The sequence below is a fragment of the Triturus cristatus genome, chromosome 7 (genome assembly GCF_964204655.1).
Source record: "Triturus cristatus chromosome 7, aTriCri1.1, whole genome shotgun sequence".
Classification (NCBI taxonomy): Eukaryota; Metazoa; Chordata; class Amphibia; order Caudata; family Salamandridae; genus Triturus; species Triturus cristatus.
Window position 1 is genome coordinate 711,812,043 of NC_140590.1, and position 72,089 is coordinate 711,884,131.

Here is a 72,089-nt window from a genome sequence, read left to right on the forward strand (position 1 = left end):
ATATATATGTCGCTCCTCTGCACCAGAGAAAGCGCGGCTCGCTAAAGGCGGGTGCTTCAATGCGGCGGTGCCCCGCAGTCTCTATTAACGCTCCCAGGTTCCTCCCAGATGAAAAAAGGAATCTTGAGCCCTCACGGGTGAGTAGTTTGGCAGCTTCGTTTATTACGGAAAAAACAACAAACGCGTTTCGGAACTAGTCCTTCTTCAGTGTTGTTGCTCGATTCATGACAAAATGCTTATTTATATACACGTGACTGTTTTGTAAACATAAAAGTAGTCAGAGGGGGTGGCGACCGATTGTTCTTAAGCGCCATCTTTGAAGGGTCATATCATTGCTATTTCATTCAATGTTATATACAGAAATATACTATACACAAATGTACAAGCAAGAGAATTGTGTTGATCATGAATATAACGATCAATGCATATCATTTCAAAGCGCATTGGCCTACGTGTAGACAAAATCCGTCAAATCCTTATTTGCCCTTAATGTTATATACAAAAGACGAAATCGAGAAAGGCAAATCAAACAAGATAAACACTCAATTCATTGTGCTTAATGCGATTCAACCCATATTCAAATCATAACGCCGTGAATCGGCAGTTAACAACCGAGGAAATAAACGGTTGCTAAACCCTTCATATAGGCCGTATATCGGCTTAATATTATCAAGTCAGATATGCAATAATAGACAATCAGTATTTGTAGAAAAGGAAAGAAAAAGAAATAGAGAAACACGAATATATCATAGTTTGACCAAAGATCAAAAAATCAATAAATATAATCAAAAGATAATAATGATAAATAACAATGATAAATCACAAATAACAAATAACAAAAAGGTCAATTGCTTTGCTGAGATAACGATGGCTACTGGAATGTATACTTCTAGATCCCTAGATGTACTATCAATTCTTCTCCTGAATTTAACCCATATGGGGTTTTTGTCTGGAGATGGATTATGTATCTCGATTCCAGTCGTCTAAGTCTTGACACTCTATCCCCTCCTCTGGCGTGTGCTAGAACACAGTCAATGGCGAAAAACTGCAAAAGGTCCCTATTGCTGCTGTGTTTTATGGCAAAATGCAGTGCTACGGGGTAGTTCAAATCTTTCTTCGCTATGGCTCGCATATGTTCTAGAATTCTGATCTTAACACTATGTATAGTGCTGCCAACGTACATGAATCCACATGGACATTTCAAACAGTACACCACATATGAGGTTTGGCAGGTCAGAAATTTGGTGATAGTTTTCCCTCTTTTTAAGCCTTTCACGTTGTAACTTAAGACTCTCTTACTGAAGGCACAGGCCTTGCATTTTCCACAAGGATAAAAACCTTTCATTTCTTTCAAGGTACCCTGTTTTCGGGGAATTGGATCTAGATGACTGTGCACCAAATTATCTTTGAAAGATCGTGCTTTTCTGAATGTGATCTTAGGAGTCAGCGAAACATCAGATCCAATTACTGGATCAGCTGTTAACACATGCCAGTGTTTTCTCAAGATTGTTCTTAGACTGGATGCATCATTAGAAAAAGTCGTGATCAGCCGGAATTGACCTTCCGTTGATCTATTGGTTTGTTTTTGTTTCAAAATTTGTTCCCTGGGTAACTGTCTGACTCGTTGTAAAGTGTTCACCAAGAGATTGCTATTGTAACCTCTGGTTTCGAATCGCCTGAGACTGCTCTCCGCTGCCTGCTCAAAATCACATTGTCTTGAGCAGTTCCGTTTTAGTCTAAGGAATTCGCCATATGGAATACTGTTTTTCAACCTTTCAGGATGACCGCTAGAGGCATGGAGGATACTGTTTCCTGCCGTCGGTTTTCGGTAAAGGTCAGTTGTTAATTTCCCTTCCTTCACTTCTATTCTCAGGTCGAGATAGTTTACTGCCACTAGACTAATCTCTCCTGAGAAATGTAGGTTGACATCATTGTTGTTAAGATGTTGAATATATTCCTTAGCCTTGTCTGTTGAACCCTTCCAAATTAGAAAAAGGTCATCGATGTATCGATGCCAGGACACTATTTCCTTCGTCCATTCAAAATTGTCAGCGGTCCAGACCACCTGCTCCTCCCACCAGCCTACGAACAAGTTTGCATAGCTGGGGGCGAAGCAGGTGCCCATCGCAGTACCTGAGATCTGTCTAAAGTATTCTCCCTGAAAGAGAAAGATGTTATTGAAAAGACAGAATTCAATTAATTCCAACAACATTCTGTTATGAATTGCGAATTTCAACACTGGCATGTGTTAACAACTGATCCAATAATTGGATCTGATGTTTCGCTGACTCCTAAGATCACGTTCAGAAAAGCACGATCTTTCAAAGATAATTTGGTGCACAGTCATCTAGATCCAATTCCCCGAAAACAGGGTACCTTGAAAGAAATGAAAGGTTTTTATTCTTGTGGAAAATGCAAGGCCTGTGCCTTCAGTAAGAGAGTCTTAAGTTACAACGTGAAAGGCTTAAAAAGAGGGAAAACTATCACCAAATGTCTGACCTGCCAAACCTCATATGTGGTGTACTGTTTGAAATGTCCATGTGGACTCATGTATGTTGGCAGCACTATACATAGTGTTAAGATCAGAATTCTAGAACATATGCGAGCCATAGCGAAGAAAGATTTCAACTACCCCGTAGCACGGCATTTTGCCATAAAACACAGCAGCAATAGGGACCTTTTGCAGTTTTTTGCCATCGACTGTGTTCTAGCACACGCCAGAGGAGGGGATAGAGTGTCAAGAATTAGACGACTGGAATCGAGATACATAATCGATCTCCAGACAAAAACCCCATATGGGTTCAATTCAGGAGAGGAATTGATAGTACATCTAGGGATCTAGAAGTATACATTCCAGTAGCCATCGTTATCTCAGCAAAGCAATTGACCTTTTTGTTATTTGTTATTTGTGATTTATCATTGTTATTTATCATTATTATCTTTTGATTATATTTATTGATTTTTTGATCTTTGGTCAAACTATAATATATTCGTGTTTCTCTATTTCTTTTTCTTTCCTTTTCTACAAATACTGATTGTCTATTATTGCATATCTGACTTGATAATATTAAGCCGATATACGGCCTATATGAAGGGTTTAGCAACCGTTTATTTCCTCGGTTGTTAACTGCGATTCACGGCGTTATGATTTGAATATGGGTTGAATCGCATTAAGCACAATGAATTGAGTGTTTATCTTGTTTGATTTGCCTTTCTCGATTTCGTCTTTTGTATATAACATTAAGGGCAAATGAGGATTTGACGAATTTTGTCTACACGTAGGCCAATGCGCTTTGAAATGATATGCATTGATCGTTATATTCATGATCAACCCAATTCTCTTGCTTGTACATTTGTGTATAGTATATTTCTGTACATAACATTGAATGAAATAGCAATGATATGACCCTTCAAAGATGGCGCTTAAGAACAATCGGTTGCCACCCCCTCTGACTACTTTTATGTTTACAAAACAGTCACGTGTATATAAATAAGCACTTTGTCATGAATCGAGTAACAACACTGAAGAAGGACTAGTTCCGAAACGCGTTTGTTGTTTTTTCCGTAATAAACGAAGCTGCCAAACTACTCACCCGTGAGTGCTCAAGATACCTTTTTTCATCTGGGAGGAACCTGGGAGCGTTAATATATATATATATATATATATATATATATATATATATATATATATATATATATATATATATATATATATATATATATATATATATATATATATATATATATATATATATATATATATATATATATATATATATATATATATATATATATATATATATAATCTACTGGCGGTCGCCAGTAGATAGTTACAGTAAGGACCTATTTTCCATAGGAAATCCGCAACATTCTATTCCCAATAAGTCTGGCGCTGATTGACAAATCTTCGCAAAATTTTCCAAACTTTTGGCCAGCTCCGCTCCGCTTCTACCCTGAAAGTTTCGTGGTGATTCGTCAAGCGGGGGCCGAGAAAAAAGGGGGGTCCCAAAACTCGTTTTCCCCATGCAATTTCCCATAGATCTGTTGTCGCAGCTACAGCCCGAACTGCTGAACGGAATTACACCAAATTTGGCAAGTTTGTAGTCCTCAGTTCAGACTCGTGCCTTTTGCATAAATTGTGTGAATCTGTTCAGTAGTTCCTGAGAAAATTAGGGTAAAAAAGTTAGTGATATCCATGGCCAGGGAGGATCCGCGCACCCTACCCACACCGTAAGCGCACGCTCCCCGAACCGAGCGCGCACCCTGACAATCACGCGCTGAATGCTAATTGGCTGTCGAGTGTCAGTCTACATTCGAAACCAGGAACTGTTGGCGGCCATTTTCTGCCTCGGTAGAAGCGAGGCTGAAGAACCAAGGGGAATAAGTGTGTAAAACATATAAAGGGGGCAGAGTGGAAATACTCTGACCCTCTAGATCTGCTTAGGGGGTCCCAGAAGGACCCCCTGGGGCCCTTTTTAAAAAAAAAAAAACGGCGAAATGCGCGCAGGGTGCGCGCATCCTACCATGTTGGGTGCACGGATTCTCTCATGTTGGGTGAACGGTTCCTATCGCGTTGGGTGCGCGGAGCCAAGGGAAAAAAAATTGTCATTTTTTGGGAGATAAACATCAAGCTTAAGTGTTTTGGTCTTGAGTGGCTCTAAAAAGAGCCGATGTGTTCATTGAGAGTTTTTGGTACTTATAAGTAAGTACCTATACAGAAAATATAAAATAAAGTTTTGAACATGTAGTTAAAAAAATATTTTTAAAAATATAAAAAATATATGTTTGAAAAACCCAATAAAAACAAATAATATTTTTTAATTTTGAAAAGATTTAAATGAAAAAATAGGTTAAAAAATAGTGTTAAAAAAGAATTTCAATAAAACATAATTAATGAAATTGACACACTGAAATTGAAAAATATAGAAATCCAAAGAAAATCATTAAACATGATATCTTTAGAGATAAGTTATAGATAGGAATTAGCATTTAAAAAACCTTTGAAATTCACTGAAAAAACCATAGGTTTCATGCACGTTACAGTTAGGAATTGGCATTTAAAAAACCTTTGAAATTCACTGAAAAAACCCAAGGTTTCAGGGGCGTTATAGTTAGGTATTGGCATTTAAAAAACCTTAGAAATTCACTGAAAAAACCATAGGTTTCAGGGGCGTTATAGTTAGCTGGACATTTCCCTCGTACAAAACCCTAGAAATTCCCCCGTTATAGTTAGTTCAGATAACTATAACTCGCGCCCCCGCAATGCACTGCTGATGACGTCACATATTACATCACTCATGACATGGTCATTGACATCACTCATGACATCACTGATGACATCTGAAATGACATTACTGATGACATCACTGATGACGTCATCCAGTGAGTGTGGGTTTCTGTAAATTTTAATTATGTTTAATATATATATAGGGAAAAACCTATGGAAGAATGAGTGGGTGTATAAGTGTGTGAATGGATGATTTAGTAGGTGCGTGACTGACTCTATAAGTGAGTCATTAAACGTATCTTACTGCAGACTAGTGACTAAACTGTGTGAATGTCTGTATCTGTCTGTCTGTTGGTGTATAAGCGGCTGCATGGTTTTGGGAATAGCTATATGAGTGTCTCTATGGGATATTGATTGGTTGTCTGAGTATCTGTATGGGTGCCTGAGTGTTTGTGTGGGTGAGGTGTGTGTGACTCTGTGCATACATGTGTGAGTGGGTGATTCTATGGGTGCATGGTTTTAAGAGTGCATCTGTGATGGACTGTATGGTTGGGTGAGTGTATGTATGGGTGTGTTAGTGACTGAATGTATATCTCAGTGGTACATGTGTGAGTAACTACATATGTGAAAGGCAGTATATATGTGTGTAAGAGTATATAAGTGGGTATATGTGAGAGTGTGTGATTGTGAGAGTGGCTGTATAGATGGGTGTGTGCTTGTATCAGTGATTGTATAAGAGTGTAAGAATGTGGTACTATTTTTATGAGTAAGTGAACTTGTGTGTGTATAACTGCATAGGTGAGTCAATGGGAGTGTGATTAATTATTTGCATGACTGACTAGGTGTGAGAGTACCTCTATGGAAGATTGGTGGTGTGTGAGTGTCTATGTAGGTGTATAAATGCATATGATAGTCCTGTACTGAGTGACTGTAAGTATGAGTGACAGTACAGGTGAGTGAGTGGATGTGTGTGTAGATCTAAGAGTCAATGAGTGGGTATGTAGTTATTGGTATTGGAGTATCTATGGTTTTGAGAATGGACGTCTGAAATTGATGGCCTCAGCCAAAGTTAGGAATTGTATAGCCACCTTTGAAGAAAAAAAGTGCAAGACTTCAAGACTTTAAAACTTTATGTAACAGAACTGCTTGGTTTCAATTCATTGCTCATCAATTTTTTGTTTTTGTTTCTCCGGTATCATTGTTATACTGGTGCTAATCTATAAATGATTTAGTGGTAGAAAGGAGAGAACTATAAGAATGACAATGACACTCCACTGGAGGGATCAAATTATTTTCAGAAATAAAGAATAAAAACGGAATTTAAAATATCAATAAATAAAAAATAATTAATTATATATATAGAACAATAAAAAATCAAAAGCAAAGAGTGCAGGTTCGGCATACAGATGCTGCTCAATGAAGAAGAATTCTGAAATGTTCTTGAAATAATGGAAAAAGAATAGAGTGATGAAGAATGATATTTAAATCAATGATAGGCACCGATGTTCAAAATTTAATATAACTAGTTTAATTAATGATGATTTGTATTTCTCTAAGCAACATTTGTACATGTATAAAATGTGTATATTTCATTTCACCGATGACTTAATATAAGCAGCATTATCATGATCAAGGTCTTGGGTCAAGACCGAAACGTGTTGATTTGTGGATTTTCTTATCATCACAATGGGCGAAGAAATGAAATAAAAGACTTCATATTATAAACTTTTGCGGAGTGCGACCCTCTGCTTCTTCTTCCGGGGGGCTTGTCTGTATACGTGAACGGTCTGGCTCGACCGTAAGGATACCGCACGGGTATTGAAGCGCTGACAATTTCGACAAAGTGAGCCAATGCAGGAGAAAATAAATATATATTTGTTCGCGTTAAACTGTGTGAGCAAGGCAGTTGTGCCGAAACGCGTAGCGAAAAAGAATAAATACCCAAGCCGGATGGCTGAAAGCATCTCCAGTGTCGGTGTCCGATTTTTAAAGAAGTCGGGTTTGGTTGGAATATATATATATATATATATATATATATATACCTTCAATGAACTTGGGTATCATTATATTTATTACTTTGCTTCTAATTCAGCATATCCAATGCCCTACCCATATCTTACCATGTCTCTCGCAATATATCCTCTACCTCCACTCTAACATCTCAAACCTCATTCAACTGCTCTCTCCAATGCACTACCCAATTTATCACCCTAAACCGCTCTCAATATATCCTCTACCTCAACCCTCTGACTCATCTCAAACCTCATTCTACTACTCTTTCAAATGTGCTACCCTATGTCTCACCCTATACCTCTATCAATATATCCTCTACATCCACTCTCATTCATCCCAAACCTCATACCACTACTATGATCCCCCAAATAACCCTTTCTAGACACAATCAATCAATCAATCAGGGAATTGTGAAGCACATTACTCATCCGTGAGGGTCTCAAGGTGCTGGGGGTGGGGTGGCGCAGCTCCGAGTCAGCCGAAGAGCCAGGTCTTGAGGCTCTTCCTGAAAGTGTGCAAAGTAGCAGAGTGTCTAATGTTGATAGGGAGCTTGTTCCATGTCTTTGCAGGGGTGTAGGAGAAGGCTCTTCCACCCGCTCTGGCTCTGCGAATACGTGGGGTTTCGGCGAGGGTAGCGGTGCGGAGGTTTCTCTTCGATACGTGGAAGAAGACTCTTTCGTTGAGGTATTTGAGTCCGGTGTTGTGGAGGGATTTGTAGGCGTGGGTGAGTTGCTTGAAGGTTACTCTCTTTTCGACAGGAAGCCTGTGGAGGTCTTGCAGGGGGAATCATCGGTTACATCTCGGTCTTCAAACCACAATACCTTTACAACGCGGGCATTACAACTCAAGTAATTACAATGACTTGCGCTGGATGGCACTCTAAGCTAAGGAATAGTATGATTTACTATTCCAACACCTTCCCTACTGTAACGTAGGCTGGAGTTGGAATAGTAAATCATACTATTCCTAAGTCCAGCTCCCTCCAGCGCAAGTTGTTGTAACGACTTGTGTTGTAATGCCTGCGTTGTAAAGGTAATGCGGTGTAAAGACCGCGATGTAACATCGTATATTCCTTGTAGGTGTTGGCTGATGTGTTCGTGTTGTGGGATGCCGAGGACGAGTCTGGCCATGGTGTTCTGGATGGTCTGGAGTTTATGTAGCAGGGATTCGTTGATTCCAGCATTGAGGGCGTTTCTGTAGTCCAGTCTGCTTGTTATGAGTGCATGGGTTAGGGTTTTTCTGGATTTGGGGGGATTCATTTGAAGGTCTTGCGAAGGATGAGGAGGATGTTGAAACAGGTGGAGGTGACGGCGTTGATCTGTCAGGTCATGGTGAGGGAGGAGTCGGGTATGATGCCAAGGTTCCGGGTGTGGTCCGTGGGGGTGCGAGGGTTGCTGAGGGCGGTGGGCCACCAGGTGTTGTCCCATGCTGAGGGGCCCGAGGACTTCAGTCTTCTCCGAGTTGAGCTTCAGACAGCTGCTGCTCATCCAGGATACTACGTCTTTCATGCCTTTCTGAAAGCTAAGTCTGGTCATGTTGGGTTCCTTCGTGAGGGAGAGGATGAGCTGGGTGTCGTTGGCGTAGGATACTATGCTGAGTCCATGCTGTCTGACGATGGTGGCGATGGGAGCCATGTAGATGTTGAAGAGCGTGGGACTGAGCGATGATCCTAGACGTACTCTGCAGTTGATTTCTGTGGGTTCAGAGAGGAAGGGCGGGAGTCTGATTCTTTAAGTTCTGCCGGTGAGAAAGGAGCGGATCCAGCCGAGGGCAGTTCCACGTATGCCAGCGTTGAGGAGTCTGGTGGTGAGAGTAGGGTGGGTGACGGCGTTGAAGGCAGTGGAGAGGTCCAGTAGGTTGAGGGCCGCGGTGTGGCCTTCGTCGAGGAGCGTGCGAATGTCATCTGTGGAGGCGAGGAGGCCGGTTTCTGTGCTGTGATTGCTGCGGAATCCAGATTGGGATGGGTTGAGGATGGAGATCTCTTCGATGCAGTTTGTCAGCTGGGCGTTGACGATCTTCACGGTGACTTTGGTCGCGAAGGGGAGGAGAGAAATGGGTCGGTAGTTTTTTAGGTCTGTCGGGTCTGCAGAGGGTTTCTTGAGGAGGGGCTTGACTTGTGCGCGTTTCCAGTCGTCGGGGAATGTGCCAGATTCGAAGGTGGCATTGATGGTGCGTAGTAGCTCGGGCGCTATGGCGGCGGGGCTCTATGGAAGATGTGCAGTGGGCAGGGGTCAGTGGGAGCTCCTGAGTGGATGCTTTTCATGGTTGTGGCGGTGTCTTCGGTGGTTACCGGGGACCAGGTGGAGATGGTCGGCTGGTTGTCGTTGCTGGAGGAAGGGGTGATTTTGGTGTCAGGAGTCTGTTCGCTGAAGTTGCCATAGTGGGAATTGATTTTCAGATGGAAATAGGAGCTTGTTGCAGAGGTCCTGGGAGGGTGTGACGTCCCTGGCTTCGCTGGAGGTGTTTGGTGAATTCCTGGATGATGCTGAAGAGTTCCTTCGAGTTGCTGGAGTTAGCGAGGATTTTAATCCGGGTGAAGGTTCTTTTAGTGGATCTGATGAGTTGGTGGTATTCTGTCATGGGTTTCTTGTAGGCAGTGTGATCCTCCGTAGTTTTGCTGTTTCTCCATTGCTTCTCGAGACGTCTACAGGTGCGTCTATATTCTTGGAAGTCGGTGGTGAACCATGTTGCCTTAATGGGGCACTGTCTGTCGGGGTTGCAGAGGGCGGCGATCTTGTCTGCGCAGTTGGTGATCCATATGTATAGTTCTGTGGCTGCTGAGTTGGCGTCAGTCGAGGTGGGAGGGTGATATTGGTTGAGGGTGGAGTTGAGGTGCTCCTCTGTGACTTTGCTCCAGTTCCTTCGGGGAGGGAATGGTGTAGGTTTGCTAGCGGTGGCTTTGTTGAAAGAGACATGTAAGCAGTTGTGGTCCGTCCAGGGGGGTTGCGTGGTGTGGATGAAGTGGATGTTTTTACCTCCTGCGAAGACAGGAGAATCCTGCCTTGTGGGTGGGGGTGGTGACAAGCTGTCTCAGACCGATGTTGGTGAGATTATCCAGGAGGGCGGAGAAGTTGGGTCGCTGAGGTTGTCAAGGTTAGAAGTTGAGGTCTCTGAGCAGTATGTAGTCCATGGAAGCGATGGTGTGGGGAGCGATGAGGTCGGTGATGGCTTTTGTGAACGTGGTCCGAGGTCCTGGAGGTCTGTAGGTGAGGGTGCCACGTAGGGTCATTCTGGGGCTGGTCTGGATCTGGAAATGAAGGTGTTCTGTGGGGGATGAGGAGTTGTTCGTGCTGGAGGTGGTGAGTCGGAGAGCGTTCTTGGGCGCAATGTCCAGTCCCCCTCCTGGGTGGTTGGGGCGGTCTTTCCTCTGGATCTTCAATCTTTCGGGATGGCGGTGGCGATGTCGAGGGTAGAGGTAGTGTTAATCCAGTTTTCCGTGAAAAAGGCAATGTCTGGCGAGGGGGTGTCAAGGAGGTCCCAGATTCCTATTGCAGGTCTGTGCAGGGAGAGCATGTTGAGGAGGATGCACCTCAGGGCTTCGTGTGTGCTGGCGTCCGGCGGGAGGGTGGTGGTCTTTGGGTTGCGAAGGTTGGTGAAGGTTTGTTGGCAGTGTTGGCAGGAGAAATGGCCGTGGGTGGTGTTCAGCGTAGACAGCTGGCAGTTGTTCTTCTTTCCTGGTTTCAGTATGTGGAGGGCAGCTGAGTCGTAGCGGTGGGTGGTGGGAGAACCAGGGTCCCTGGCGCTGGTCGCAGATGAGCTTGGCGCGCCCGCTGCCTGCAGCCACACAGTGGCTGCCAATAGATAGGGAACTGGGGAGGGACACGCAGCTGGGAGGCGGGAGCGGGAACCGGCAAGGGGGTGGGCCACAGGGGCATAAGCGGCGGGAAAAGGGCAGCGAAAACGGGCAGAAAACAACAGAGGACACAACAAGGCACAGTGGCAGTGAAAAAGACTGAAAACAGATAAACAGGCACAATAAACAGTAAAGACAGACAACAGGCACAGTAACAGAGAAAAGGACTACAAACAGAAAAACGGGCACAATAAACATACAGTAATACAGACAAATGACAGAGAGACAAAGAAGGCAGCCGAGCGGACCAGCAGAAGAACAAGGCTCTCCCACTGAACCACTAGGGATGAGGTGCAGGCAGGAGCCTGCGGGTGGAGAAGGGCCTCGAACACCTACCAGAGAGAAGTGTTAGGGGCAGCGGCGCAGAGATGGAGTTGCTCAAGGGGAGAGCAGGGTTTACTGACTAGAAGGTCAGAGGTCCTGCTCAGCCTGTCGCGCAGCGGCCGCCATGTAATAGGGAACGGGGGAGGGAAACGCAGCTGGGTGGCGCAAGTGGGAACCGGCAGGTGGGAGGGGCTACGGGGCAGCAGCTGCAGGAAAAGGGCAGCGAAAACGGGCAGAAAACAACAGAGGACACAACAAGGCACAGTGGAAGTGAAAAAGACTGAAAACAGATAAACAGGCACAAATAAACAGTAAAGACAGACAAAAGGCACAATAACAGTGAAACAGACTAAAAAACTGAAAAACGAGCACAATAAACAAACAGAAATACAGAAAAAGACAGAGAGACAAAGAAGGCAGCCGAGCAGGACCAGCAGAAGAGCAAGTCTCTCCCAGTGGACCACCAGGGATGAGGCGCAGGCAGGAGACTGTGGGTGGAGGATGGCCTCAAACACCTACCAGAGAGAGGTGCTGGGGGCAGGCCGCAGAGACGGAGTTGCGCGAGGGGAGAGCAGGGTTTATTGACTAGAAGGTCAGAGGTCCTGCTCAGCCTGTCGCGCAGCGGCCGCCATGTAATAGGGAACTGGGAGGGAAACGCAACTGGGAGGCGGAAGCGGGAACCAGCAGGTGGGAGGGGCCACGGGGCGCCAGCTGCAGGTAAAGGGCAGTGAAAACGGGCAGAAAACAACAGAGGACACAACAAGGCACAGTGGGAGTGAAAAAGACTGAAAACAGATAAACAGGCACAAATAAACTATAAAGACAGACAAAAGGCACAATAAAAGTGAAACAGACTACAAAACAGAACAACGAGCACAATAAATAAACAGTAATACAGAAAAGACAGTGAGACAAAGAAGTCAGCCGAGCAGGACCAGCAGAAGAGCAAGTCTCTCCCAGTGGACCACCAGGGATGAGGCGCAGGCAGGAGAGTGCGGGTGGAGGATGGCCTTGAATACCTACCAGAGAGAGATGCTGGGGGTTGGTCGCAGAGACGGAGGAGCGCGAGGGGAGAGCAGAGTTCACTGACCAGAGGTCACAGCCATCCTCTACCCCACCGTGCATCATCTCATGCCTCTATTACTATTCAGATCTCCAAAACAAGCCTTCCGAAACCCTTCCCTATGACTCTTCCCCCTCCACCTTCCCTCTGCTCATCCCAAACCCCCTCCAACTGCTAGGAACTCAAAAAAAGAAAAGAAAATGGTAGACCCCTCCCTCCACTATACCTTTTCAATCCAAATAACAGACTAACATGTCCACTGCTCAAATTAATTTTATATTTCCCTATACTAATTGCCCACTAATCCTGTTTGGTTCCTGAGAAGCGTGCTACCTGCCGAAAAGTGCTTCAACACCTCATCAGGGGTAGCAAGCGCCATATATAAATGCAAACCTTTTCCCTCTTCTATCCCTCCACTGTCCTTTTCAATCCAAATAACAGACTAACATATCCACTGTGCAAATTGCTTTCATATTTCACTATAGTAATTCACCACTAATCCCTTTATGGGTTTGGAGTAGCATACTACTCGCCGAAAAAGCACTTCGATGCCTTGCCAGGGGTAGTAAGTGCTATATAAATGTGAGTACAATACAATACAATGATGAGCTTGGTTTCATAACCTGTCTGAAAGGGCTTGAGTGTTGGAAGAACTGTACCCAAGTCACACTTGGTTGTCCCATGCCTTGCACTGCAGAGCTCTAGCGACTAGCAGGATTTTGTACTAGCTTAATTCAAAGAGCTGGAAAGGAACTGTATGATTCTAGCGAGGGCAATCGCACATTTCAACTTAAACACTGACTACTCTTGGCAGTCGAACAACCATCTGTCCCTATAGTGTGCAGATGTTGATCTGCCGTCAAATAGACCTCAGGTCAAGAAAGCAACATTTTCCAAACAACTGGAAAATAATAACCCCAAAATGGGAGAAGAGCATATCTTTGTGATTCCATAACTCTGAACATAAAATCCGAAACACGTGATTTACTGCTGTGGGATTGTGTTCCCTTCCTTTTCAGGTCTCCCCAGTTGTATTGTACATATATTTGTAATTTTTCTAGTATTTGTGATTGGGTAGAAACCGCAAACACTGGTTGGAGACTTGGCATGATTGGGGAGGTAGATCACAATCTTATGTACTATCTTTGTTCTATGAACATGGCAGTATTCAGATTCATAAATTGCAAACAGATTACAGTGGGCCTGATTCACAAAGGTAAACGTACACATTTTTGTAAGTTTGCTCTTTTTTGATATTCCTAAAATTGCAATTTAATAGTAAGTTTACGACCGTGGCTACACCGCAGTTTGGGCGAAGAACTCTGCACATAGGATAAGCCCATCCTATCTTATTAAGTTCTCTGCCCCGATTGAGGAGTCTGCACAGTCGTAAACTAACTATTAACTTCTTGTTTGTTAATACCGAAAAAAAGTAAACTTACACAAGCATGTTAGATTACCTTTGCGAATCATGCCCTCAATGTGTAAGTTAGTTGTCCAGTGTTGCAAATGAATTAATTTGCGTTATGTTGTTAATTAATTAGATTTGGGTCATTTTCATCCGTGAAGCACCATTTTGCTGTACTCTGGCTCGACATTCCATCATTATTACAGCTACAATTATTGTATTGTCCTCTACCTCATGTCAACCTTCATACCACTTCCAATGCGCTACGCACAGGCAGCTCAACCAAGCTGTCCGGAGGGATACTTGTCTTTCCCTACCATACATTTCAGAACTAGGGCCCGATTACAAGTTTGGTGCTCTCACCACCGTACCGCTATGGCGGCGGTCTCCCGCCCACCGTATTACGATGTTATCGATGGGCCATCGGCGGTGTTCTTGATAGGGGGATGATTTTATCATATTTGTCGTGCAGGTTTGTATAAATTGACTGCACAAATGTTAAATGTACACATACGCATAACATATGTGAAAAAATACCTACTACCAGTACTTTCCCATTGCTGGAGTCCGGACCATATGGGCCCAGTCCAGTCAATCGATATAAAGTGCAAAACTGACTTACCTGGATTTCGGCACCAACAGGGTCGTTTTCTTCAGGGTCAAGATGCTGCTGTGAAGGGGAGCCCTGGAGGAAAGGTATCATGTGGGAGACTGAAGGGAAGAAAGGGAAAAGGGTGAGTATGCACGCCAATTCCTTCGATTCTGCCGACTCGAAGCAGGTGGGTTTCCCACACCAGCCAGCTCAAATGAAAGCCAACTCATAATTCTGTACCACCCTCCTGACAGCTGCTTCACCCCTGCCACCATTGTGGCCGTCTGCGAATGGCTGACGGTGGTGTTCGGGCGGTCTTTCGTTCTGCAAACTGCCAACATCGTAATATGACGCATGGACTGCCAACTGGGCGACGGTTTTCCAATGCCATTTCGACTGTGGATCCCTTACCGCCAAACTCATAATCAGGCCCCAAATACCCAGTCTCATAGTTAGTGAGGAACACCAGCAATGTCACATTTGATATTGTAAGGTTGCCATAACTGCAAAGATCTGGAAATAGGCTTGATGGGAGGATTTCAGTCATATTCTGAAGCTGTTAAAAAATTATTTAAAAAGAAAAAAAAAATCACAAAACAATTTTTTTCATAGTACAGGTCCCAAATATCTGAATTCATCCAACAAATTTGGTACTCTACCTCACTAATAGTGGAGATAAGGTCTTGTCCACATTTGATCTCAAATCTGCTATTAGGACGTACTATGCAGCGACTGGCTTTAGACAGTTCCTAAAAACGTGTGAGCTATGAGAAGACACTGAATCAAAACATTAAATGTTACTTGATATTTCAACTTTTACACATAATTCTTCATATTACAGGGAACAAGAATGCTTCATGATATTAAGACAGCAAACAAGTGCCTTGAAGTGAACATGTACAAAATGAATGGTGACATATGTAAACCAAAGATACTCAGCATGGAAGAAATAGAAGTGGAGCAAACACTTGCAAATTTTGAAGACAATGTAGGGCCTTATTATGACTTTGGACGTCCCCCTGCGGCACTTTCATCGCTCTATCCGCGGGTGGTCCGCCACTGTCACGGTGAGCCTGCACACCAGATTCAGAGTTGAATCCAGGTCGGGCAGTGCTGCGGAAGTCACACTATGGTGGGATGTTAGGCCCATAGGAGAGCCTAACATGCAGCCCGTTGCCGTGACAGTGTTTGCAGCACGTTCCTGCATGGTGTGGCATGCATTTCACACCGTGCAGGACCGGGGTGCCATTACAGGGGGGCCATCATGAGCCCCTCTGCATGCACCACCAGGTCCAGCCTTGTAATATGATTGGCGGAGCTGGCAGTGGCACCACCAGCATATTCATGCCGGTTGCAGACTGCCGGCCCAGCAGATTCTTTGATCCCTGCAAAGCCAGTGGTTTCATGGCGGTCCAACCACCACACTCTGAATACTGAGGGGGGACCCACAGTGTGATGATGGTTGGACCGCCACCAGGAGTACCCTACAACCCGAACGAAAGCACTTGATTGCAAAAGTAATTTGTTTTATGGTATTTTTGTTTGGAAACTGTATAATTATTAGTTTTACATGTATATTAACTAAACACATCAACTCCATAGAGAACAGACACATCAAATGACAAATTACAAGTACTATTTCCTCCTTGGGTCAGTTGTACGGCATCTATACATTTCTCTAAAGTCCTACCAATGCAGCAATAAGCATAAGTCACATCAATGAGAACAGACATATAACCAATATCTGTAAACCCTGGGTAAGTGAATCCTCACAAATGAAATATATTCTAATGAAGTTGCTGTGGTCCATCTTTTACTTTGATGCTGTATAGAAGATGAGCGTGATAATGGGGGTAATACTATTTGTTTACAAATTGCAGGCAGTAGCTGTCTGACTACATATTTGACTGCACTTTGTTGGTGTTGCCTCCTAGGACATTAAAGGTGTTAGTCCAGAAGCAGTTTCTGCATCTTAATTGTATGGGAGTATGCAACAGAAGCCTACTTTTCATATATATTCTGGACAAACTGTCATGAAGGGTATTCATTTCATGGATTTGGCAATACAGAGAGGAACATTTTCCAATCAACATCTTCTAGCCTAGAACATCTCCAAGCCTTTTCAATAAGAACTTGAGCCTGCTGGCAAGCATACACATATTTTAAGCATGGAGCACTACAGCTGGATGAAGACTTACCATTATTTCGGTATTGCGGCTACCTTGCTGACAGACAACAGGACATTAAATGCCACAGTGCAACCCATTCTTAGTCTTTTGGCCATAACTGCATAGAAATGCATTAAAGTGTGGGTGAACCATTTGCAATGCTCCTTTTATTAAGATCGATAAAAATATGTGGGAGTGAAGTTAAATTTCATGGGAGAAAGGATAGTTACTTATTGATCTATAGCTCCATAGGAATGTATTGGCTGGTGGGTGGCACAGTGGGCCCATGGTTTAGTGGAAACATTGCTTGGCTCAGGCTAAATCCTTATGGACCCTGTAGGGGGATGTGGTGTATTTGAAAAACAAAATACATATTTGTGAGCCACTGTGATTTTTCTATAAGACAACTGCAATAACCTATTCAAACAAATGTGCCTAGGACTACATTTAGGTGAGGGCATCCTGTTTGGTGCCACCTGTTTTGACAAATTCTGCTTGGCTCAGACAATTTACATACAAGTACTATAGAGGGATTCCCCCTTTATTGGAATCAATATGAGAATTGGTGAGCCAAGTTGATCTTGATGGGAGAAAGCATGGCTACTCATTCGTTTATAACAAAGCATGGCACAGTGAGCACAGGCGGAAACATTGCTTGGCTCAGGCTAAATCCTTGTGGGCCTTGTAGGGGGATGTGCTGTGTTTGATAAACAAAATACATATGTGTGTGCCACTGTGATATTACTATAACACAACCACAATTACCTATTCAAACATAATTGCCTTGTAATACATTGCGGTTAGGGTTCCCTGTTTGGTCTCACCTGTTGTGACAAAGTCTGCTCGGCTCAGACAATTTACATACAAGTACTATAGAGGGATTCCCCCTTTATTGGAATCAATATGAGAATTGGTGAGCCAAGTTGATCTTGATGGGAGAAAGCATGGCTACTCATTTGTTTATAACTGAGCGTGGCACAGTGAGCACAGGTGGAAACGTTGCTTGGCTAGGGCTAAATCCTTTGGACCTTGTAAGTGGACGTGGTGTGATTGAAAAACAAAATACATATTTCTGAGCCAATGTGATTTTCCTATAGGAGATCTGCATTTACCTATTCAGACATAACTTCATAGGAATGCATTGAGGTGAGGGTAACCAGTTTGGTGCCACATGTCGAGACAGATTTTGCTTGGCTTGGGCAATTTACATACAGGTAGTTTAGAGGGAAGTTCCCTTTATTAGGATACATATGAAAATTGGTAAGTCCAGTTGATCATCATGGGAGACCGGATGGTTTCTTATTTGCCTATAGCTCCATATGATTGGATTGGCTGCTGGGTGGCACAGTGAGTCATGTTTTGGTGGAAAAGTTGCTTGCTTCAGGCTAAATGCTTACATATCATGTAGGGGGATGTGGTGTGTTTTAAAAACAAAATACATATTTGTGAGCCAATGTGTTTTCCTATATGAACCACAATTACATATTTGGTGCCACATGTTGTGGCAACTTTTGCTTAGCTCAGGCAATTCACATATATGTAGTGTAGAATGGTGCTCCCTAAGTTAATATCAAGATGAAATTGGTGAGCCAAGTTGATCGTGATGGAAGAAAGAATGGTTCCTTATTTATCTGTAAGTCCATAGGAATGCAATGGCTTGAGGGTGGCACAGTGCACACGGGTGGAAGCATTGCTTGGCTCAGGATTTATCCTTATGGTGCTTGTAGGTGTGGGCGGTGTACTTGAAAAAACATCATACATATTTGTAGCCAATGTGTTTTTGCAATAAGAGATTCACAATGAATCATTCGGACATTATTGCATAGCAATGCATTGAGGTGAGGAAACCAGTTTGGTGCCATCTCTTGTGACAAATTTTTCTCAGCTCAGGCAATTTACGTATAGGTAGTGTAGTGGGGTGCTCTCTTTTCTAGGATCAATTTCAAAATTGGTGAGCCAAGCTGATCTTCATGGAAGAAAGGATGATTTCTTATTCAACTACAGATCCATGGGAATGAATTGGCTGTTGGGTGGCACAGTGTGCCCATGTTTTGGTGGAGGATTTTTGTTGGCTCAGGCTAAATTCATAAAGATCTTTTAAGGGGGTGTGGTGTGTTTGAAAATAGGAGTATATCATTGTAAGCCTATGTGATTTTCCTATAAGAGAACCTCAATTACCTATTAAGACATAATTGCCTAGGAATACATTGAGGTGATGGCACTCAGTTTAGTGCCACCCTTTGGTGACAAATGTTGCTCAACTCAGACAATTTACTGACAAGTACTATAGAGGGATGCTCGCTTTATTAGAATCAGTATGAAAATTGGTGAGCCGAGGTGATCTCGATTGGAGAAAATATGGTTACTTATTTGTCTATAACTCCATTGGAAGACATTGGTTTGAGGGCCGGACAGTAGGCACGGGTGGAAACATGGCTTGACTCAGGCTAAATCCTTATGGATCTCGTAGGGAGAAGTGGTGTGTTTAAAAAACAAAATACATATATTTGAACCAAAGTAATTTTCATATTAGAGAGCCACAATTATTTATTCAGATATAACTCCATAGGAATGTATTGGGGTGAGGGCAACCAGTTTGGTGCCACATGTTGTGACAAATTTTGCTTGGCTCAGCCAATTCACATACAGGTAGTGTAGAGGGGTGCTCTCTTTATCAGGATCAATAGAAAATTGGTGATACATGTGAGAAAGGACAGTTTCTTATTAACATACAGCTCCATAGGAAGTATTGGCTGGCGGGTAGCACAGTGGGTACATGTTTTAGTGGAAACGTTGCTTGGCTCTGGCTAAATACTTGTGGGCCTTGTAGGGGGATGTGGTGTGTTTCAAAAACAAAATACATATTTGTGAGCCAATGTGATATTACTATAAGGCAACCACAACTACCTATTCAAACATAACTGCTTTGTTATACATTGAGGTGAGGACAACCTGTTTGGTGTCACCTCTGGTGACAAAGTCTGCTCAACTCAGATAATTTACATTAAAGTACTATTAAGGGATTATTGGGACCAATATGAAAAATGGTGAGCCAAGATGATCTCGATGGGAGAGAGAGTAGTTACTTATTCATCTATAACTCTGTAGTAATTCATTGGTTTGAGGGTGGCACAGTAGGCACAGATAGAAATGTTGCTTGGCTCAGGTTAAATCCTTATAGATCTTGTAGGGGAATGTGGTGTGTTTGAAAAACAATATATAACATTTGTGAGTCAATGTATTTTTCCTATGCGAGAAGTACAATTACCTATTCGGATGTAACTCCATCGGAATGGATTAAGGTGAGGGCAACCAGTTTGGTGTCACCTGCCATCACAAATTTTGCTTTGCTCAGGCAATTTGCATACAGATGGTACAGAGGGGTGCTCTCTTTATTAGGATCAATATGAAAATTGGTGAGCCAAGTTGATCTTCATGGGAGAAAGGATGGTTTTTTATCTGCTTACATCTGCATAGGAATGTATTGGCTGGTGGGTGGCAAAGTGGGCACATATTTTGGTAGAAACGTTGCTTGGCTCGGGCTATATACTTATGGACCTTGTAGGGAGATATGGTGTGTTTGAAAACCAAAATAAATAATTGTGAGCCAATGTGATTTTCCTATTAGGGAACTTCAATTACCTATTCATTCATAAATGCATAGGTATGTATTGAGGTGAAGGCAACCAGTTTGGTGCCACCTGATCAATATGAAAATTGGTGAAGCAAGCTGATCTCCATGGGAGAAAACATGGTTTCTTTTTTGCCTATCGCTAAATAGGAGTGTACTGGCTGTTGGGTGGCACATTGGGCCCATGTTTTGATGGTAATGTTGTTTGGCTAAGGCTAAATCTTTATGGACAATGTAGGGGGATGTGGTGTGTTTGAAAAACAAAACACATATTTGTGGGCCACTGTGATTTTCCTATAAGAGAACTACAATTACCTATTGCCTACGAATAATTACGGTGATGGTACTTCATTTGGTGCACCTTTTGTTACAAATGTTGCTCGACTCAGACAATTTACATATACTTACTATACAAGGATGCTCCCTTTATTTGAACCAGTATGAAAATTGGTGAACCAAGTTGATCTCCATGGGAGAAAGTAGGGTTATTTGTCTATAACTTCATAGGTATGCATTGGTTTGAGGGTCGCACAGTGGGCACGGGTGGAAACATTGCTTGACTCAGGCTAAATCCTTATGGATCTTGTAGGGAGATGTGTGGTATGTTTAAAAAATAGTTTTTTCTTATAAGAGAACTACAATTACCTATTCGGATGTAATTCCATAGGAATGCATTGAGGCGAGGGCAAACTATTGTTGCTGTGACAAATTTTGATTGGTTCAATTTACTTACAGGTATTGCAAAGGGGTGCTCCATTTTTTAAAGATGATTGTGAATGTTGTGTGTGGCAAAGTTGTCCCCTGATTTGGTGAAAAGCTGGCTTGTGTCAGACTAAATCCTGATAGGCATATTAGTGGTATGTGTTGTGATTGAAAAGCAATACATTTATAGTATGGCAATGAAAAGTGCTTATTTAAGGGTTTTTTCTATATAAAATGTTTCCTGCAAATAAAATGCTGGGCGGATAAGATGCTGCCCAAAAAAGACGCTAACTTCCACCTCCAATAAGATGCTAGCTGAATCAGAAGCTAACTTCAGCCTGCGAATAAGATGCTAGCTGAATAAGAAGCTAACTTCAGCCTCTTTAGTCATAATTGAACAGTTCGTAAACACCGTTGTAATGTCTTCCTTCAGTGTTTAGACTCGAGTATCTGTTTCGTATCTTATACGTAATCCATGTACTCTTAAGTCCTTATGCAATGTAACTGGTTCTACTGTAAAGCGCTCGGAATGTAACTGGTTCTACTGTAAAGCGCTCGGACACGTTCGGGAAAGGTACGCGCTATAAACGCATAAATAAAGACAACACAGTAACTGACGTCATAGAGCCGTTTGCATCAGTGCATGCAAAGTGACATGGGCGGAAGTATAGACACCACTAAAAAAAAAAATGTGAAAAATAACACCTTACTAAAAAGTAGCCGAAAACCGCTTTTCCCAAATCTACGTTATTTGATACCAGAAACAGAAGGGAACTAGAATGCCTAATTTAAAACTGTAATTGCACGCCTAAAATCAATGAGCCATCACAAAATAATGCAGCCCTCTTCCCATTGCCAAACATGCTACGGCATTTTCATCATGCAATTTGATAACGTAACGAAGCGCTGCTAGTGATCTCTGCAGCCGCGCCTCGTGATTTCGTAATTTCTTTCAGTCTTTGTTTCGCCCAGTGCCGGAAATGCAATTTTCCAGTCCTCTATGCTCTCGCCTCCCCCTCGTGACCCGGAACAGGAAGCAGAGAGAGGGCAGGGAGAGGCGGTAGGAGATAGCAGCTGACAGTTTCCATAGCATGGACTAGAATGATAATATTCTTCCCAAAGTACTAGATTGGAATGACGCATTGCTTTGGGGTAAGAAGTCCATTATCTAGGCATTTTCCTTCCTCTGGTAAAACCATCACCGTAACCCAGAGAAGAAAAGAGCTGTGCGCTTTTGGATCTGTATGTATATAGGGAAAAGCGAGTTGTAGGTGTCTAGATGCGTGTCACTGTGAGGTATGACGGAGTGTTGGGGTGGATGTGCGTGCGCTTGTGTGTGTGTCTGCGCGCACTCTCCTGCCGGATGGAAGTGCGTGTTGTGCTGTTTGTGGCGAAAGATGCAGCGGAGTATATGGACTTTATCCTCCAATGGCAAAAAGTGCTGTTCAAAGGTTGGTTAACGTCGGCTTTGTGTCTGTGGGCTCATGGCACCTATTCTGCGCTTCATACTGAAAAAAGAAGACGAGGTTTGTTTACGAACTGTGCTTTCGGTTCTGTTCATTGGGACTGGAGGGAAGCAGAACTTAGAAAGCAGTGAACTCACTGGTCATTTGGGTAGCACCAATTTTCAGTTTGATACACAGCTGAGGTGTTTTGTTTTCGAAAATAAATGTAAAAAAACAGTAAGGGTGCGTTTATTTGTTGTAATTTTGCTTAACGCAACCCAGACCCACCGAGGCAGCGTAGTGCTTTACAGGTAAGTGAGAGAAGGAAAAAATGCATACATAGAACGACAGGACCTTGTTACTCAAAGTACTGATTCGTCGCTCTAAGTGGTTTGAAGGTAGTCTTCCTTTTACGGCCACGAAACAGATTATTCATGCAGAGTGCTTTGGAGATAGTCATTCTTTCACGGACTCACGTTCCACCTGGTATTAGTATTTTTAGAGAGCGAATCTAACTAGGAAGCAGCGAAGCTATGTATATCACATGGGGTGAGAAGCAAGCCGATCGTGTAGATCAAGTTGGATATGTTACATCTGGATCTGTGGGGAGTTGAGTAGGATATGTACATCAAGTGGGGATTACACAAATATATTTCACTACACAGGCAGATTAAATGTCTTGCTTAGAATCACAGGCTATTGAACCCAAGCCAAGATTAAAACATAAATTCCCAGGTTCCAAAGTCTGCAACTCTAGCCACTAGTCCTAGGCCACATCACCTCCTATCTATGCAAAGTTGTATTGCAAGGTCCACCTTGAAGATCAACGCTCATGAAACCAGAAAAACAAAACTGTCAACACAAAAACTCTAAAACATAGCGGTATGCAGTTTAGCTGCATTCAGTTTTTGCAGCCACGATGATATTGCTATTGCAAAATGTTGTCGGGGAAGTAACATTTTGAGCTCTCTTGACGGTTCCGGAAAGAGGTGATTGTCTCAATCAGGAGGAGAATGCTATTTCAGACATGTTGTTTGAGAGTTCTTGGTTGCTGGAAACTGACGCTTCAAGCAGGAGAGTCTGCCTGCCGTAGTGCACCTGATTGACCTGAGATAAACAGTCTATTAGCTAGATTTCTTTGGGAGTCCACGCAAAGCAATATGGACAATGCAAACTGCTTAGAATAGACTTCTCAATTTTCGTGGAAGGCAATTTAGTAAGTTCAAAATTGGAGTGATGTAGTTTGAGCTTCTGACTCCAGATATTAGGCCGGATGCAGGATTTTAGTGGATGCACACTAATTCCTTTACCTTTTTTATAGTTGATTGCACTGGACTTGAGTCGCTATTCTTTTTCATCTCCAAAATACGTAATTTGCATGACAGTTATTTTCTCTATAGGTAGTGTGTGCTGCACAAATTGATGCATGAATAACAATTTTCACGTTGATTTTCCTAGTGACATTTAGGGGCATATTATCAAGACAGACGATAAAATTATCGCCGCTTTAGCGGCAGAAAACTGCCGCTAAAACGGCGATATTGGGCTTGATAATATGCTCTATGGAATTCCAATTGAAGCCCATGTTAGATGTGAAGGACATCTAACCTGAGCTTCAATTGGAATTCCATAGAGCATATTATCAAGCCCAATATCGCCGCTAAAGCGGCGATAATTTTATCGCCTGTCTTGATAATATGCCCCCATGTGCTTTTTGTTTACGTTTTTTGGGCGAAAAAGTTCAGTTGCAGTGATGCTGTGCCAGAAGTGGCGCCAGGCTGGCTTCAAGAGGGCATAGGTCTCGCTTGCATTTCCTCTATGCCAGGGAGTGGTTTATAGTCCATAGAATTCAGCAATGCAGATTGTTGTATGAGGGTGTCTTTCTGCAAGCTTGTGTTTACGGCTAATATCACCGATCATTCCAGGATATGTAGTTCATAATTCACATTGCAAGTATTGGCCCACAAGTTTCAGTGCGCTTAGTGTTATTGACACTTGATGACATGTAGCAGTTACGTAGTCCCCAGTAGGCTTGGCATAAGGGGTTGCCTTGCTCTGCTGACTTACCATTTAAACATGTTTGCAGAGACATTAGAGTGAGGATGTTGTCCTCTTCTGTCTTTCTGCCATGTGTAGAGCAGGAGTGTGTCTCAGCGAGTTTAACGCTCTCTGCTGCAAAATGCAGAGCTCCACAGGTTCCAAGTTTGAATCCAGGTAAGGCTGACTTAGCATACATCCTTCTGAGTTTGTTAAGTGAATACCATTAAACTGAATAATAACACAACCTGCTGTTTACATCTTTATAACAAGTTATTATCACTTGCAGCAACAGTCAAAGCTTGAAGAACAGAAAGTAGCCATCAGTTCAGGAACTGCGCCAAGCATTCTGTTTTTTTGCTGCTGCTGCACAAACCTCTGTTCTCAATCAAAGTGGGGCATAAATACGTCATTCTGTAAGTAAGTACTACCCTTTAGGGTTGCCAGTAATTCTATATTTTAATGTCCTCTGTACCCATCCTCCATCTAGTCAAGTCTGCAGCTTACTGTTGATTTGGGAGGCTGGGGTGGTAGTGTCAGGCAGACAGTGGGCAGAGCAGTCTGTGCTTGAGGGTTTATGGTGGAAGAATGCTTAGCGACTATAACGGGTTATCAAGAGAGTGCTATCTGTGTGTGGGCTGGCCTTGTATGCAATAAAAATGGAGGAAGTGAGCAGAGATGCAATGTATTGACTCCACTTCCCAAATATATACATATGCTGTATTAACAGAGAGGAACACATTCCAACCTTTGTCTAGTCTCTTGTCCTATACTAGAGGGGCATTCTTCTTGATTTTAAAAGGACTCTCACCCACTATTTTGTTAGTGTCGTGCTTAATATCGATTCCTCACCAGGGCACCTAATGTGTCCGGTGGTCTCAACATTGATCACCAAGGAAGCACTTACTACATTAGGGAGGAATCGAAAACTAAAATTACCTAGTGGTACCTGATGGAATAACTGTGAGTTTATTATAAAGGTCGCCTCATAAAATGAAAAATGGATAGCCATGGTATAAGATATGTTATCTCCATCATCCACGAGTCTGCGTGTTCCCACCAATTTGTTGCCTGAAAAGATAATTTGGCTTTCTTCAGGACCAAGTCTACAATCCCTCTATTTGCTACAAAGGGAGAGTAGTGGTCTATGACAGGTTTTTCTCTTATTTAGAGGTAATTCCAATTTTCATGCAGCCACACTCTTTCATGTATGCCACCGGCGGAGGTCCCCCCCTCCAGAACAATATCTGCAGGATTAAGAAAGACAGTTTTATTATTCATATACAGCTTATGCTTTTGTGATCTAAGACATGCAGTGGACACCGCACCAAAACCCCTCTCCTTATTAGGTGTAATAAAGTGATTTAAAACTGCACATTCTAATATCCATAACCCCCGTAACCACAGAGTACTGTTTTTCTGCTATTGAAAGTGCTCATTTGGGGCCCTTTTGCATATTACACGGTGTATTCTGTAACCTTGTTTGTTCGTTTTTAATAGAATCACCCACTTGCTGTGTGACTAGTGTTTTTAGGCATTAGAGTTGGGTGGACTGTCATATACAAATAAGGTTTGTTAACCAATAAATTAAATAGTGTGTAAATCCATGCAATCACCACAATATCATCAACCACATACTTGCAAGGCAATATTGTCTGGCATCATACAAGAGTAGAGGCGGGCGGACTTTGTCACATACTTGGATATAGTGGGCAAACAAAACATGAAATTAGTCTGAGAAGATAAAAAAAAAATCCCTTTTTGATACCCCTTCCCAACTTGTTACCCTGCTTACTTAGTCAAAGATCAGTGTTTGGAATTCAACCTAATTAGGTCCTCTAATTCCTGAATCTTGATGGTTTCTCGTTCGTTATTGCTGTTTCTAGCTTGGAGCCGTGGAGCCACTCTTATTTTTTGGGGTGATACTCGATGCACCGGTTCATTGTTGTTAGTGTGGGACATGGTTGGCTTTGCACCATAACTTATGTTATGTTAAATCATTTTATATAGCGCACAGCTGCCTCAGCGAAGAGGCGTCCCGGAGCTAGTAGCAGTGTCAATGAAGAGATACGGGATTAAGCCACGGTTAAAGAGAGGTTTTAGCGCCCTTACGGAAAGACATCAAGCTGTCCAGACAACGAATCTGCGTAGGCAGGGAATTCCACAATTTAGCAGCCAAGCAGCGAAAAGAACGTCCACCAGCTCGAAGACGCTTCACTCGGGGGACCATAGCTAGATGTTGCCCAGCTGATCGTAGTTGGCCCCAAGGTACGTAGGGTACCAGTAATTTGGACAGAATATCCGGGGAGGAGAATTTTAAGATTTTAAAAGTCAGGCACAGGGTTTTAAATTCGATCCTTTTAGTCAAAGGCAGCCAATCAAGGCGGTGAATCGCCCCAGTCGCGGAACAAGTTCTAGGAAGCCTCAGCAGGACATGAGCTGCTGCGTTCTGCACTCGCTGCAGACAAGTTGTTTCTTCCTTATTAGCCCCTAACAGGAGCGAATTAGCATAGTCCAATCTGGACAGGATGGCCGCCTGTACTATCGTCTGGCGAGTAGAAGGATCAAAGAACCCCAACAAGGGTCTCAACCCTTGGAGTAGGCCAAAGCAGGTACCTGCTAGTTTATTGGTATGCTCCTGATAGCTGAGAGTGGCATCTAGCCAAACCCCAAGATTTTTTACTGCCAACTTGGGGGTGGGAGCTCAGCCCAGGGTCTTGGGCCACCATTGCTCGCCCCATAGTCCCTGATCTCTCCCCACCAACAACACCTCAGATTTGTTGAGCTGAAGGCAGTTGGTGGTCATCCACTCCGCGACCGCCGCTAGGCCATTCCGAAATTTGGTAGCGCCCAGCATCGGGTCGTCGGAGAGGGCCACCACCAACTGCGTATCATCAGCATATATCATCTCATATCATATCATCATAGCATCAACTTATGGTATCCCTACATCCCAGTATGTTTTTTGTCCCCCTTCTGCTAAGGCTTGATTCAATATCCTGCAGTTCATCTGTTGGTCCCATGCAGGTCATGTGGCATGCATCCCTTCTTGTGGTTTGAGCTTATCTTATGGTATCTGGCTCCCACGAGGGTGACAGTGCGGGAACATGATCTAGGTCTGAGGACCAAACTTCTGCCACTTCTTCACATTGAGGACAAGAAGTTTTCATAGCTAAATTACAAGTGATAGGTCCTTATTAGAGCAGTTTACATTGCTGTCAGGCCTTGCGCTTCTGTCATTCTAGAACCGACCCATATTACATTTTATTTGTGGACCTTTAGATCCATATCAATGGTAGCTCCACCTTTATGATACAAACCACCCTAGATATATTAAGTACCTACTTGGTGCCTTACTCTTGCGCCAGTCACAGATCCCCAGCCGCATCTCTTCCGTCCTGCCTCTTGTTGCCTAGCTAATGCCTGCATTATATTTGTGTCTTGCTGATGCCTCTTTCCTGCTGTTCCTGACCCGCCCTGCTCCCGTGGCCACTCCCCCCTCTCAGGACTCATAATGGAGACATAGCGCAGTCTTGGTGACCAGTGCCTTACCTCTTGGGCCAGTCGCAGCTCCCCAGCCGCATCTCTGCCGTCCTGCCTCTTGTTGCCTAGCTACTGCCCATATTACATTAGAGTCTTGCTGATGCCACTTTCCTGCCGCTGCTTCTCCCTGGACTGATAATGGAGGCCGCAGCGCAGCCGCACGCAGTAGCTGCACCAAAGGCAAGCCCATTTGCGCCTGGACCACGCCTAGCGCTGGGTCCCCTGGTCATCCCACCATCCGCCACTAGACTACCAAGGAGCTCCTGGCCCTGGACACTGCAACAACAGCTGCTTCGCATCCTCCCCACGGTCTACCAAAGGACCCTTCACCTGCCACTTTTCCAGCGACTCTGGACCACCTGCGCACACTGACGCCTGCGGTACCCCCACACACAAGACTACAAACAACCCAGAATCTCTCCAATAAATCCTGCTCAATGCCTGCTTCCTCTGCAAACACACCACAGACATCTGGGATGCCATCACCATTTACTCCCCAGATGTCGCCTTCATCACAAAAACATGACTAAACCCCTCCTCGAACCCCGACATCGCCACTGCCACCAGTGATTGTAGAGGATTCACCTAGACTGCACAAACAAAGATGGTGGGGGCATTGCCTTCTGATGCACTGTCAACGATGATGACCCCTCACCTCTCATGGAACACCTCAACTCCTGACTACAAACTGACGCTAAAACTACATTGTAAGGCCCCCTCACATACAGAAGCCTGAACGGCCTTCTACAACAGCATCTCCAGGCTCATCGTCCCCCCTGCCATCAACTTCCTCTAGTACGTCCTACTCGCCGATCTCAATTTAAACTTCAATGACACCAATTCCACATTCCTCCTTGAGAACCACAGCAGCATCAGCCTCACCCAGCTGGTCACCGAACCCAGGCACAAAGCCAGACACACACACTTGATGCCATCACCTCAAGCAGCAGAATCAAATTTACCCACGTCACAGAACTCACCAGGACGGACCACAACATCGTCCTCTTTACCATCTCCAATGACCAGCCACCATCCCCAAGCACCACAGCACCATCCACCAGAGTTGCGGCAAGGTAACTGAGACCCAGTGACTGCAGACCTTCGGTACCTCATAACCCGAGCCAAGGCAGAACTCTACCAGGTCGTCTCGATCGTCACCGCCTGGGTCACCGAATGCTCTGACATTAGTCTTACTGATACCAGTAAAAGCAAACAACCAAACGGAGCTAGTGAGATGGTACACTCCAGAGCTCACAATTGCCAAACACAACTGCCACCGACTCAGGAAGCGCTGGCGCATGACCAAGCACTCCGACAGTGCCTCTCACAAAGCAACTTCCACCTCCACATCAAGGTAGCCAAGAGAGCCTGCATTGACAGCTCAGCAACCACACAAAAGAACTCTTCAAAATCATCAAGGAATTCTCCAACCTGACAGCCACCAAGACAATCATTGACCCCTCCCAAGAACTCTGCAACACCCTCTCAGACTACTTCCACAGCAAGATTACCACCATCTATCCCAACCCACCACTCTTATCCTTGACAACCTCTCTCAGCTAGCTAACACCCGCTGCAAAATAACCACCTGGTTCCTAATCACCACTCAGACCACCCCAGCCACCGCGTTATCCATCCACTCTGGGGCACCCGCCGACCCCTACCACCACTGTCTTTTTTAACCTCGGAACCAACACTTATCAACACGGAACTCACCAGCATTCTCAACAACTCCATCTCCACAGCAGCCTTCCCTGACAAATGGAAGCACAGTGAAGTCAGAACCTTCCTAAAGAAGCCCTCTGCCGACCCCAGCTACCTCAAGAATTACAGACTGATCTCCCTACTCTTCTACCCAGCCAAAGTACTCGAGAAGGCCATCAACCAACAGCTCACTAAATACTTAGAACTAAACCATCTTCTCGATGCCTTACAATCAGGATTTCATGGCAACCACAGCACAGAGGCCGCACTGGTTGCTGCCACTGACTACATCAGGACTGTCCTCGACCTCTCTGCTGTGTTCGATACTTTCTCCCACCACACCTTTCTCGACAGACTCCACAGAATCGGCGTTCAGGAAAATTCCCTCAAGTGGATCGCCTCTTTTCTCTGGACGCACACAGAGCATCAGTTTGCCTCCCTTCACCTCTGCACCCAAGGGCCTTCCCTCAGCCCCACCCTGTTCAACTTCTACATGACTCCCCCTCCCCTCCTCCTCACAGGCATCGTCCTATGCCAATGACAGTCAACTGATCCTTTTGCTCACTGAGGACCCCCACAATTTCAAAACCTACATCAGCAACCCCGTAACCGACATACAAAATGGATGAGAGACAGCTCCTTCAAACTAAACTCAGATAAAACAAAAGTTCTGATCTTCGGGAAGAACATTACCGCATATGACCACATCTGATGGCCAGCAGAACTCGGTCCAACACTCGCCCGATAGACTACTCCAAAATCTCGGCATCATCCTCGATATCCAACTGACCATGAAAAAAGTCAACTCAGTTACCTCCTGCTTCCACCCCCTTCGCATGCTATGCCAAATCTTTAGATGGATCCCAACCAACCCCAGAAAGACAGTCGCACACACCCTCGCCACCAAGCACCTCGACTACGGCAATGCTCTCTACTCCAGAATTTCCACCCTACTCCTCAAGACTCCAGATCATACAGAACACTGCAGGCAGACTCATCCTGGCCCTCCCCAAATGGACCAGCATCACCCCTCACCTCAAACATCCATTGGCTACCAATTCAGAAGAGGTGCTAGTTCAAGATCCCCATGCTCTCGTACAAAACTCTACACAACCAAGGACCCTCTTACATCAACCATCGACTAGTCTTCCACTTCCTCGCAAGAGACCTGCACTCAGCCTCACTCGCCCTTGTACACACACACACACACACCCTAAATGACTTCTTTTTGACAGTATTGCATTTTAGTAGGGGACTATGGCCATTTAAGCTAAACGATTTAACAATGCAATTGTGTCCAATTTACAGCCCTGTTTTGTGTTTTCTACAATCCTCTAATCGTCAATGTACTACACCAGTACGGAGTGACAAAGCAATTTTAAAGATTCAAAATCTTTCTTCAGTATTTGGAGTAAGATTTAAGGACTCTCTATATACCCCTGTGGTATCGTGCACTAAACAAGAATCTTATTTTTGAATCTGAGTGCAAAAGGAAATAGACTATTCTCATCAAAAGCAATAGAGAAAAATGCTGAATAGAAGTGAATCGAAGTAAACAACTCTACATCTGCTAAATTGCGAAATACACATGCTGTTTGAGTTGGAACAACAAGGGATTGCTATTTCATTTTGTTCTCGTCGGTCTTGAACTATTCTCCATTTCCCATTTGGTCTGTGCAAGCCCATTGTTGTTGAGTTACATAGACATCCTAGGATTTCTCTCAAAATGCCCTGTTCAGTCATCTTTTCAAAGACCAGTGCCATTTCCCCCTCTGCTTTCAGAGTAAGTTTATATTGAGGAGTACAGTGTTATACTGCATTCTGCACTTTTATTCAGCCCAATTTATTTTCCTGAAAAATCACAAACCTCTCTTTTGACAATGTGTTTTAAATCTGGGTGATAAGTCGTCAGCTGTGAGAGCTGAAACATACCAACTTTTTCTCTTTAAAGTTGACATAATGACTAAATGCAAACACAATCGGATATGCAATAAAGCATGCAATTCAACTGTTCAAAAGGTCATGACCCAACAGATTTACTGGACTTGTATAGCTAATTATAAATTCATGATTCCCTGTAGTTGATCCTATTTTTACAGGGGCATTTGCTGACAACTTACTTATAATTAGTTTATTTGAAAAGCCTGCAACTTTCACTTCTTTTCCCAAGATGGGTAGGTCTGGAGATTTCACTGGTTTAATGTGAGATGGCCATTAACTTCTCCTTCCACATACAGACCATCATGGCACCTCTGGGACTGCACTACACATGCAATTCTCCTCCTCTCCCTGAGACACAGTCATATGTGCTTGACTTGGTCCAGAAGGGGCGCCGAGTCTAGCTGCAGATTTTGGAAAATTGTCATTTATTACTGAATATGTTTGCTGAAATTTTGACTTTGGTTGAAATTGTGATGTATTATTCTGCATAGGTTGTTGTAGGACTGGGGCTGAAGGCCTATTCCTATTCAACTGCATTTTAATGTGCATATTCTGCACAAAATCCCAGAAGGGCTTTTAATACGGTGCCAGTTGCTATTCTGCTGTATGAGATTCATTTAAGGGACCAATTGCGCCTTGTTTGGAAATCTCTTCACATTAAATGTACATTTCCTTTTCCAGTTCCCCTCTCTACCACAAATTTGACATGATGCTCCTGATTTCATTTGAATATTGTTAACATTATTAGCATTGTAAGTATCTTTGATAAAGCCTATTATTCGGTGTTCGGAGTCACCATTTCCACCTTGCACCCCCACAATAAAAATTACCATCAGACCCTTTCTGAAAAAACTGAGTTTGCACCACCATCAACCTTTTCTTTGTTGTTTTGTTTCCGCATCACTATATTTACTGCAGTACTTCCTTTAGGCAAGGATTTCATCTAATTCGTTTGAGTACCAACGCATCACACTCTGCTGAAGAAGTGTACTGATTCTCGGTTGCACACAAAAAACATAAGCAAACAAATCCTGACACACCTTCCTTTGAAGGATCCTCAACTCCACTTTGCTGCCTTTAAATCTGCATCAATTTCTCATAATATGCATGGACTGGCTCATGTGCATTTTGTCTCTTTCATTATTTTTGACCAAGTAGCCTGTTTCTGTGGAACCTTACCTTTCAAATGTTCAATAACCTGAGTATACTTTTGCATGATAAACAGTGAAAGCTTAACACAAGGACCCTCCCTCTGCTGTTCGGGTCTTTGGACTTTTGTCTTGCACTCAATCCGTAAATCTTTAGGCACAATAACTGAAAACAACGCATCCAGATCTCAGTATACCACTTTTCTGGTTCCTTTAAGCTTTGGGAATATCTTTGTAAAGGTCCACAAATACCATTGAATCCAAGGAACATGCACATATGCTCCTCCATCCTATAGACAATGGGGCGACCCTGTGTCCCTCAGAACCTGGGTATAAATGATATGAAAAACAATGGTTCCGTCGGGTGTAGCCAAACAATTACTTTGTTTTCAGTTATGAATGAATCGAAAAGAAGAAACTTAAGTACAATATTTCAAATTTAGAAAAAAATTCTAAAAATAATTACATTCACAGGACCACATAAAGCAAACAACAACAATGCACAAATCACGATGACATCAGATTTGCAGGGTGGTAAAATGTTCTTTTATATATAAATTGTCTCATTTATATCTACACCCATAACATTCTTTTTGCAAGATATGGCTGCCAAGGTTATAAACATTAAAGTGAATTGGTGAATCAGTGACAAGGTGACAAAGGTGACAAAATTGGTGTGCAATATATACAGAGTGAATACAAAGGTTTTTATATACAAGGTAAAAGTCGGCCAGTATATGAAAGAGCACAATGACACAGTTTCCCGGGGATTTCCGATTCTATGGGAAAACGAGTCTTGAACTGGTCCTAGGTACTGTCGACGTTTCGACCCTATATATGCGATCTTAAATCGTCATGCGGGTCTTCATCAGGACTTAGATATTGGCAGTGGCAACCTATAAAAGCAAGTAAGGCACGTGTCAAGAGCTTATTTTAAGAAGTCGCAAGTGTATGGTCCCGAATAAGCCAAAGCAGGCCATGACTCACCTAGCCAGAGGTCTAGGATGACCCAATGTTCAAATTTTGTGGGTCCGGTATATTCATCCAGCGGAGTTTCTAAAAATTAATTTAAAGTAAAGGTAAATGGATGACATCATCAACCCATCACCATTAATTCAAGAGCTCGTCCCCCTAATGTGGGATTTACATTAACATTGTAGACGCATTACGTCTCAGCGTGGTAATTATATACATGGTGTCCTAATTATAAAGCCAGTCAGGCGATGACTCAAAAGTGACTTTAAAGCTCTTATAGAGATCGAGAGGTGCGTGTCCTAACAAATATTAAAAGCCAAGTTATACCGGTGAGATTGGCAATTTATTGTAAATCAATTAAAAAGGGGACCATACGTGAGATTTGGTCCGGGGAAAAAATAGCGCAACAAACTTGGTTGTGGGATTACACCAAAGAGGGGCCAAATGTAACATGCTCAATCCTTAGATATTCAATTTACTAAAGTAATCCCTGTCTATGTAAAGCAGGTACGCTTACCTGAGAACTGACTTGTAAGCGAAAAAACTTAATGGAGCGAAAATCGTCAATTTAGTTTGAAGCAGGAGCAGTTGGTAGACTCTGACTGCGTCTATAAGGTAAGCCACATGTGCAGACTTAGTTAAAACCGGGGCAAGGCAGGGGAAAGGATTTATTTGATCGCGCTGATCAGAAAACTTACTTGAGAAGAGAGTAACAGAGTTTAATCTCCCAGGCGGTGTTGATTCCCGCGTCTCTTTCCACCTTTCGTTGTTGTGGGAAACCGGCGAAGGACTGATCAGCCGGTATATGGGGACAACCAAGCCCCTCCCTGCATGACGTAGAACGTCTAAAAGCGCCAGGACGGTTGCTCAGCAACTGAGTAAGCGTCAATAGAAATCGAGCGAGCCCGCTAGAGTGACATGGTTGCTATTCGTGCGTTCAGCTTACACGCTGACGTCAAGTGTGTATACTAACTATTAATGATCGGCAACACTATACCGGCCGTAAGAGAAGAAACATAACTCCCCATTTGCGTGCCCAGGTACAAATGGTGCATCCCATTTTTATCAAACAAAGTGCGGACAAAAACAGGAATGCAGCTATGTCACGTTATTATACATGCCAAAAACAACTAACCACGGGTAGAGATGCTTTGTGCATAGATGCTTTTGATTACTCGTGGGACATACTGGGCATAGGATACAATTCTCTTCTTTGCAAATCAAACATGTTTAGCTGTTACATTGGAAAATTAAAACAATTGGTTTTGTGAAATGTTTGAGGAACAGCATACAGAGCCCTGTATACATCAAACTTCTGAACACATACATACAAAACCAGATCATTGTGTTATATCGAACCAACTGTTAAACTCAGTGACACTGTAATTTATAAAGTGGTAATATCACATCCCAACGAGGTCATGTAGATGTTAGATTGCAGGTTTCAAAAGACATTATGAGTTCTTATACAGGAAGCATATGCATGATCACAATAGCATTATGATATAAAACCATAGCCCTGTAATCTGAATAAATCAAAGTAGTGGCAAGTAGCACCTTCTCAGTTAAATAGAGAAAATGAGCCTTCAATGCAGTTACAGCAACATGACCAAAAATAACATGTAGAAAATGAGCCTTTCAATAAAGTTTCAAACAACATGACATCTAAGATCTTAGATTTGAACTGTATTGGGCTGGCGTACACATGCACCACAAAGCCTGCTCTAAGTGAACCAAAGTTCAGTGATCAGCATTCTTAGAGTGATATCTATACAGTTAGAGAGGAGAGAACAAACCGACCCTTGATCACAATTGACCCATCTGTCTAGACGTTTCCTCAAACTCATTCAGACCCTGTTGTACTGTATCAAGGGAATGTATCCATCTACATTCTTTTCTCTTTAGATTGAGTGTGATTGAACCCCCTCTTGGAGCTAGAGTAACCTTTTCCAACACATACCATTTGATATCCTCCGGCTGGTGGTTATGTGTGAGATAGTGCTCGACCATGGGAGCCCCTTGCGTCTTACATCTAATACGGCTCATGTGTTGGAGTATCCTTACTTTAACCTTTTGTGTGGTTTGGCCCACGTACAAAAGACCACAAGGACAAATTATTGCGTAGATTAAGTTGCAACTATTACAATTTGTGAAACTGTATGCTTTGTAGGTTCTATTGTGATAGGTGAATGAGGGACCTTCCACTGTCAAAGGGCAGGCTTTACAGTGGCCACATTTGAAATGGCCCATGAGGGGAGGCAAACCCAGATGATCTCTAAGTCCAAGTGCTTTAGGTGGTTCCAGATATGCCTTGACAACATTATCTTTCACATTTCTACCTCGTTTAAAGGCAAATAGAGGTTCCCCAGTGGTAGGAAGCTCACTCGAAACCAGGTTCCAATACTTTTTCATGATCTTCTTCATGTCATTGCTTTTACTATTGAATGTAGTACACATACAATGCTCTCATTTTTGGTTGTTCTCTCCTTTACTTGTAGTAGTTGGTCTCGCGGACAATACCAGGCGCGTTTCCGTGCACGTTTCAATAAGCCAATAGGATAACCCCTTTCCTTGAGGCGAGTGGTAAGGATGTCAGTTTCTTTGAAGAAATCGGCTCGTCGTGTACAGTTTCTTCTTAGCCTCAGATATTGGCCGTACGGAAGATTGTCCCTAAGGCTGCATGGATGGTGGGAATTGTATTTAAGGAGGGTGTTCCTTTCTGTAGGTTTGCGATATAAATTGCAAATTAACTGTCCATCATCTACTTCAAATGAAAGGTCAAGGAAATCAATTGATTTGTTGCTCTTCGACATGGTGAATTGAATATCAATTGATCTCGTATTCAACCAGTTATAGAATTGTTCAAGTTCCTCAGCAGTACCCGTCCAGATCATTATAACGTCATCTATGTAACGTTTCCAGACCATAATCTGATTGATGAATGGATTTAGAAGGCTATAGAGGTGCTCCTCCTCATATGAATCCATAAAGATATTGGCCAGGCTTGGCGCATAAGTAGCGCCCATCGCGACGCCTTTACATTGGTAGTAAAATTGCTTCATGAATACAAAGTAATTGTGCTTCATTGCAATTTCTAGAAGGCCTATCAAGAAGTCAGTTGGTATCCAATGCGGTCTTGACCTCTTATCAAGGGTAGCTCTAATTACCTCAAGGGCCTTCACCTGAGGAATGGAGGTATAGAGCGAGGATACATCCAATGTAACAAGTAGTTGGGTTTGCATATCGAATGGTTGTCCCTCCAACAGCTGAATAATGTGCATTGTATCCCGCACATATGATTTGGTTTCGGGTATCAAGGGTTGGAGAAAGTGATCTATAAACTGGTTGAGAGTTTCCAAAATCGATTCGCAGCCAGAGACAATAGGCCTCCCTGGTGGTTTATCTAGGCGCTTATGTATTTTGGGGAGGGTATAAATAGTTGGAATCCTGGCTTCTCTTTTGTTTAAGAAGTCACACTCTGGTTGGCTTAAGAAACCCTTTACCACTCCGTCCATGGTTATCTCCTCAATTAGTGCTTTGACCTCTGACGTGGGATCCCTTGGTATAGGACAATAGCTATCTCTGACTGCCAATTGAAGCTCTATTTCAGCTACGTAGTCTTGTGTATTTTGCAGAACCACCGCACCACCCTTGTCGGCGGCCTTGATCACGATGGCATTGTTGGTTCCTAATGCTGATAATGCCAGTCTTTCCTGCTTACTGATGTTATATTTTAAGTACTTCTTCTTCCCCATCAGGTCCATGATTTCTTCAAGGACAATTCTCTCATATGCAAGTATTTTCTCGCTCATCATATATGCACTCGGAGTGAACGTTGATGGTGGTCTGAACGGTGTTGCAGCTGCTGTCGGGGCATATACATTCTTGCTGAAATAATATTTCAAACGTATTTTCCTGAAAAACCATTGTAGTTCAACCTTAACATTGAAAGAATCAGGAGCAGATGTCGGTACAAATGTTAGCCCTTTTTTGCAGAACCAACCTTTCCTCATTGGATAGTATATGATCCGAAAGATTAATAATCGGGTTTTGTGTACCGACTGATCCTTGATTTGGAACATCCTGAGTGTTTGCCGGATGAGTCATATTTGGAGGATTCGGTCCAATATCAACCGCCGAAGTGAGTTGGGGTGTCAAAATGGAAAGCAAGGCAGAATCACCCGTACATGAAGCTTCCATTGTGATGTCAATAATTTGGTGCCGTTCAACAAGGCTGCCATTGGTGGTTATGGCCAACGTATTCTGTGTGGTCATATTTGGAGGATTCGGTACAATGTCAACCGCCGAAGTAAGTTGGGGTTTAAAAATGGAAAGCAAGGCAGAATCACCCGTACATGAAGTTTCCATCATAGTATCAATGGTTAGACTGCCATTGGTGGTTATGGCCAACGTATTTTGTGTGGACATGTGTGTCAAAGGTCTACAATGTGAGCCAATGGAAATTTCAGGGTTACTAACCGAGCCCATCAGGAAGGGAGTTGGATATACGTTTGAAACCACCAAATTAACGCACTGCGTCTTCACCATCTGTATGTTTGTCTGCGGGTCGAGATCTCGCCATGTGTTTCTGGCTGAAAGAACCGGACCCGTGAGTTGGTGCGCCGTGTGTTTCCACCCCTGTGGTTGTTCCATCCCCTTGTCCGACCCCAAAACTGTTCTTGTCCCCCACCTCTGTTTGATTGTCTCTGGCCCTCCCCTAAAAAATGGGACACTTGATTGTCTTGTCTACTGGTAGAAGGCCTATCTAGGTCTGAATCTGAACCACTACCAAAAGAGGAATCTGAAAAGGTCTTGAATCTCCTAGGGCCTTGTCTACTTTTATTGGAAAAGAAACCCTGGCTGTCCTGTTGGTAATAATCGTCTGTAAGGTATGGATAAGTAAGTTTTTTGTCGTAATTTCTTATATCTTTAGAGAGTTTATCTAACTTTTTGTGGAGGGTTATGGTATTAAATTCTGCTAGGACCTTCTCAGCCCTTTCTAGAGCCTCCTTAGCGTTCGTTAAAGCACTATCCCCCAATATTTCTCTTTTAAGTTCAGCAATTTCTTGCGTGAGCTTCTTAACGTACTCGATCGCTGTCTCTACTCCAAGCACCATCCAGTGCCTGGAGCAATTGTTGGCCACAAAGCTGAATCCTTCCCTAAACTTTGGTACGTCTATGAAGATTGCCGGCTCGTTCCGAACCTGCAGTCCTTTGGGAATTATATTGGATTGTAAATATTTGGTCAGCACGTGCCCATGAAGCCTGGAACGGATTAGTTTCTTCTCTAATCGTTCGGAACGAGCCGGCAATCTTCATAGACGTACCAAAGTTTAGGGAAGGATTCAGCTTCGTGGCCAACAATTGCTCCAGGCACTGGATGGTGCTTGGAGTAGAGACAGCGATCGAGTACGTTAAGAAGCTCACGCAAGAAATTGCTGAACTTAAAAGAGAAATATTGGGGGATAGTGCTTTAACGAACGCTAAGGAGGCTCTAGAAAGGGCTGAGAAGGTCCTAGCAGAATTTAATACCATAACCCTCCACAAAAAGTTAGATAAACTCTCTAAAGATATAAGAAATTAGGACAAAAAACTTACTTATCCATACCTTACAGACGATTATTACCAACAGGACAGCCTAGGGTTTCTTTTCCAATAAAAGTAGACAAGGCCCTGGGAGATTCAAGACCTTTTCAGATACCTCTTTTGGTAGTGGTTCAGATTCAGACCTAGATAGGCCTTCTACCAGTAGACAAGACAATCAAGTGTCCCATTTTTTAGGGGAGGGCCAGAGACAATCAAACAGAGGTGGGGGACAAGAACAGTTTTGGGGTCAGACAAGGGGATGGAACAACCACAGGGGTGGAAACACACGGCGCACCAACTCACGGGTCCGGTTCTTTCAGCCAGAAACACATGGCGAGATCTCGACCCGCAGACAAACATACAGATGGTGAAGACGAAGTGCGTTAATTTGGTGGTTTCAAACGTATATCCAACTCCCTTCCTGATGGGCTCGGTTAGTAACCCTGAAATTTCCATTGGCTCACATTGTAGACCTTTGACACACATGTCCACACAAAATACGTTGGCCATAACCACCAATGGCAGTCTAACCATTGATACTATGATGGAAACTTCATGTACGGGTGATTCTGCCTTGCTTTCCATTTTTAAACCCCAACTTACTTCGGCGGTTGACATTGTACCGAATCCTCCAAATATGACCACACAGAATACGTTGGCCATAACCACCAATGGCAGCCTTCTTGAACGGCACCAAATTATTGACATCACAATGGAAGCTTCATGTACGGGTGATTCTGCCTTGCTTTCCATTTTGACACCCCAACTCACTTCGGCGGTTGATATTGGACCGAATCCTCCAAATATGACTCATCCGGCAAACACTCAGGATGTTCCAAATCAAGGATCAGTCGGTACACAAAACCCAATTATTAATCTTTCGGATCATATACTATCCAATGAGGAAAGGTTGGTTCTGCAAAAAGGGCTAACATTTGTACCGACATCTGCTCCTGATTCCTTCAATGTTAAGGTTGAACTACAACGGTTTTTCAGGAAAATACGTTTGAAATATTATTTCAGCAAGAATGTATATGCCCCGACGGCAGCTGCAACACCGTTCAGACCACCATCAACGTTCACTCCGAGTGCATATATGATGAGCGAGAAAATACTTGCATATGAGAGAATTGTCCTTGAAGAAATCGTGGACCTGATGGGGAAGAAGAAGTACTTAAAATATAACATCAGTAATCAGGAAAGACTGGCATTATCAGCATTAGGAACCAACAATGCCATTGTGATCAAGGCCGCCGACAAGGGTGGTGCGGTGGTTCTGCAAAATACACAAGACTACGTAGCTGAAATAGAGCTTCAATTGGCAGTCAGAGATAGCTATTGTCCTATACCAAGGGATCCCACGTCGGAGGTCAAAGCACTAATTGAGGAGATAACCATGGACGGAGTGGTAAAGGGTTTCTTAAGCCAACCAGAGTGTGACTTCTTAAACAAAAGAGAAGCCAGGATTCCAACTATTTATACCCTCCCCAAAATACATAAGCGCCTAGATAAACCACCAGGGAGGCCTATTGTCTCTGGCTGCGAATCGATTTTGGAACCTCTCAACCAGTTTATAGATCACTTTCTCCAACCCTTGATACCCAAAACCAAATCATATGTGCGGGATACAATGCACATTATTCAGCTGTTGGAGGGACAACCATTCGATATGCAAACCCAACTACTTGTTACATTGGATGTATCCTCGCTCTATACCTCCATTCCTCAGGTGAAGGCCCTTGAGGTAATTAGAGCTACCCTTGATAAGAGGTCAAGACCGCATTGGATACCAACTGACTTCTTGATAGGCCTTCTAGAAATTGCAATGAAGCACAATTACTTTGTATTCATGAAGCAATTCTACTACCAATGTAAAGGCGTCGCGATGGGCGCTACTTATGCGCCAAGCCTGGCCAATATCTTTATGGATTCATATGAGGAGGAGCACCTCTATAGCCTTCTAAATCCATTCATCAATCAGATTATGGTCTGGAAACGTTACATAGATGACGCTATAATGATCTGGACGGGTACTGCTGAGGAACTTGAACAATTCTATAACTGGTTGAATACGAGATCAATTGATATTCAATTCACCATGTCGAAGAGCAACAAATCAATTGATTTCCTTGACCTTACATTTGAAGTAGATGATGGACAGTTAATTTGCAATTTATATCGCAAACCTACAGAAAGGAACACCATCCTTAAATACAATTCCCACCATCCACGCAGCCTTAGGGACAATCTTCCGTACGGCCAATATCTGAGGCTAAGAAGAAACTGTACACGACGAGCCGATTTCTTCAAAGAAACTGACATCCTTACCACTCGCCTCAAGGAAAGGGGTTATCCTATTGGCTTATTGAAACGTGCACGGAAACGCGCCTGGTATTGTCCACGAGACCAACTAAAGTAAAGGAGAGAACAACCAAAAATGAGAGCATTGTATGTGTTACTACATTCAATAGTAAAAGCAATGACATGAAGAAGATCATGAAAAAGTATTGGAACCTGGTTTCGAGTGAGCTTCCTACCACTGGGGAACCTCTATTTGCCTTTAAACGAGGTAGAAATGTGAAAGATAATGTTGTCAAGGCATATCTGGAACCACCTAAAACACTTGGACTTAGAGATCATCTGGGTTTGCCTCCCCTCATGGGCCATTTCAAATGTGGCCACTGTAAAGCCTGCCCTTTGACAGTGGAAGGTCCCTCATTCACCTATCACAATAGAACCTACAAAGCATACAGTTTCACAAATTGTAATAGTTGCAACTTAATCTACGCAATAATTTGTCCTTGTGGTCTTTTGTACGTGGGCCAAACCACACAAAAGGTAAAAGTAAGGATACTCCAACACATGAGCCGTATTAGATGTAAGACGCAAGGGGCTCCCATGGTCGAGCACTATCTCACACATAACCACCAGCCGGAGGATATCAAATGGTATGTGTTGGAAAAGGTTACTCTAGCTCCAAGAGGGGGTTCAATCACACTCAATCTAAAGAGAAAAGAATGTAGATGGATACATTCCCTTGATACAGTACAACAGGGTCTGAATGAGTTTGAGGAAACGTCTAGACAGATGGGTCAATTGTGATCAAGGGTCGGTTTGTTCTCTCCTCTCTAACTGTATAGATATCACTCTAAGAATGCTGATCACTGAACTTTGGTTCACTTAGAGCAGGCTTTGTGGTGCATGTGTACGCCAGCCCAATACAGTTCAAATCTAAGATCTTAGATGTCATGTTGTTTGAAACTTTATTGAAAGGCTCATTCTCTACATGTTATTTTTGGTCATGTTGCTGTAACTGCATTGAAGGCTCATTTTCTCTATTTAACTGAGAAGGTGCTACTTGCCACTACTTTGATTATTCAGATTACAGGGCTATGGTTTTATATCATAATGCTATTGTGATCATGCATATGCTTCCTGTATAAGAACTCATAATGTCTTTTGAAACCTGCAATCTAACATCTACATGACCTCGTTGGGATGTGATATTACCACTTTATAAATTACAGTGTCACTGAGTTTAACAGTTGGTTCAATATAACACAATGATCTGGTTTTGTATGTATGTGTTCAGAAGTTTGATGTATACAGGGCTCTGTATGCTGTTCCTCAAACATTTCACAAAACCAATTGTTTTAATTTTCCAATGTAACAGCTAAACATGTTTGATTTGCAAAGAAGAGAATTGTATCCTATGCCCAGTATGTCCCACGAGTAATCAAAAGCATCTATGCACAAAGCATCTCTACCCGTGGTTAGTTGTTTTTGGCATGTATAATAACGTGACATAGCTGCATTCCTGTTTTTGTCCGCACTTTGTTTGATAAAAATGGGATGCACCATTTGTACCTGGGCACGCAAATGGGGAGTTATGTTTCTTCTCTTATGGCCGGTATAGTGTTGCCGATCATTAATAGTTAGTATACACACTTGACGTCAGCGTGTAAGCTGAACGCACGAATAGCAACCACGTCACTCTAGCGGGCTCGCTCGATTTCTATTGACGCTTACTCAGTTGCTGAGCAACCGTCCTGGCGCTTTTAGACGTTCTACGTCATGCAGGGAGGGGCTTGGTTGTCCCCATATACCGGCTGATCAGTCCTTCGCCGGTTTCCCACAACAACGAAAGGTGGAAAGAGACGCGGGAATCAACACCGCCTGGGAGATTAAACTCTGTTACTCTCTTCTCAAGTAAGTTTTCTGATCAGCGCGATCAAATAAATCCTTTCCCCTGCCTTGCCTTGTCCCGGTTTTAACTAAGTCTGCACATGTGGCTTACCTTATAGACGCAGTCAGAGTCTACCAACTGCTCCTGCTACAAACTAAATTGACGATTTTCGCTCCATTAAGTTTTTTCGCTTACAAGTCAGTTCTCAGGTAAGCGTACCTGCTTTACATAGACAGGGATTACTTTACTTAAATTGAATATCTAAGAATTGAGCATGTTACATTTGGCCCCTCTTTGGTGTAATCCCACAACCGAGTTTGTTGCGCTATTTTTTCCCCGGACCAATCTCACGTGTGGTCCCCTTTTTAATTGATTTACAATAAATTGCCAATCTCACCGGTATAACTTGGCTTTTAATATTTGTTAGGACACGCACCTCTCGATCTCTATAAGAGCTTTAAAGTCACTTTTGAGTCATCGCCTGACTGGCTTTATAATTAGGACACCATGTATATAATTACCACGCTGAGACGTAATGCGTCTACAATGTTAATGTAAATCCCACATTAGGGGGACGAGCTCTTGAATTAATGGTGATGGGTTGATGATGTCATCCATTTACCTTTACTTTAAATTAATTTTTAGAAACTCCGCTGGATGAATATACCGGACCCACAAAATTTGAACATTGGGTCATCCTAGACCTCTGGCTAGGTGAGTCATGGCCTGCTTTGGCTTATTCGGGACCATACACTTGCGACTTCTTAAAATAAGCTCTTGACACGTGCCTTACTTGCTTTTATAGGTTGCCACTGCCAATATCTAAGTCCTGATGAAGACCCGCATGACGATTTAAGATCGCATATATAGGGTCGAAACGTCGACAGTACCTAGGACCAGTTCAAGACTCGTTTTCCCATAGAATCGGAAATCCCCGGGAAACTGTGTCATTGTGCTCTTTCATATACTGGCCGACTTTTACCTTGTATATAAAAACCTTTGTATTCACTCTGTATATATTGCACACCAATTTTGTCACCTTTGTCACCTTGTCACTGATTCACCAATTCACTTTAATGTTTATAACCTTGGCAGCCATATCTTGCAAAAAGAATGTTATGGGTGTAGATATAAATGAGACAATTTATATATAAAAGAACATTTTACCACCCTGCAAATCTGATGTCATCGTGATTTGTGCATTGTTGTTGTTTGCTTTATGTGGTCCTGTGAATGTAATTATTTTTAGAATTTTTTTCTAAATTTGAAATATTGTACTTAAGTTTCTTCTTTTCGATTCATTCATAACTGAAAACAAAGTAATTGTTTGGCTACACCCGACGGAACCATTGTTTTTCATATCATATGCTCCTCCAGGCACTTCATGCAAAGAGAACTTTCCGCTGTCACTGCAAATTTAGAATCACTCACAGTTCTGACTCGTTTTGACTTACTAAAACCAAAGAGGATGATGGACGGAGTGTTGAACATTGCAAGCACTCACCCCCAGTCAACTGATCTGGGTTTAATCCATCATCGTTCTTTAGCTCACTCCGCCACCCCAGTTCAGACATGGCCATATGAAAATCAGTCTGACCCAGTGCCTCATGGGAACAGTCCAGCCCGAACAGAGAAGCCATGTCTTCCCTGGACCGGAAACAAGCATCCTGGGACCGGTTTCTGGCTAATCAGCCGTCATCAGCCAGGTTAGCTTGAATCCAGTGGCAAAGTGAGCAAGGGACCCACGTCTGGGCATACCCTGCCAACTTAGGGCGAACAAAGCAAAACCAAAGGGGATGATGGACAGAGTGTTGAACATTGCAAGCACTCACCCCCAGTCAACTGATCTGGGTTTAATGAGTGTTGAACATTGCAAGCACTGGTTTTGCTTTGTTCACCCTAAGTTGGCAGGGTATGCCCAGACGTGGGTCCCTTGCTCACTTTGCCACTGGATTCAAGATATCCTGGCTGATGAGGGTTATGAACCCGAAACCGGTCCCAGGATGCTTGTTTCCGGTCCAGGTAAGACATGGCTTGGCAGTTCGGGCTGGACTATTCACAGTGAGAGATCTGAGCACTTTCCTCTTTGGATTTAGGCTTTTTGCCTCTTTTTTGTTCCGGTGCTCTTTCTTTTGAAACTCAGGCAGTGTCCTTGAGCACATATTTGCCTTTCCCATGGGCGACGTGTGTGCAGGGACTTGGATATAATCGCCAGGGCCAAGTGACCTCACCAAGGGCCATATGTAGGAAGCCAAATACCGGTCAGTAACGGCCGATTTTCGGTAAATATCCCGTTACCGACCGGTATTTAGGCTTTTGCTATGTAGGGGGCATATTTCAGGATTCGGTAATTTACCGAATCTGTAAAATTACCGATTCGGTAAATACCGAATCCTGAAATGATATGTAGGGGGAGTGTCTCGTCGGTGTGTGGATTCGTTATTTACCACCAACTAAAAGTTGATGGTAAATGATGAATACCTGTAAAAAAGCATTATTGTGCTATTTGAAATGTGCAATGTGGCAGACATACATGCCCTAGGGCATGTATGTGCGCCACATGTGCACACATGCACGAATCAGGGGTGCAACAGGGTGTCAATGTGACACCCTGCCACCCATGATAATGCCTCCCCTATTACCGATTCGGTATTTACCGAATCGGTAATGGCAACTGGCTTCCCATTCATTCCTATGGGCCTCCAGGGCCATAGGAATGAATGGGAAGCCAGTTGCCATTACCGATTCGGTAAATACTGATTCTTAAATACCGATATTTACCGAATCGGTAATAATTTACCTACATTACATTTACCGATTCATAAATACCGAATCGGTAAAATTCGGTATTTAAGAATCGGTAAATGTAATTTACCTACATATGGCCCCAAGTGGCTTATGGGAGCCACTATAGGCTAGAACTGGTGTCTCCACTGCTTTCTTATACAGCGAGCGACTGCTAGAGAATGTAACCCTGCAAATGTTTTCTTGGAATGACTTTTCCATAGCCTGCAGGTCCCAATTGAGAACTTGGAACTTTAGGGTCTTGTGGTTTAGAACCTGCTTCTTGTATGGTCTTGGGTTTCTTTAATGGGGTTTTGCTCCAGGTTTTTGGAGGTATTTTCAATGTATTTTACCTTCCATCTCCACGTTCATGCAATTTTGGCAACTCATGCTGCAGTCTGCCTTTAAGCCATGAACATAATGTCATAAGCTGTTTGAACAGCTGAATTGCATAACCTTTGTGCCTTTTACCAAATATTAAGTTTGACTCTTGTGTCTGGGGAATAGTTATCCAGTGCCTATCCGCTCTTTGTGTGCTATCATGAGTATGAGGTCCCTTTGCAAACTCTTGGTGTGTATGCAGATTGAGGGTGCACCAATCCCAAAAGAGGTGTTTGGCTTTCATAGCTTAGACGAGTAAAGAATTAAATACCGGGTGTTGTCCACAAGTGTGTATCGGCTGTACCCTTCTTTCCGGTGAGGTGGCAAGGCATCACTCCCCTGGTATCCTCTCCTTCCCAGTAGATAGTTACCCTCACTGGCAGTATACAAGTGGAGCAAGTAATCCTTGGGAAAGTGAAAGCATCCGGTTGTAAAACAGTTTAACTCTGAGAGGTGATGATTTGTTCCAATCTGACTTTATTCTTGATCCAAGGAAATGGTGTGAAGTGACCAGCAGCAGACGTCCCTTGCTCTGTAGACTCTGTACTTTGGAGTTGAGCCCAGCTCGTCTGTGGTGAACAAATGGCTCGTTGTGATGGTTTGGGCTGGTGCCAGGCCCCTGATTCTTTTAGAAATATTGGCAACCTTCAACAGTTTTGACTATCTGGCACTGCTGTGACATTTAGTTGTCTTTTTCCTGGGTAAAATAGTGCTACATTGGATTGAGTTATTCCTGAAAGGAATAACCCGTTCGGTTCATCAGGCTCCCTCTCCTCTCCACACATGACTTGGAGACTCACTTCAGAGCTCTTATCTTGTTCCATCTCTTGCTCAGTCATTATATATCACCTCCTGCTCATATACTGCGTGAATTGGCTATGCCTTCTATATATTTGCAAATGACACACTGATTCTGGACTATGCTTATTCGTTTATGGCGCTATGGTATCTGAAATTGAACATCCTAACCCAGAAATCCCACTAACTCACTACTTTCCCAACAGGTGGAACTTGCCTTTGTGGCCCTGCTCCATGGTCACTTGCCCAACACACTCGGGCATGGCAAGGAACTTGGGATTTTTTATGATCTTTATCTTGGGTAGATAACTTCTCTCCAGTTTCTAGTATCGGCTTCTTCTAGTATAGTAGTATAAAGAGGAATTTCACTTAAAACCATAGTGCTGAAAACATATGTCAATTATCTCTTCGATTTTTGAAATTCTGCTAATCTACGACTGCCAAGCAGAACTCTGGACAGATTAGCAGCCGCATTCTGAATGTTACGGTAGAGTTCTGTTGGTTTGAGGGAAATTAATTCCATCTCAAAATAGATCCTGCATGCATTAGCAAAAGCTGCAGGTCAGGCTTTAATGCAAACACAGGATTGCTTAGGTAGGTGCAGTATGTTTTATTTCCCAACCTTGTGGTGTAGCATGTCTCCAGAATTGTAATCTTGCAGAATAAAAATTCAGTGCACTAGAAGCTTGCAGCATAAAAATCAGGCCAAAAGACATTGGAGGCACAGTTTGAAAGAGGTTGCATAGCACAAATAGTCTGTATGTGTTTGAGCATGCCACCATTTTCTTGTGATTGCACATTAAAGCCAGACCTTTTAGATTTGCCAGTGTTTGTTGTTAGTGTGTTTGAGGGCTTAGAGTGTTCCATTTCCATCTGATTTAGCTTGTAAGGCGTACACTACAGTCAGTATTTTGAAAGGAATGTTGTCTGACCAATTCAGTTTAACATGGTACGATATTGGTATGTGATATTTCTTTATGGAAAATCAGTTCTTGTGTAGAGCCAATTTTGTGGATAGGCAAGGTGCAATGTCGTAGTAGTTTGCTGTCCAATAAGGATTTGAAGAGGGATATTTGCCTTTATTAATTGAAATCAGTTTGAATTTTAGGGAATCCTAATGGATTAAGGCAATCCCCTCTGCATTTTGTTTTAGGTTCCGCGTATCAGACAGGTTGCGAAAGCCTCTTGAGGCCCATCTTTCACAGCATCAGCAGAAAAGCCAATATGTCTAAAAAGCAAGTGTTATTGTCTTTGCCAATGCATGTCCGCTAAGTTGAGGTGTATACAATTGTATATGAGTAGTAAGATAATGGTATGGAAGGTGATAACGACCAGGGTTCTATGAGTGCAATAGCATCAAGAGGTGACTGAAGAGGCCCAATTAGGACGGAGCTGGTCTTGTGTTACTTGTGCTCTGTTGTTGCATATGGCTGCGTCTAATCTCTCTCATGTCCTCTTGTGTGTAGTCGGTTTTTGCACTGTTTGGGTGTAGCTGGACTGGATGGCAGTTTTATCAATGAGTGGTGGTCAATACCAGAGGGTTTTGGAAGTTAAGAGTAGCCCTGCTCCAGGCTATATTCCTGTCTGTCTTGATTTAGCCTCTCATGTTGATATTTCTTTTCCCCAGGGAGCTTGGGAAATAATGGGAGAAGTAGTGGAGGGTCAGCTAGTGGTGTCACATTTGGCAGGGAATGTAGGCATGGTGTCAGTATTAATGTAATCTAGCATAGTGGACGTTTTGTAAGACCTTTGTGGTATAAAACAATGTGGTGATGACATGGAGCTTGATATCGCAGGATGAGATTATAGCCTTCCCATTTTTATGCAGGGTGAAGTGCAATTCACATTTTTATTTTTAATAAATATTTTTTATTTATTATTTGCAATATAAGCATGCAATCAGAAAAATCATGAACACACAATATAAATTGAATGGTGAGCAATGACATGTGGTACAGAACAAAAAGCCAGCACCGTTCTCAGGAAATTAGAGCAAAAGATAGGACATCAAATTCAAAGATGAACATGGGTTGATCGTCACATCAAGATTATCTACATTTATCAACATTGGGTCGGACATCACAGTTTTAAAGGCACAGTTCCCTGTGCTCCCGGTAATGATTCAACTCCCTCCTCCAGTTCCAAACCATAATATGCTATACATTGGGCCCATATCTTTTGAAATTTCCGGGGTCAAACCCAGGCTTTGCACGTCACTTGTTCCGCCACCATATAGAGGTCTACACCTGCCCTCATTCCTTAAGTGTTGGGAAGTGATGGACCCCCCAGTAACGTGTTATGTCCCTTTTGGCTACCACCAGCCCGAAATTAGCTAGCAGAAGTTTGTGGCATAGCAGATCCACATCCATGGGCATCCCCAGAAGAAGAAATCGAGCTTCTAGGTCCAATTGTGCGCCCAATATGTCATTCAGTTCCTTCACTACCTTACTCCAGTATGTTCGTATCCTGTTGCACTCCCATAGGGTATGTATGAATGTACCTCGTTCTATATGACATCTAAGACAGTCCGGGTTGGTAGCTGTCCCCATGGTGTGGAGCCTCGCCCTATCAAAGTAAGTCCTGTGGAGGATTTTGTATTGAATAAGACGGAGTCTTAATTTAATCGCCACTTTGCGTGGATGCATGAGGGCTGCCTCCCAGTCTATGTCTTCCATTGGACCAGTGGTAAGTTCCCATTTAGCTCTAAGCGGGTCCATCAGGCATATTGTTAAGTAGTGTTTTGTAGGTCAATGAGATGGCCTGAGCAGGAATCTCTTCTTGTAGGAGCCTGCCTTCTAATGGGCCATATTCCGGCAGTGACTCCGCGTCTATTCCCTCGGCTTGCCAGGCATGTTTTAGTCTGAGATAAGCATAATATTGAGAGGCATGTAAGTGATAGGTTGCCTGTAGCGTCGTGAACGGAGACTATGTGCCTTTTTCCAAGACATCCCCTATTTTAGAGATCCTAATTCGATCCCACTGCTTGAAGCCTCTCAGTTTCCCAAGTTCAACCAATCTTGTCCCCTCCCACAGAGGGGTCTCCCTGGTAGGCTTCATGTCCCATCACATTTGCCTCTCAGCACCCTTCCAGGCCTCTAATACTCTTTGGGCAGCAGGTAGAAACAGACTGCTACCTTCACCTCCATATATATAGTGCAATTGCGTGCGTATCCGGAATTGCAGTCTTTCCAACATATAAGTGGAGTGATCCCCAGGAGCTTGATTCCATTCACTATTACGATGAGATGGGCCGCTCTAATATGCTCTAATGTCTGGTAAGGCCAAACCCCCATTGTACGGGTTTCGTTGCAGTGCTATTCTAGGATGGGCCCCATCCCAAAGAAGCAGACGTAATTCACTGTTGAGAGTTGTAAACAAGGCCTCTGGAATTTTACAGTAAGTATTTTGGAAGACCTAGAGTAGCTGGCGAAGTGTGATCATTTTATACATTGCTGCCCTCCCCATGATTGTCAGAGGGAGCTTCATCCATCTTTTAACATCTTCTTGGAAATGTAAAAGAAGTTGCCTAATCCTACATTCTAAACTGGCAGCCACCTCAGTGGTGATATAAAGTCCAAGGTAGGTAAATCCCTCTGTGGAGTATCGCAGGCAACTCGGGTTGGACTGAGGTTCCCCTGCCACCCCCTCCCCCAGCGGATACAGGGTGGATTTACTCCAGTTAATCCTGTATCGGGCGTGACGCCCATATTCTTCAAAAACGTTAAGGATTTTGGGAAGTGTCTCAGTTGGGTCTGTGACGAACAACACAAGCCAAGGGATCCAATATTAGAGCAAACAAGAGAGGAGACAGGGGGCAGCCTTGCCTTGTGCCTCTTTGACTAGGCCAGTGTGGTGAGGTGACTCCATTTAGCCGAACAGCGGGCTCTGGGGCATTACATAAGGAGCTAACCATTTCCGGAATATTGGACCGAATCCAAACTTTTCCAGAGTGCATCTCATAAAGGGCCAATGTATTGTGTCGAACACCTTCTCAGCGTCTAAGGAAAGGAGCAAGTGGGGGCTATCACGTCCCTGAACTGTGTCCAGCCAATTAGCCTAGTGCCTTAAATTAAAGCGCGTCGCTCATTTCAGCATGAACCCGGATTGGTCTCTATGTATCAGGGGGGTAATAACCGTCAAGAGGCGCAGGGCCAGATTGGGCCAGAATTTTGGTTTCAATATTGAGTAGCGAAATGGGTCGATAGGACCCACAATCTTCCGGGGCCTTCCCTGACTTATGGAGAACTACTACAGTAGCCCGTCGGAGATCTCTTGTAAGGATTTCCTGCTCTTTTGACAGCTTGAACATATTAAGCAAATAAAGAGCCAGCAGACTACTATTTAATTAAAAAAAATTCCCCCGAGAGTCCATTTGGGCCTGGGTTTTTCCCAGACTATTGCCAACCGATGGCCTCGGTCTCCTCGTCAAGAGTTAAGTCTTCCTCTAACTTGTCTCTGTCCTCTTGGGAAAGTGAGGGAAGCTCAATTGTTTAGAGGTATTGTAGTATATGTGCCTCGCTGGTTTGTGGTCGAGCTGAGTAGAGCTCCGTGTAATACCGGGCAAAGGCCGCCGCTATGTCCCTGGGCGTGGTGTATGTATGGCCTTGTGCTTGTATGACATTATCCATCTGAGCTCTGATTCCTTCCTGCCCAGCCATGCAAGTAGTTTCCCTACCCTATCACCCGTCTCATATAACCGGTGTAGGACTGCTAGTTGTTGGGCCTGTACCTCATGAGGGACTAGCGCTTGATTTGCAATTCACATTTTTGGTTGTAGTAACCAGAGATAGTACATTTTCCCAATAATGGATTGTTGTGTTTTTTAGACTGAGAAGAAAGTTCATAGTTTATTAATCCACAAATGTTTGTGTTTGATTTAAATGTAAAAAAAAAAGCTTGGTTTGAATAGATTCCAATCCTAAATTGCCATTTAAGAAAGTACCCTGATAAAGGTTTCCAGATTGGCCACCAGGGTTAGTGTTTTCAAGTATCTGAGGATAGTTTGGTATAGGCCAGAGGGGAATTGAATCTTTGGGGTGTTATTATTCACTCCATGAGTCTGAACTGCTATGAAGCGTACTGTGTTTTGATGGCCATAATAGGATCACACGAAAAACATGATGGTTATATATCATGGAAAGCAAATTCTGAGCTGCAACATGAAGCTGTTGGATGTTACTCAGTGCAGGTAAAAAACATGGTAGTACATTAATTGTAATAGTTGTGTATCAGTACGATATCCCACATTTACATATAAACACTCCCTTAGTGCAATATCAGCAGCAATATAGAAATTAGGAGCACTAATCATTGTTGGTACAGCATCAACAGAAATGTGGAAGCACTTTTAAATGCACAGATACAGTGCGTGGACATTTAGCTTAATTGTCCATGCACCTCAATGAGAAGTACTTTTTAGGTCTCGCTGAGCCAGCGCATGCGCTGCTCTGCGAGACATTTAGTGTGTGGGTTTATGAAGTGCTGCCACAGGCTTTTGGTGGCCTAAAGCTTGCGTGCAGGCGAGCGTGCACACGCGCAGCCACCATCTGTCTGCCTCTCTGTTTTGCTCGCGCAAACTCCCTCCCCCTCCCTCATCACAGAGCGCGTCTTTTCACTTTCAGCCCGGCCGCGCTTCAACTCCATCCCTCTCCCTCACCGCAAGATCGCGTGTATTTTCACTTTCAGCCCGGCCGTGCATCAACTCCCTCCGCCTCCCTCACCACAGAGTGCGTCTTTGACCAGGGTAACTGTCCCTAGCTGACCCGCGCAGAGTGTTTCCTAGAAGGCGCTGGAGGACACGGTGTGTCTAAGCTAACATTCTTTGAGTGGTTCTGAGACGTGAGGCACCAGAAGTGCTGTGAACTGGTAGTGCGTTACATAGCTGCCAAGGTTTTATATTGCTAGGTGTGACATTTTCATATTTTCAATGTAATTATAAGTTTCATTTGAACGACTACGAGTGACACTTTTTAGGCTATGCCAATGCTTTTTATCTGAGTTACCCGAATTCCCCTCCAATCGGGTACAGGCCATGTGAATACATCGCAATAATGAATCTTTCTTTCACGTTGTTCCGAACAAAATGCAGCTTTTAAAAAGCACCTGCACAGTCTGAGAGCCAGCGCTCGTCGCCACAAAAGAGCAATGCCCGATATGTTTCTTCTTACGAGACTTTCAAATACATGCAGTGGAACGTCTAGCCTATGTTGCCATAGTAGCCAGCGGCTGCTTTTCATACTGGCTTTGCCTTTCACAGACTAGAGTTTGGGATTTTATTGAAAGGTCTGACGGTCTGTTATCAGGTGACATCCATTGCGGCTGCTGGACACATCCCTTTGTACGTGGTCACACTTCAGCACATACTGTGCTCTGAACGAGTTTGACATTTTTAAGTGCCACTTTAAATCGTTTGTCGTTTTGTTTCTTCATTCCAGCTTCTGTTTTGGCACAAATGTATGCCTACAATCAATATTTAATGTTCCTTCCTGCCACGGGAGTGTGAGAATTTCAAATAATTTATCATCCTTGATCTTTGTTCCATTCTTGAGATGAATTGGTGCTAACTGTGAACCCAGGCATCGCTTGTAAAATCAGCAATCTTCGTAGTGTCAGGCCCTGCCTACACAATCAACCACCCCTGCAAATAAGCATTGGCATAGCCAGTAGGTCGCGCCTTTGGGACCTTATAAGTATTTAATCATGCAGCACAATATTGTTGGTGCAACAACATCAACTGTTGCATGGCTAAACACTTATAAGGTCCCAAAGGCGAGACCTATTGGCTATGCCAATGCTTGTTAAGCTGGTGAACTGAACATTCTAATAGCCAACAGTAAACGGTGAGACTGAAATACTCCTCTGGCCTGCTCCAAAATGTGAATGACACTTTTTTCACGCAATTGCTGAATAGTTAGATCGGGGTCTTTAAACTGGGAGGCAGACCCTTAGGGGGGGGCCTCAAGTGATTCCAGGGGGCACCACGCTCTGACCAAAAGAAGCATTATGCTGATAGCAGCGCTTTGTTTTAAGTGGTGGTGAAAAATGAGCAGCAGTAAGCCACTCTGTAATGGGCCATCACAAGCTTCTTTTGTCATTTATATTCTAGCTGTGAAAAATGGTAACAGAATTGAACTGCAATATTTAAATATGTCTTGGGTTTAAATAAGTTGAGACTTATTTAAACATTTTAAAATAAGTCGAGATTTATTTAAACATTGCCACTTTAATTGAATAATCGTGAAAAATATATGGGGGGCCCAAATAATTCTATTTCTTTACTTTGGGGTGGGAGAGGGAGGGGAGCATAAACAATTTCGAAGCCCACTGAACTAGATACATGTACAAGTGACCATGAATATCTGCATCTGAGCAAAGGCTGCCATGCAGTAATGACCAAACATTGGAGGTGATCTCCATTGTGATTCCTGAATAAGGAGAAATATCCCCAAATTGATGCCACTGATATTGACCGTGTTTGTTGAAGCCTTCCCTTGCTGCAGGGAGACCCCGTCTTTTCCATCTGCAAGTACAATGTTTTTGCCCTTAAGAGGAGCCGCCATCACCTCTGCAAACTGAGCTGGGGGATTCTCAAACACACTATGGGGGCTCAGTACTTGGTTCCCTAATCTTCGAGATCACAGGCTCAGAAGAGGATTCCTCAGCAACACCTGGGTCTGCTTGAGGACTTAAGGCCACATAGCCAGTGCTGTTCAGAGTGGGGTCAAAGTGCGGCCACTAGGCATTAATGGCCTCATCACAAAGAACCAACCAGGCTTTTGAATGACATCTGCATGCCTAATTCTTTTGTTTGTGTCTCAGAGCTGTCCATAATTTATTTTCCAGGGAATGTGTGGTTCTATTAATTCACCCCCTTTCATTCCAGAAGTATTGTCAGAGAGTCACATGAATGAAGAAATCATTCTCCCGCTATTTTAAGTCTCCTCGGCTGAACACACTCCATAATTTGGACGCCAAGCACTCACTCTGCTCTTGATGCCATCCAGCCAACTGTTAAGAAAATAATTGGCAGGTGGACAATAAGGCAAGAGATTCAGAGCAAACTTTTGCGTAAAGTGCCAGTCTGCCTTTTTTCTTTCCCTTTTTTTCTCTTTATCATCTGCTGTGGAACTTCGAGTTGAGATTGGGAGTGAAAAGAAGGAACGTTTACATTTATGGTATCTGCATTACTGTTAGTTGGCATTAACTCCTTCCTGACTGCTCCTGCTCTAGCACTAAAAAAAAACCTCTCTGATTGGCTTCTTTTGTAAATTAAAGGACCCTAGCAGGGGTACTGGTGATTGTGATGTGCTCCTTTATGATTAGGACTCCCGGTTTTATGGTATTTATATTTTTGTCATTTCCGTCTGTATTTATCCATATTTGTTTTTTGCTAATTTTACCTGTATTTATCCATATTTATTTTAGGTTTTGTGAAAAAATTAAGCTGAAATGTGTATATTTCTGCATTTATTTAACCGGTTAATGTACACTTGTGCCTGAACGCCTGACAGGTTTCAATGATATATGTACACACTCCGATGATAAAATATGCACTTATAAGAAAAAATGAACATTTTAGTATTATGGTTGTGCAAATCTACTGCTGTTTAAGGCTTTTTACTAAAATTCCTTTCTTTTTGCCATCCCCCTGCCTGTTAATCCGCACAGCTTTTGGCCTGGCAGTCATGATTGACCGTATTCAGAATCACTCAAAACCCAATTTCCGTTTTTATTCACATTTAAAAATAAATATAGACAGGAAAATAAATGTTTTTCTGTCTGTATTTATCTGTAAAAATCAGTAAAAACAGAAAACATGGAGCCTTATTTATGATGTACAAGTTACACCGTGCCAACACATGAATGCTCTTTATTAAATAGATAGAGCAGTAATTTGGTACAGGAAAATTATCCCACCAACTGGGAGAAAAGGAATCCTCTTGAAGGTAACTTTATCCTATTCAACTTTTTTTACAGTTGAGTGTACCATGCAATTTGCAGATTTCTGATATGCTTTCATGAACTGAGAAATGCGTACATCATTCAGGATTAACAGATCAGATTACCTTGCTAAATAGATAGGACTACTTGATGGCTATGCTTGCTTAATGTGGTAGCTATAAATTATTCTGAAATCTAATATCACTCTTCTTTGTTTTTAAATATTTGACAGGTGTTGGCCGATTTACTGGACTGCCTCTTCATGTATTGAGTCTGCAATGCAAGCGTTTTGAGACCAGTCATTTTTTCAACATCAATTAATTACAAAATGGGTAAATGGTCGCAGTATAAAAAATGTTATAGACTGGAATGGGAGTCTGATCCTCACTTGAAATCGTGGATTGCCCCTGTGCTAAGTGATAAAACAAAGGCATTTTGCAAGTCCTGTTGTGTAGAAATTCGTGCACATTACCATGATCTAAAATCACATGCAGGAAGAAGTAAACACCATACCCGCAGTAAGCGTTCTGTAGAGTCTATAGCATCTTATGCAATTTCTGTTAAATCAATACCCGACTTTCAGAAGAGGAGAGAATTAAAAATTGCTGCCTATGCAGCCTGTAATATTCCAATTAGTACTGTAGATGAGTTGGGGGAAATTCTTAGTGATGAATTTAGATCTTTTGAATTGGATGGCACAAAATGTACAGCAATCATCAGTTCTCTTTTGGGGCCTTATTTCAGAGATCAGCTGCTAGATGATGTTGGCCAATCACCATATTCTTTACTTGTTGAGCAGTCAACTGATATTTCAGTGAAACCACTTCTGGGAATTTGCATTAGGTACTTTAGTCAAAGGCATAATCGGTTTGTATGCAGTTACCTTGGTTTAATAGACTTACTAAAGGAAGATGATGTAGCCAAAGCGATTCTAGACCTACTTGATGAAAACAGACTTCAAACCGAAAATCTTGTTGGACTTGCTGCAGATGGGGCAAGTGTGATATGCAGTAAGAATCATGCTGTGTTTATTAGTTTAATGGGAAAGCAACCCTCTTTACAGCTTGTGAGCTGTGATTGTCACTCACTTGAGACTATTGCAAAAAACGCTGTTCAAAGTCTTCCCAGTAACCTTGAATTTATGATCAGAGAAACCTACAAGTGTTTGGCAGAATCAGCAAAGTGTCAAGATGATGCCAAGGAACTGTATGAGCTATTGACTGGCGATCCCCCGTTAAAACTGGCTTCCCCAACCGGCACCTGTTGGTTTGTTATGGCTGATTGTGTTGAACGAATTTTAGAGCAATTTGACGTATTAAAAGTACACTTTTCCCAAGCACACTATGTGGAGCATCAATATGCTTCTCAATTGCTGCAAGAAATGTATGACAATGAAAACAACTTTCTGTTCCTCTCTTTTTTAAAACCGTTCTTACAGGAGATTAAAACAGTTGACAAAATTTTCCAGATGGAGTCAGGAGATGCAGTAGAACAATTCCGTGATTTGCATAGACTGTTTTTGTCTACTCTGGAAAGAATAGTGGAACCAAGTATTTTGAGAAGCACCAGAGAAGAAGAGCTGCGAAGTTTAGACTTGCAGAATCCTGCAATCTACCGAATGCCAGAGGGCGCTGACCTTGGCATTAGATTCCAGCAGAAGCTGGAAGCAAGTGAACTGCCTGTAGATGCCAAGGGTGAAATCACCAAAAGATGTTTTGACTTCATTAAACTTCTGCTTACACAATACCAAATGCGTCTTGTGGAACTACTAAATGTGCTGGAGAAACTAGAGTTTTTAAGCCCAAAGAAAGCATTAGCAGATAAAAAACCTGTTATTGAACTCCCAGGTATTTTTTTCACCTGCCCAACCGAAGTCTTGGAATCTCAGTGGACAAATGTGTCTTCATGCAAGTTTACAGAAGAGGAAAGCATGGAGCGCTTCTGGGTCGAGGTGTTTGGCTACACTGATGCAGCTGGAAAACCCTGCTTTCTGGAAATGTCATTGGGTGCATTTAGGATGTTGCTGACGCTTCCACACTCGAGCACACGCCTGGAGAGGATGTTCTCACATGTGCCGTTTTTTATAGAGGATAGTATGGAACCAAAGTTCCTTTCAAACAGAATGCACATTATTTATGGACTCCAACGAAATAATCTAAATTCAGCCACCTTTACACCTGATAAAGCGCTGCTGGACAGATATCCCAGCACCATTTTGGACAAATAAATATTGAGACTTTTCCACTGAAAACTTGTTTATGAAAATGTATAGAATTATTGTTTGCCTTTTTAACGTTCAGAATATTGTTTTGTCTATGGGTTTAGGTGCTCAGTAGATGTCATTGTTTCATTGGCAGTGTAACTACAAAAAAGTCCGTTCATATTTTTATACGTTAAAATTAAAGTGTTAGACAAGTTTCTTTTTCTCTTATTTTAAATCTACCATACTTAATAGATTTGGAGTGTTCTGTGCAACTTGAGTTGTCAACCTGAAGCTGTTGGATTTTTACAGGAGAATTATGGTATTAAGTCTTTATGTAAGCTAATTGAGCAATATGTTATTCAACTGGTATTTGACTTGGTTGTAGAGGAATGGCTGTGGATAAGAACTGGGAGTGTAGATGATAAATAGTGGTAGGGGGAGTGGCTGGGAGGGGACAAAAGCTAGCAGTAGTTGGGTCAGCAAGGCGAGGAGATAACGTTGCTAGTAGAGGAGGGTAGGGCAAGGGAGCATGGTTATTAGAGAAGACAGGGCTAGCAATAGAGCAGGTGCAGCTATCAGTGGTGGGATGAAAAACATGGCTACAAGCATAGAGAAGTATTTCATAATAGTAGGACAAAAGTATTTATTTAAGATCATGTCATAAAAGGGTTGAAGGCATGGAAAAGAAATGAACTTTTAGGTGGAAAGGGGAAGTACTAACGAAGGGCAGGTAGAACAGCAATAGAAGTGAAAGGAAGCAAGACTAATAGAGGAGCAGACCTAATAATGGAAGCAAGGCTTGTAGTCGGTGGGTGAAGCACAACTGTCCGTGGGTATTAAACTAGAGGGATGCAAAGAAAGTTGTAAGCAGTGGGGTCCGCACCATCTTTAAAGGCTCATCATTGAACTTCATTCTGATACTTAGTGCCAGGTTCTCATGGGAGGAGCTCAAGGTGTTTTTAGAAAAGTTACAACTCATAATGGTCTGAAACAGGGCTGCTTGTGGGCTCCCCTGCTGTTTTCCCTATAGATATATATGACCTGCCGGGCACTATAGGTTGGATGCAGGAGGATCCATCAAATATTGGAGATATGTCCATTGGCTGTTTGTTTATGCTGAGGATGTGACTATAATGAATATAACCTCCCATTGGCCTACAACATCGCCTTACCACTTTGATAAAATCCACTTTCTGAAAATGAATAGATCTAAAAGTAAAAATGTGACCTTTCGTAAGAGGGGTGCAAGTACAAGGGGGAAGTTTAATTGGCAACTGGGGGAAGATAAATTAGAGAAAGTGGATTTGTATCTGTACCTGGGTAAAATCTTCTCCAGTAGCGGGCGGGATGACCATCATATTATTCTTTGTTCGAGTAGAGCCCACTCCCAGGCAAATGCCATCAACCGATTATATAAATCATATGAGAGACATCACTTTGGTTATAGTTTGTCAGTTTATAAGGTTAAAATTCCACCTGCTGTGAGGTGGTTGATAGATATTACTGGCACACTTTTGAGGCAATAGAAGGTCGGATTTTTTGCCAGATTTGTGGTTTGAATACTCTAGCAGCCCCCATGCTCTTTCTCCTGAAATTTGGCTTAACATCAACTTATATCTTCGTTCTGGCTGCTGTTTTGAGATGGGGAAGTCTGCAATTGGGCGGATAAGCAGGCGCACTTCGTCCAGCCCTGAAGTGTGAAATATTTGCCCTTCAAAAAGCAAGGAGTGCCGCCTTTAGGTCTTTTGAGTTGGCCAAAGAAACCTTTAGGTTAGATTTGAATGTAGGCTTGCGTTTTCCTAAATCTCTTTTAAAGAGTCATATAAAAAATACCTCTTATAAAATAAGTCAGGATAGAGAAATTGCAATTGGATGCGTAAAATCTGGTGGTACAGCAGAGCAATTTTAGGAATAAACCTCTAACATATGAAACCTGGAATCTTTCTCATGGGATCCGAAGACTGATCCTTTTGATGAGATTGGATTTTCTCCCCTTACGTGCTATTCCTAGTATTTAGGATAAAGTGCCAAAGGAAGAGAGAATCTGTGAATTATGTCAGTTACATGTTCAAGATTTCAGTCATGTAATATTCACATGTCCTCTGTTGCACAATGCACATTGTCACTTTTTAAGGCCACTGTTTCTTACATATTACATTCTTTCAGTATCTGAGGCCCGTAAATGTCTAATGTCGCCTCCCAATGGAATGGTTAGTGATAAGATTTTCCAATTTTTTAGATGTTTCCTAAACTTGTATTAATGAGCTGGGCTGTGTGTACTTGCAAGAGGGTTATCTCTGGAATATCTGTTATCCTTAATTTTGTTTGTAGGCATGGTGGAATGTTAAATGCCTAATGTTGCACAATGTTCGTTTTCAAGGAAATTTGAACATCTTTTCAGTATAGGAGATTGTATGTGTTATGTTTAAGGTTTTTGTCTATGATGTGGGCAGTGGATTTGGAGGTTTGCTGGTACTGTTTGTGTTCCGAATCTTGCACAATGCACTTTGTTATATCTTAAGGATATTACTTAACTACTGTATGAGGTCAGCAAGGGTTTAATATTTTTGTTTTATGAATTGGGTCGCTAAAAGATCTTTTTACTATTTAGATATGTTTTTCCACCTTTCTCCAAATGTTCACTTTTGAGTCATATTTATCACTCAAAGGACCAATTATGTATTATATGTTATGTATTATATGCAAGTTCTGTATTGCAATATGCACAATATCACTTTAAGTATACTGACCCAATGGTTTTTAATTATCTTCTTGTTTTGGAGGCTTTCTGTAATAACAGTTGGTGTGAAGATAATTTTTTAATTCTTTTGTAATGTATGAATTAATTGTTCATATTTATGATTGCATATAACGTGTGTAGTGTGCTGCAATTCTGTTTTTGAGGTCTCACCTAGGCAGCGCGTGTGCTGTCTCTAAGAAACATGCTGTGTTCAGGATATGGGCTTCAAGCTCTACCCATTGCCCACCCATGTTTTCAACTGGCTCTTGTGACTGTCCTTTGTAAATACTTTGTCTTTGGTTACTTTGCTTACTAGCCCCTCTTTAATCTCTCCTTTTCTACTCTTGTAACCTCCCATAAGGACCGCCCCTATTACATGTGTTGTTACTCTGTATGTTTTATTTACATTTTGTGAACACTCTTTTGTTAGACTTCTTCGGCGTGGCTGCCGTTGCAGGCACAACATCTACACACTGCCCGAACCGCACTTCCCCGACATGTTGTTCTTGTAATTTTAGGTGTGTTTTTTATATGGTTTGTTGCACTAGTGTTCAAGGTAACATTTAATTTATTTATTTATTTGTTTCTCCAGTTCGGCACGCTGTGCTTGATCTTTACCAATGGCGGACGTGCACCTTTTCTTTTGTTGTTCAGGCTCGCTCAATGATTTATTTTGGGAGCGCGGCATGCCATGCTTCATCTTTACCAATTGGAGCTAGTGAGAGGACACCAATGTCCCAGGCACAGTGCACGGGCTGCATGTTATTGCAAAACACCATAGCCTGCTGTTTTGTCCACTGTTGCTCATGTTAAAACTTAAGGAGCGCCTTTCGTTGGCAGACAGTTGAGCCCAGGGCATAAAGGCACTAGCAAAGTACACGCATTAATGCAACCACCTATTTGCTAAACCAGCCCCCGGCCTGTAATTATGCTTCTGCATTTGACACCCGGCGTATGTGCACTGTTTGCGGTTGCAGTTACATGACAAAATAAAAGTCTGGCCCAGCTGGAAGCAGGGGCAATGCAGTAAAAGTGACGGCAGATCCACTCTTATTTTAGCTGACTACACAGAAAATGCTTCGGAAAGTATGGCGTCTATTTCTTAAGTAGCTTATCAACACCAATTGCTCTAACTTTCTACAATGCGAGACCTATTGCATTGTAAATGCTTGTTATCTTCTGATATGGTGTTTTGTGGATCTCCATTGGAGTTCCATATCATAAATAAAAATAAATTAAATGAAAATGAGTAGGGCCCATTGTAAAGAGCCGGGCTGATGATGTGGAGTAGGGTTAGTAGTGCAAAAGAACATGTTTCAGGCAAGTGGAACAATAGTGCAGGAATGGAGGACTGGCAGTGAAAGAGAACAGTAGTGTATTAAAGAAGTGTATGTCATGGAATTAATGGGGTGCATCAGGGCTTGTGTTGAACAGTGCAGAATTTGTATTAGAGAGGAACAAGTGTAGTAGTTATGGAGGGGTTGTTGAGGTTATGTTCGCGGAAGAGGACTAATGGACGGGAAAGCTCTGTTAAGCCATGGGAGCATGCTCAGTCATCTTTTTCGGTATAGCAGTAGAGATGAGCAGGGGTTTTGGTTGAGGAAGCATGATTGCTGTTGGAAAAATAGAATTAGTAGTCCAACAAATTGGGGCTTATTGGGAATGGAAACATAAATGTGGGAGAAAACTTGTTCTCAGGAGAGTCGGTATTGGAGAGGAGAAGGCCTATGTGATAACATTTCTGCTCTGTCGAATTGCATGTGCTCCTACCTTGCTTAAATGTTTAACCAATTACTCTTCTCTGAAATAACCTCCAATGCATTAAAACACTGTAGTCATCCCCTTATTAAAGAATTTAACATCAGGATGCCACCACTTTTACGACTACCACCTCCTCCCTCTTATTATGTTTCTCCAAAACTCAAGAAAGCTAACCTTACACACTCTCCACTACCTGCATAAAGGAACGGCATGGAAATATAGGAAGTTGCACATTCCTTTTGTTCAGCACCATTAGCTAGAGAACAGCTGGCAGTGGAGAAATCCAAAAGTCAAGTTCCAGTGAGTTTAAACCCAAACCTGCTATAATCTTCTGTTGTGTCTTACTTTAATGTTGGTGCGTGTATGTGTGGATGTGTCTTTAAGGAGAGAGTGTGAGCGTGCATGGAATGTCACTGAGTAAGTGACATTCGGATTCGGATTGAGAGCAGCAGTTAGTCGACGGTGGAAGTAGAGGTGTATCCTGGCGCTCACCTGTTTATGTATCTTGTTCAATAAAGTATTGAACTACTTCAAGAAGTTGTGTCATCACTTCAATTGGCGACGATCGGATGGGATTAAGGAGTAGAGAAGAGGCGCGAAAAGGACTTTGAAAAAAAAAAACGGAAATTGATTTCAGCAAGGTGGATTATTTCGTGAATCATCGGACTCCAACTGCATCGGATTTTTGATTTCAACGAAAGACGAGGTCAAAACAGTGTAAGGAAGTTTGATGGTACTTACGGGCTGGAAAGCAAAGGTTTTAGGACAGTTGAGAAGCCGCGCGGGGAGCGTGTTACGATTCGTGGTAAGATTCCAGAATTCTGAGCGTGTGAGCAACTGACGTAGGAGGTGCGTCCGGACACGTCAGGAGCATGCGCATTGGAAGGTAATCACGCAAGGTCACGCTGCGCGACCCTACGTAGCGGCCATTTTGGAGGAACTATTTTGGTGTTGGTTGCTTGGCAACATAAGGACACGAGCGCCGAAGAGAAGTGCCGTAGAAAGGGAGGCACAAGGAGTTTGGACCAGCGGAAAGCAGCGTAAACAGGTGAGACTGCCGGGGGGAACACCACGAACAAAGTAGTGGAACATAAGAAGACCAAAAAAAAAAAAAAAAAAATACTTCACATCTAGTTGAAACATGGGTGATGGGGATAATGAAGGTGACCCCACAAGTGTGGAGATTGCTCATCAAAATTACTCTATTAGTAATCCACACACCTTTTGGGCGACAGGAGCGGAACCAAGTATTAAATGGTTAGAATGGAAGGAGTACTTTATAAATTACATTTCAGCGGTGGATGAAGCTGGGAAGATGAAACCTGAACAGAAAAAGAGAATACTGTTACATTCATTAGGGCCTATGGGGTTGAAAACCTATTCGAGGATGTCCAAAGTGATAGACACAAATTTAAATACATTTGAGAATGCGATAAAGGATATGGACAAATATTTTGCCCCAAAGGTTTGTATTGGAGTAATTAGGCACAGATTCTTTCAAAGGAAGCAGGCTAAAAGCGAAACTGTAGATGACTGGTTGGATGATCTGAAGAAATTGGCGATAGACTGTAAATTTGGCGACTTACATGATGATTTAATTAGAGATCATTTGGTCATGCACAACAACAATTCACCTCTACAGGACCGCTTATGGGTTAATGGTGATGCACCATTGGAGGACGTTTTGGCCATTATGAGGAAATCGGAAATGTCTGGGAGGTGTGCAACTGTGGTCAAGGCAGCAGAGAAAGAACCGGAAAAGATGACAGAGGGAGTTTTCAAAATACAGAGTAAAGCTAAACCTTTCGTTCAACGTCCGCAAGGGAGATGGACAAATCAACCAATGAGGAGTCAGGGGAGAGACTTTAGGATTGAAGAAAGAAGATGCTACCGTTGTGATAGCAAGGAGCATTTGGCTTTTAGCAAAATGTGTCCTGCTTTAAAAAAAAAATGTGGTATTTGTGGATTGTTAGGACATTTTAGCAAAATGTGTCGTAGGCGCAGTAATGTTAAGTACATTTGGGATGGTGATGAGGAGGATGATAATTGTGAGGATGAATGTGTAAAGAGTGTAAGAGGGAATTTCATGTTGAATATAGAGGATAACTCTATGGATGGGAAACCGATTTGTGAGTTATCTCTAGGTGGGGTTAAGGTGATGGTGTATGCGGATTCGGGTTCACCCTACACAATCATTAATGAAGAAGTATGGAGAGAAAAATTGGTTGGGAAGATTGGAAACCAATTAAACAAATCAGATGTAAATCCCATTAGCTATACAGGAGAAAAGATTGACATGTTAGGTTTCAGGTGGTTAACATTCCTTTTTAAGGGAAGGTCCACAAGGGGGAAGTTGTACGTAGCTAAGAGGGGACCGTCAGTTTTGGGGTGGTTCGATCAGAAGGATTTGCATATAATCTTAGACCCCAATAGTGTGGAGAAAGTGCTGATAATGGATGAGTGCAGTAAAATGAGTGAAGTTTTAAGCAATAGATTTCCTAAGGTGTTTGGGAAAGATTTAGGGGAACTCAAAGGGTTTGAACACAAAATCGTGTTGAAAAAGGATGCAATACCGAAAGTGCACAAGGTAAGGCCCATCCCGATTTTAATTAGGGATGAGGTGAGAAAGGAAATACAGAATTTGTTGGGCAAGGGGGTGATTGAAGAAGTGGAGACATCGGAGTGGATTTCTCCGGTAGTAGTTGCCCGCAAGTCCAACGGAAAAATCCGTTTGTGCATAGACTTGCGCCATTTAAACAACAATATTGTGATAGAAAAGTTTCCTTTGCCTAAAATCAATGAGATGGTAGCGTCATTGAGAGGGGCTACGTGGTTCTCTACCATTGATTTATCTGCGGCCTACCATCAGGTTGTACTGGAACCACATTCAAGAAGTTTAACAGCATTCATTACCCCATTTGGGTGTTTCCAATTTACACGAATGCCTTTCGGGCTTGCATCCGCTGCAGCGGTTTTTCAGAAACTAATGCACAGGTTGTTTGGTGATGTGGATGGTGTGCGTTTTTTTCAGGACGATATTTTGGTTGCGGAAAAAAGTAAAGCGGAACACGATAACAAATTGATTCAGGTTTTGGGAACGTTGCAGTCTGTGGGATTAACAGTTGAGTTGACTAAATGTAAATTTGCGCAAAGGAGTGTCTCATATTTGGGACACATTATAAGTGAGGAAGGGGTGAGACCTAAACCTACCTTGGTGGAGAACATTATTAAGTCACCAGCGCCTGTGTCTAAGGAAGAGATAAGGTCGTTCCTGGGAATGGCGGAGTATTGCGCAAAGTTCATAAAGAACTTTGCGTCAAAAGTTTACAATATTCGTTCTCTTTTAAAGAAGAACGTCAAATTTGAGTGGAGCAAGGAGTGTGAGAGAGAGTTTATGGAAGTCAAGGTGGATCTTCAAGCGGTGAATGCCCTTGCCAGTTTTGATCCGAATTTGGAGAGTTTGTTGACCACGGATGCTAGTGACAAGGGGCTTGGTGCTGTGTTGTCACAGAGAGGTAAAGATGGAAAGGAGGAAATTATTCTATTTGCATCTAGGGCATTGTCACCAGCGGAGAGTAAGTACCCGATCATAGAGAGAGAGGCATTGGCGTGTGCGTGGGCACTTGAACATTTTCGTGCTTTTGTGTGGGGGAAGCCGGTGCTGATTCGTACGGATCATAGACCATTGGTTCGCATTTTATCTTGTGAGGGTACGGCAGTTGCTTCGGCTAGATTAGCCAGAATTTCGATGAGGATGAAAGAGTTCATTTATAAGATGGTTCATGTTCCGGGAAAGGAAAACGTGGTGGCGGATTGTCTGTCAAGATTGCCCACTCCGTTGGAGGAATGTGTGGATGATCCGTGGGGGGATTGTAGTGTGGCTTTCATACACGATTCTGGTGCATCCGCTATTAGTAAAGGTGAGTGGTTGGAGGAGCAGTTAAAGGATGAGGTGTTGGGGAAGGTATTGGAATATGTTTCTAATGGGTGGCCGAGGAAGGCAGGTGTCACCGGGAGTATGCAATCTTATTGGGAGGTACGGATGGAATTGGTTCTAGACAGGGATGTGTTGTTGAGAGGAGATAGAATAATTCCCCCAGCAACGTTGCGTGGAAGGATTTTACAATTATGCCATGAAGGACATTTTGGGATTGTCAGGACAAAGTTGATTGTGAAGGGCATGTTCTGGTGGCCTGGAGTTGACAAGGAGGTTGAAAATTTTGTGAAGAGTTGTTCAGTTTGTTGCTCAGCAGATAAGTCTCTTAAAACACTAAGACCCACTATGAGTGAGGGTTTGATTCCTGAGTTGCCGTGGGATACTATTGCGGTAGACATTTTTGGACCGGTGGGTGAATTGAAAGAATATGGGTTGGTAGCTATTGATTTGTTTACCAAGTGGCCGGTGGTGGAAATTGTGGAAAGGGCTGACACCCAGTCTGTGTTGAGATTTTTAGATAACATTTTTGTGATGGAAGGGTTGCCGGGTTGCATTCTTACAGATAATGGGGTGCAGTTTCTTTCTATTATGGCAAAGGAGTATTTTAGGAGGTGTGGGATTAAACACAAAACTACTGCGTTGTACAACCCAAGTGGGAATGGTACGGTAGAGCGTTTCAATAGGGTAATTAAAGGAGTCATTCAGGCTTCAATGAACAAAAATCTGGATTGGAGGATACAAGTACAGAAAGCTGTGTGGTCGTACAGAGTTACGTCTCAAGTTCAAGCTGGGTTATCTCCTTTTGTTATGATGAGGGGTAGAACGCCTAGGAGTAAGTTTAATCCAAATTGGTTAGTACAAAGTGAGGTACAATTGTGGTCTCCTAGTGATGTACGGGGTAGGTTGGAAGAAGTGCATTCAAAGGCAAAGGTTTATTATGACAGAGTGCATGGTGCTAAGGAGGTCAGTGTTGAGGTTGGTGATTGGGTGCGGGTCAGGAAGCCTTTCAGGGTTGTTAAAGGAGAGAGTAGATTTGAGGCACCTAAGCAAGTTATGGAGGTTTTGAGGAATTCTGTAAGATTGAGTGATGGAAGAGTGTGGAATTTGAAAGACATAGCCGTGGTTAGCGGTCGGGATGGAGATTATGGTATGAGAGATCAAGGAGTAGATTTTGACTGGGTGGAGGATTATTTTGAGAACAGTAATCTACAATCGCAATTGGCTGCTGAGGAAGCGAGGGATTGTGAGGTGGTTCAGGAGGATAAATTAATTCATGAGGGTGAAGGGAATTCTTCTGTTGTTGTGGAGGGGGAAGGGTCTGTGATGCGTCCGCCAGTCGTGGTAGCTCCGGCACAGGGTAGCGTCACGGTACCTACACATGGAAGTGCGGTTTCTGGTGAAGGTGATATTGGGAAAAGGAAAAGGAATTTGCCTAGTTGGCTCAAGGAGTATATTGTGTAGTAGGGTTGTTTTTGTTTTGGGTTCCTGGATGGAAGTTGTTTTTTTTTGGTGTTTGTTTTTTTATTTTTGGTGGGTTGTCGTGTTTGTTATTTAGGGGGGGGGATGTGTTGTGTCTTACTTTAATGTTGGTGCGTGTATGTGTGGATGTGTCTTTAAGGAGAGAGTGTGAGCGTGCATGGAATGTCACTGAGTAAGTGACATTCGGATTCGGATTGAGAGCAGCAGTTAGTCGACGGTGGAAGTAGAGGTGTATCCTGGCGCTCACCTGTTTATGTATCTTGTTCAATAAAGTATTGAACTACTTCAAGAAGTTGTGTCATCACTTCATCTTCTAGAAAAGAACTAGGAATACAGGTGAGTTACATTCTGTGATGTACAATTATTAACTGGCATAACGCCCATCTGGCAGTTGGAGGGGCATGATAGAAGACTTACCTACCATATAATCTATAAGCCTAGATGGTACCTTCAATGTTCTTTCTGCTCCACTTCTTCTGTTGACAACTCTCTCTCACAAGCAGTCCTTGCTGGAGCCACCTACGGCCTCCTCCACCCCATCCTTAGGTGTCCCATCTACTCCTGCATCACAAGTCTTTGTGCTCCTCGTAAGTCAGTCACATGCCCGACTCTGTGACTCAACATCAGCCCTACTACTATCATCAGCAGTATCTGCCTTGACATATGCAGCACTTGGCCATCTACTTATATGCCAGAACTTACCATCACTGAGATTGGCAAAGTTGGTTAGCATCCTCGCAATTTTCAAGGGTTTAGAATACTTGCTATCACCTTTAAAGACAACATAGCTCTCACCCAATATCTGGTTTTAAAGTTTACTTCCTTCACACTTCTCAGTGGACTATTCCTGTGAAGATACCCATGACTTCCAACCGAAGCCACCCTTCTTCTCATGATCAACTTAGGAGCTGTAGCCAGTTATCGTCTGTACGACACGATAATCCCAAATCATCTTAATACCCGCCATTTCCCATATCTTCAATGATTGCCCAAATACATTTCTTAATAATTGCACCATTCCCTGCAGGGTGGCTGAGGGATGTGTGGCAAATTAGGATTTTTTTTTGCATGTGAAATAATCTGCCACAAGACGACTTGAATAGCGGACAGTTGTCACTAATGACGTATTTAGGCAGTCCTTCTGCCCATCAGGAGGACCATTTTGCTACCCAAGGTTGTCTTTGTTAAAGGCCAAACTTCCTCTCATGATTACAAAAAGGCTGTACCAACTCATGGTATGCACGACACGATGAACTCAAGTCATATTCTTAACCACCATTATCCAATTCTTGCTACCCTTGGCTATGTGTATCATACCTATAAAACAGAAATAAACCTCGGCACCCCTATTCAAGTATATATCAATTCATAGTTATTCAAGTCTATCAATTCAAAGTACCAGCAAGACATCAAAGTTGTTCTTGCCGTATCAGTTTAATATGAATAAGTGCCAAAATTACAAGATTGAAAAAACATTAGTAATATAATCAGGAGGATCAGCTTTGTGTGTCAATCCTCCTTCCAAGCGTCGAACTGGGAGCCGACTCGTGTTTCGTTTCAAAGAAACTTTTTCAAGGCTTCAATCGATATTTAGTACGAATGACCACACAGTAGTGTATGTCCGTCCAAGTCTTGTCGTGGGGGAAGTAGTTTGTCCCTATTGAATATGTCGAGAAAAACTAGGTATGTTTTTTTCTCTCTGTAATGCAGTAGACCACGTCACGTATTCATATGTGTAAAACCGCTTCTTATTTTTTCGCTTGTTGTTCTTTATTTTGTGTAGTCAGAGAGTCATGGGCTATGATATGCCCCTTATGTCCTTGAGGCTCCCTCGCAGCGCAGTCGTTCCCGAAATAGATCTGCAGCCTGCATACTTGAATAGGAGTGCCGAGGTTTATTTCCGTTTTATGCTCTCACCGGGTCCAATTGAGCTTCTGTGTCTTAGCACCTGAGGCAGTGGGGTGCAGTCCTTATAACCTCGAGGGACACCAAGACTCACATGCTGATATTGTATGCACAAGGGCAATAGATGTGCTACCAATTGTTCCACCACTGCCGTTTGTAAATATTGTATCATACCTATGATTGCCCTATTACATTTCTCAATTGCATCATTACCAACAGATGGATGTGAAAAAATCTGCCAGAAGAAAAGACTTAAATTGCAGGCCGTTGTCACTAATGACATGTTCAGGATGTCCCTCCCGAGGAATAACCTGTCCATTACTTCCAAGACACTCCTTGCATCTACTCTCCTCACGTTCTCCATGACCGACCATTTGGAAAATAAATCTATCAAGACAATCATATATGTAGCATTGTCAGAAGTGAGGCACAATATATCAACTTCTAGAATCTCTTGCAGCCCACTGGGACATCTCACAGGGCACAAGGGAGGTTTGATGGTCACTTGATCTTCCACAAGTGATACTCTCTCACAAAACGTTCAATTTAAATATCAATTCCTGACCACCAGTAAAATTCCCTTTTCCTGCATTTACATTTCCTGACAAAATTACCCTGACTAAATAGAAACTCCCCATCTACTGCCAGCCAAGTCCCGATCCTCCAAACCCCCATATGTCACTCTTTTCACGGTCCTTCCTTGGGTGCCCATTTGTTCATGGCCCAATTTATTCAACACAAGTGCTACCTGGAAATCATCCCATTTATTCTTGATGCTCTCTTGTTCCTCTCTTTTTAAAAAAAATTATTATGATAAATTTTGGTGCATACTGCACATAGTAAGTTAAATCTCACTACCTGAACAATATGATTAGGATGTGAGGGGTAGCCACTAGCATTCCCTTTGTAGTTAAAATGTTGCTTAAACAATTATGGCCAGTGCTCCACCAAATTCCCAGCCCCACACAAACTGTCTAAAATGTTCCATTTCCCACACACAGGCTGAGGTCCCTTTTTCAATAATAGAATAACGCTTTTCTGTTGGTGTTAAGTAACGGGATGTTGAGGCTACTGTCACCTCTCGCCTCTTCTTGTTGGTTGAGCATCATCTGTATTTGATCTTGAACAATTGTCTCAATTCAGAAGTATTTTCAGCAAAATTACGGACACATTTTGAATAAAATTTGTCGAGGCCTTAGAATGACCTAACATCTTTCTGTTTTTGGAGTGGGGCACTCAGGCCTCCACCAACTCTTCTTTTATATACTTCCACACTTGCCACATTACCCAGATACATCACAAATTGGATTGCAAACTTGCATTTGTTAAAAATCTTCAGTTAAACCTTTGTTTTTGAGGATGTTTAAAACCACCCTGAATTGACTCCAAACAGCCCAGACATTACCTATCCGAATAGGGCTGTTGCAGAAGCTAAGAATAATGCCATTCTTATTAACTGAAAACACCAGGTTGATATGATGAATGCCAGAAGGTTTTTAACCTGCAGTATATGGGGATCTGAAGGTAGGTGAATGTAAAGACAATGGTAAAATGCCACTTTACTCCTTTGGTCAAGAACAGTAATTCTTAAATCCTAGGTAAGGGAATCTTGTCT

The 72,089-nt window shown here is 42.8% G+C and overlaps 1 protein-coding gene across 3 annotated transcripts; it reads left to right on the forward strand.

Annotated features, from left to right (window-relative positions):
* The first annotated feature begins 21,994 nt into the window (after nt 1-21,994).
* LOC146810391 (uncharacterized) lies at nt 21,995-58,867 on the forward strand. 3 transcript variants are annotated; one of them, XM_085617387.1, is made up of 3 exons: nt 21,997-22,133; nt 24,753-24,883; nt 56,682-58,867. In XM_085617387.1, the coding sequence occupies exon 3, from the start codon at nt 56,778-56,780 to the stop codon at nt 58,674-58,676; it is 1,899 nt and encodes a 632-aa protein (XP_085473513.1). In that variant the 5' UTR covers nt 21,997-22,133; nt 24,753-24,883; nt 56,682-56,777; the 3' UTR covers nt 58,677-58,867. The 3 variants fall into 3 exon arrangements, with proteins under 3 accessions (XP_085473515.1, XP_085473513.1, XP_085473514.1); XM_085617388.1 differs by having other exon boundaries at nt 24,753-24,879; XM_085617389.1 differs by lacking the exon at nt 24,753-24,883 and having other exon boundaries at nt 21,995-22,133.
* The last annotated feature ends 13,222 nt before the right edge of the window (nt 58,868-72,089 follow it).

What these genes read in the sequence shown, in the direction of transcription:
- LOC146810391 (XM_085617389.1), top strand. Translation starts at nt 56,778, where the DNA reads ATGGGTAAATGGTCGCAGTATAAAAAATGTTATAGACTGGAATGGGAG.